This window comes from Camellia sinensis, chromosome 1 (assembly GCF_055761805.1).
Source record: "Camellia sinensis isolate YWXY chromosome 1, ASM5576180v1, whole genome shotgun sequence".
Lineage (NCBI taxonomy): Eukaryota > Viridiplantae > Streptophyta > Magnoliopsida > Ericales > Theaceae > Camellia > Camellia sinensis.
The window spans coordinates 204,609,845-204,670,792 of record NC_138961.1 but is presented as its reverse complement, the minus strand read 5'-3'; the positions used below and the strand labels follow the sequence as shown (position 1 = coordinate 204,670,792).

Here is a 60,948-nt window from a genome sequence, read left to right as displayed (position 1 = left end):
GGATTGTTATAAAATTAAATAAATAAAAATTTAACAAGTCGTATTATGTTCAAAATTTATAAAAATTTAAACCGTTAAACTGATTCACATCCATCTGTCAATTCGGTAGACAAATGAGGATTATTTTTTCTAATCCACCAATTCGACAGACAGATGGCAAATTGAAAATTTCCAAACCACAACCGAACCGCAAACATCCTAATGTGTTACTCCTTTACCTTCACTGGTACAAAAATAATATTTTGAAAAAAAGAAATCCAGCTATGAGGCCCATGGTTTACGACTTTATACTGCTTGTTGGCATCCTCAAGATATATTTTCCCCCCAAAAAAATAAAATAAAATAAATTCAAAGAAATCATTTTCCACACGTACTCATTTGCCAAGGAAAATCATCAGACACTACTGATCTCATGTCATTATGGAATTATTGTCTACAGGATGCTTTGATCTTCATGTCATTTACGGCATTGTCCAAAGAAACAAAAAGTGAGGCATTAAACGCAGAATAATCCGTTCTACCAAAAGAAAAAAAAAACACAGAATAATCCGATGGGACAAAATAACTACATGGTGTTGTGATGCACTGTTTTCGTTTCAGTGGTTTCTTTAACGTCTTGAAGAACCTCGCGTGCAGCATTACGCCCCGGAGCACCCATCACACCACCCCCAGGGTGAGCCCCACTCCCGCACAAATAAAGTCCTCGCACTGGGGTCCTGTAATTTGACCTGTATTTGTAACATTAAAATAAACTATATATACTTTTTTTTATTATGAAAATAAATAAATAAATAGTTGCTCTACAAATATATCATAACTATCAGAGAAGACAAAGAAGAAAAACCCTGTACACTTCATTTTCTGTGTACATCCATTCGCACATTTTTTTGTTCCCAAGTTTCTGAGAATAACAAAGCTAACTCAGATTATCATTGACAATTTTTATGGAGAGAGCATGTAAATTTTATGAGAATTACCATCCTTTTACAGGTCGCATTAAAAAAAGAGAATCTAATCCCATGGCACCATGAAATATATTCCCTCCTGCCAAAAATCATTCAAGAATATGCAGTTTAGTGAAATGAATGACGAGAAAATCAGTTAATTACCAGAGTTGAGCAGCATCACAAGGCTAACAAGTCTGGGATTCTCACTGTGACTTCCTACTTGTATTCACTAAACTCTAACCCATAACACATGACCGGTTAACTCCTTTTATTGTAAAGAAAACTCGAGCAACTCCCAAACTAGGATTAGGATTTTTAGAACCAAAAATATAAGTTAAAAACGTTCCATATGCCATAGCTCCTGGAAGATCCAGTACTCACAAAAGAAATTAGATATATACCTGTCAGACCGGGGGGAAAAAAAATAAGAAAAAAAAAACTATACCCAGGCTCCCTATTTCCCATTTTAATTTGTTTCTTGAGGACAGCAAACACATGCAGCTATGCACTAAACATACCTGTCAGACCAATTTCCCTTTCAAGGTCTGGTGGAGTCAACATGTCATAGCCAATAATTGATGAGCTGAAGCCTGGGGCATACTCATCAATCAAGGTAAAACATCTTTGTGCAAAGGACTCCTGCAGAAATGTTCATCTGTTAACTGTCTAATGATTTGTAATGAAACAGAAAAAGTGTGTTGCCCATAGAGATAAAGAAGGAAACAAACTGAGAAATCAATATCAATGCTTCACATACTACCAGAGTTAGAAGTAGAAAAGGAGACGCTATTTAAATCCTACTCACTCTATATGCAGGGTCTTCCCAGCTGCCATCAGAGGGTTTATAGGGTGTGTATTGAATGAATAAGTTGATCACGTGCTTACCTGTAAAGAAACAGCTAAATAACATTAATGTGATGCAGTGATCAACACTAATAGGTCAAGCTCAGCACAGTAACAGGCATAAAGGCTTTGTTTGGTATCGTTTTCAAAATTTTTGTTTTTAGTTCAACACCCCTCAGTGTCGTATCATTTTCATTTTTGCAAAAATAGTTTTAGAAGATTCAGAAAACAATTTTAAAGTGTTCTAATAAAAAGAGTTTTCAGAAAACTTTCCCAGAAACAGTTTTCCAAACAAGTTTTCATAGTAGTTTTCAATAACAAAATAATAATAATAATAATAATAACAAAAACAAAAATAATACAAAATGCACCCTTAATGAAGAAAAAAAAGAACAGTGCCTATAACTATAGGAACAAAAGAGAGAAAACATAAACAAACACTCAGCAAGCATAAAAGAGCTTAGACTGAAAGTTTATGATTCAACAAGTCCCATTTTGAAAATTATTAATCTCGGATCATTTCCAAATAAAAAAACATCTAAATTCCTGATTATGATCTGCTAAGGTACAAGAGTTGTGGCCTACCAAAGTCTAGGGAAGCTGAAGCAACTTCAACTGGCTAAGACCGATCCTATTTTCTGCAATAACTAAAAAAGAAGTGGCTAAATCAACCCCAAACAGCATTAACATCAACACTAGAACGGAAACCCAACCATGATTTCCCAACCAATTTTTTGTACCTTTATTCAGAGCATCAGAGGATGCAATATTGGGCTTCCATAACTCATATTTGGTTCAACTTTCTCAACATAAAACTTGAGTTTTCCATCAATTTCATGGTTTATGGTTCCACTTTCTGGTAGAAATAATATGCAGCCAATATTAAAGCGTAGAAGATGCAACCTAACAAAATATACTGGCGTGCCATAAGAAATAAATAATCAGAAATACATCTGCAGAAAGAAATTTTAAATACCAGGTGGTGAGATAGTCTTGTCCAGAGCAGAAGGAATTGTCATCTCGATAATAGGTCTTCGTGAAGGTAAGCCATTTACAGCATCTTGACAGGCTGAGTCAATTTCCTCCATACTAAAGCAAGTGAAAAACAATTTATGAGAAGGTATAAATCTTTTTCATTTTGTAATTCAGGAATGAAGTTGGGCATTGACATGAAATCCAATAGAGGAAGTGCAGAATCTTTTCACATCCATGATAATTGAGACCATTCAACATTTGGATGTTGAACTACCGTCAACTCTTATTACTGAATAGTTCAAAAATCTGTTGATGAAAGTTTGAAACTGTGACTGATTACACAAGCTGGTGAGGTAGGACGGAATATTCAAAGTGCAAACGAAGAGCTTTGTAAATCAAACCACCATGACGGTCACCAAAACCATACCACCATCCTCATGATCACCTAAGCCTCATGTGAACAGTTTTGTGGTGGCCATCAAATTTGATCTGCCTTTCCAACCCCGAGTCTAATATTCACCATGATACAGTTAACAGAAACTTGATCTGTCAATCTACTCAGTCAGACCTCCCTTCATAAGGAATCCAGATTATATGATTGACTAATGAAACTAATTTTACATGCAGAGGTCATAGCAGGAGGTTAAAATTGTGACAAACATTGCATCTACAAGTAATGCCACCATCATTTTAACTCTTTTTGGCCAGTTACAAATTTACAAAATCTCATCAGTGAAGTTTTTTTTCCCCCATGCATTAAGTTAATACAACTGTTCCTGATATACAGGTTTGGGTTTCGAACCAATTCCAGAGATCAACAAGTTCATGTTTTAAAATGTTTTCATTCTGCTAGTTTCTCGACAATATGACCAGAACAACACATGGATCTGGAACCAAAAGAATATCACATAACTAAATAAAAGCATACCTCTCAGAACCAATGTGAATGGTACCCACATGCTGAGGGCCAGCATCAGGGTGACACAAGTTGCAGCACCAAAACTGGGGCAAGCTTTTAACAGCTAAGTTTATTTTAGTAGTCCCCTGTTCATTACAACTCAGATTAATCTTTTTTTTTTTTTTTTGGAAAAAGTGACGAAGAATATTATTAAGCATAATGAAGAAAAGAGGACAAGGAGTCCCTCAAACCAGAAATTCTAAAACAACATCAAAAAGCAAAAATAAACGACAAAGCCAAAAATTAGGAATGACAAACAACAGCCCAATCCCTAGAAATTAAGAAAAATGGAACTCCTCTAAAAGGTTTAGACACAAAAGCCCAAAGCAAAGCTAAGTATCCCGCCTTGTCCCAAATCGCTTCAACACTTGACTCCTTTCCTTCAAAGATCCTTTTATTCCTCTCCAGCCATAAGGACCAAAAAATAGCACAAACAATACAGGACCACGAAACTTTGGCTCTCCGGCTACCTCCAAACCCTGCAAACCTAACAAGAAGCATAAGTGTACATTCTTTCGGAGCTACCCACTGATCACCACACAGACTGAAAAGCCGATGCCATAGTGAGAAAGCCATCAAGCAATGTAGAAATAAATGATCCGTCGACTCCAAACTACTCTTGCACATCATGCACCATTGAGGACAAAGAAAATGATTAGGCGTTCTCCTTTGGAATAGATCATTGGTCATGATTCCTCCTTGAGCTGGGACCACATGAAAACCTTCACCTTATGGGGAACAACCACTTTCCAGATTTTGTTGTGAAGTGGAAACAACTGAACAGAAGATTTACCAAAACAAAGATTTACATGAGAATACCCCGGAGGGACTGAGACTCCAAGTCCTATCACAAGATGAAGATAAAGAAAACCCTGCAATCAATGACAACAAAGAGGCCAACTCATGAGACTCTCCATCACTTAAGTTCCTAAGGAAGTTGAAATTCCAAGAGATCGGTGCCTCATTAGAACACACCACCGACACTATTGACACATTCCGAAAACGGACCAATCTGTAAAGAAATGGAAAAGCTCTATCAAAAAAGGTAACCCCCACCCATACATCTTCCCAAAACTGAATATGAAGCCCATTACCCACTTTCATAGACAAGAAAGGAGACACTATAGGATATAAATGAGAGATGGACTTCCAAGGAGACCGACAATTGCCTCTCCTAACCACATTTGAATCTCTACCATTGTCCTAAACACCATACTTGTTTTTAATGATGGAGCACCATAATGACTCGCTTTCACTAGGGAACCTCCACAACCATTTGCTCAAGAGTCCAATATTCCTCGCAACCTATGAAGCACGGGTACTCCAAAAATAGTGCCGTACATGCACCGGGTACTTATCGGGTACGGGTACCGGTACTGGTACGGCTGCACGCGTACCGGGTACGGCAAAAACCACTCCGGTACGTCTGCCTCAGTTGGGTACGGCATGGGTACGGCTCGGGTACGTATTCGGTACGTTTTGGGTACGTCGGGGCAGAAATCAAATTTTCTGGAGATTGAGGGGTCCCGGAGCAATATTAAAAAAAAATTTAAAAAAAAATGAAAAAATGAATATACGAATTTCATCCCTTTTGCCCTAATTTCATCACTTTTGCCCTAATCTTATCAGTTGAGCAACACAGAGGCGACTTCGACCCAGCTTCGTCTTCGACTTCGACTTCGACCCACGGCATCGGGTACGACTTCTTCTCCTTCTTCTTCGCTGTTTCATCACCCTCGTCTTCTCTCATCTTCTTCGTTTCTTCTTCATCTCATTTTTTTTTTTGGCAGAGATCAGCAAGCATCTATCATCTATTTTCGTCCCCTGTAGATCAGCCATATCAAGCAACTGGTCAGAATCTCTCCATCTTTATTTTTTTTCGTTTTTTTTCTTGTTTCTTGTTTCTTCTTCAGAGAGTTATAATCTGATGTTGTCATGTTGATGTGATTTAGGTTCATAAATATTAGAAATATTTAGGTTCATAAAAATTAGATCAGAATGTTAATCAAGCAGTTTAGGTTCATAAATATTAGATCAGAATTAGATCAGAATGTTAATAAAAATTAGATCAAAAAATTAGAAATATTTAGGTTCATAAAAATTAGAAAAATTAGATCAGCAGTTTAGGTTCATAAATTAGATCAAAAAATTAAAAAATTAAAAATTAGATCAGAATGTTAATAATCATAGATATTATTTTTATGATATTGGTGTTGGTTGTTTTTCCTTTGCTTAGATTATGGACTGAATTGGTGTTGGTTATATTGAATTGAAATATATTAATATTTGTCTTTTAGTTTTATAGTTCTCTTTTTAGTTTTGATATTTAATTTCAATTTGTAGATTGGATCTTTTAACCATAATTATAAAAAATAAAAAAAAAAAAAAAAAATATCGGCATACCGCAGCCGTACCCGTACCCTACTTTTTTGGGATTTTGCCGTATCGGCATACCCGTACTCGTACCCGTACCTGTGCTTCTTAGCTCGCAACAATATTCCCGATAGCAAGACCCCCTTTCTCCCTAGGGAGAGAAACCACCTCCCACTTAACTAAGTGATCCTTCTTATCTTCATTACACCCTTCCCAAAGAAAGTCTCGCACCAACTTCCCGACTTTCTTTGCAATCCTTACCAGAATCGTAAACAAAGACGAGTAGATAGGGATGCAACTCAGCAGTGATTGCACCAAAATGTATATCCCCCCTTAGACAATAACGCTCTCTTCCAGCCATCTATTCTTTTCCCAATCTCGACAAGTACAGATTCCAAAAAGAATCCGCTCGAGGATCCCCTCCTAAAGGCAAACCCAGATATTTAAGAGGGAACTCCTCAATGGGGCAACCTAAAAAATGAAATATTGCTCAGTTGATTTTGTTGATCAATTATATATCAATCATTCACCTTGACCAGCAGAAGTTTGGAGTTTTTAACTTCCTCCAAATTCTTTAATTAAAATTCTTACACAATATATAGATAATACATACACAAAGATGAAAAGTTATTTATTATTATTATTTCAAATATTGAAGATCTCTAATATTCGCAAACTAGTCAGATTGCTTTGAGAAATTTCAATTGAGAATCTTAAAGTTTTGGTAACTATATATACGTTTCACTTTTATTTCTCAGAAAGTTCAAAATGCTCTGTAATTTCAGTGGAAGTACGAACCCATTGGATGGAATGCTGTTGCTCCTGGATGTCATTGCAGTACTCAAGAAGCTTAAAAAATCTTATTCTCAACACTATTTTTTTTCAAAATTTTGTTTGTTGATAAGAAAATAACGGCATGAACAGCACAGATTATCTAATAATAGAAGAAAGTAACAAGTAATATACAAAGAAACTTACGGAGCTATAATCCAAATGCTTAATGGCACAGATAAAATCATCTGGAAGAACATTTTCAGGTAACAATTCCTGTGTTAGAAAAGCATAAGAAATCCAATTAAAACAGAAAGTTGACAATGTCATAGCAAAACCTGAATTCTACAAGTCAAATAATAGTGGTAGGGAATATTACCATAAAAGTTTTGTAAGGGGTTGCATTTGACAAAACAACTGAGGAATGCACCTTTGTCCCATCAGCCAATATAACCTAAATGATTCCACCCAGGTTCCTAATATCTAAATTACTTTTTCGAAGCTCGAAAATCCATTTCATTGAAGAAATCCAGATAATGAAACTAACCCCATTTACAGCTCCAGAGTCCTCAATCATCAATCTTGAAACCTAAATAACAAAAAACATCCTCATAGGTAGCAAGATAATAGATTAGACATGACCAAACTAGCAAAAAGGTAAATAATTTACTATTTCTTGAAAAAAGAAGAGGAAAAGGTATGATAAGAACTAAGGATGTATGTTTCCTAGCTTATTAATTTCATTGCGAACTACGAAAATGGTTAATCAGATGAACCATATTTCTCTCAAATTTGGCATTTAAACTATTTTTCTGTTTCAATTATAAAATGAAGAGCATTTGAAACAAATACTTCACTCGAGAAATTTCAAAAAACAATACAAATACAAAAAACAAGTACCAATCTAAATACTAAAGTTTTGTGGAGTTGCATGTGGATCAGAAGCTTAGTGACCATGGATACTACAGAAAACTGTTGCCAAAAGGCATACTAGTAACTATATAACCAAACATGAACAATAGTGAGGGAGGGGTCAAAAACAACTTTATATTAAACTATTTAAATTCTGCTACAAATATGAAAAGAAAGGAACCAAAAGGTTGGAAACAAAAACAGAAGCCACAAAATGGTCCTCGAATGATCCCTATGTTGGCCATCATCATGGTAGCTCTTGCTTATAACTTCAGTATACCAGCTAGCTTATACCAATATTGGTGGCTATTCTAGCTGAAGCCTGAATGACATCATACCATGCCCCTTTCACAAAAAATAGGTTTTTTTTAAGTGCAATGTGATGTAGGACGAATAGGGACAGCGCCATAAGGGCCGTTCTGGGGCTGTGAAGGTGCTGAAATTTAAGGGGGGGGGGCGGAAAGAAAAGAGAAGAAGATAGATCTAGGAATCACTCTTAGAATTCCTTAGGCATCACACCAAGGGTTTGATTGCGTCACACAACCCATAAAGAAACTTCAAAACTCTCAACTTTTTATAAAATATCAACTCTATTGAATTATAAGCATTACATGGATTTATATAGAATTAGTTGACTTCCTAAACCAACTATAACAAAAAAAAAAAAAAAAAAAACCTACTACTAAAATATCTTTAATTTCTAAAACTAATTTAAAACCAAATATTAAAAAAAAAAACAAAGACTAATTAAATAACCCATGTCGGTAAATATAAATACCCCTCGCCTAAAAATCCTAGAAAACATAAAAATAATCATAAAATAGAACTATAATAATATTAGAAAACTTAGAAAATATGAGGAAGAAGAACTCCGAAAATATGAGGAAGAAGGAATATATTTCTGTTATATTCAAAACTTCTTATTTTACAAGACCAAATGACACTCCTTATATAGGAGATATTACAAACATCATTATAACCCATTATATGCCACTTACATATTATATATTACCACTATCTACCACTATCATATTCTATACATGCCACTATCTACCACCAACACCACTATCATATTCTATACATGCCACTATCTACCACCAACACCACTATCATATGCCACTATCTTATTATATGCATTAACACAAATTTCCAGCACTCCCCCTCAAGCTGGTTTGAAGATATCTTCCATAGCCAGCTTGCTAGTCAGCTTATCAAATTGCTTCTTGTGTAGTCCCTTCGTTAGCACATCAGCTAATTGTTCACCTGTTGGAAGGTAGGTCATACAGATTATGCCAGCATTGATTTTCTCCTTGATGAAATGTTTATCCACTTCTATATGTTTTGTGCGATCATGTAGAACTGGATTATGAGCTATAGATATAGCTGCTTTGTTGTCACAATAGACCTTCATAGGTGTCGGGTGAGAAAGCTTTAATTCTTCAAGAATTCTTTTAATCCACATTACTTCACAGATTCCATGGGCAACAGCTCTGAACTCTGCTTCTGCACTACTTCTAGCTACCACATTCTGTTTTTTACTCCGCCATGTAACTAGGTTCCCACCTACAAAGGAGCAGTATCCGGATGTTGATCTCCTGTCTGTAACACTTCCTGCCCAGTCTGCATCTGTGTATACTTCAACTTGAAGATGTCCATGTTTCTTGAACAGTAAGCCTCTCCCTGGAGTTCCTTTCAAATATCTTAAGATCTTATAAACGGCCTCAAAGTGCTCTGCCCCTGGTGAGTGCATGAACTGACTTACCATGCTGACTGCAAAGGCAATATCAGGCCGCGTATGAGACAAGTAAATCAATTTCCCGACAAGTCGCTGATATTGTTCCCTCTCTTTGACTTCTTCAGCCTTAGCAGCTTGTAACTTCAAGTTAGGCTCGATCGGAGTCTCCACCATCTTACAACCAAGCATACCTGTTTCTCCAAGGAGATCAAGAACATATTTTCTCTGATTAACGAATATACCTTCCTTGGATCTTGCAAATTCCATTCCGAGGAAATACTTGAGGGCTCCCAGATCCTTAATGTGAAATTCTTTTGCGAGTTTCTCTTTGAGGGCTGCTAACTCTGCTTCATCATTACCAGTTAAAATGATGTCATTAACATAAACAATCAAAATTGCAATTTTACTGTTTTTTGAATGTTTATAAAATATTGTGTGATCTGCTTGACTCTGCGAGAAGCCACAACTGATAACTGCCTTCCCAAAGCGTTCAAACCACGCTCTTGGTGATTGTTTGAGTCCGTATAATGACTTGTTCAATCTGCATACTCTGTCGCTTCCAAGTCTCTGCTCAAATCCCGGCGGTAGGCTCATGAACACCTCCTCTTCAAGATCACCATTGAGAAATGCATTTTTAATGTCAAGTTGATGTAGAGGCCAATCTGAATTTACTGCAAGAGATAACAGTACTCTGATGGAATTTATTTTAGCAACAGGAGCAAACGTCTCCTGATAGTCGATCCCATAAGTTTGAGTGAAGCTTTTAGCCACCAGTCTCGCCTTGTATCTCTCAACGCTTCCATCTGCGTTACATTTTATCGTAAACACCCATTTACACCCAACTGTTTTCTTGTCTTTGGGTAGATCAACTATCTCCCAAGTACCACTTCTCCTTAAAGCATTCATCTCCTCCATGACTGCTAATTTCCAATTCGGATCATCCAATGCTTCCTGTATATTCCTTGGAACAAACAAGTGTGAAATCCTAGATGTGAAAGCTCTATGATTTTTAGACAGTCTTTGATAGGAGAGGTAATTTGCAATAGGATGTTTAATGCAATTTCGGACACCTTTCCTAATTGCTATAGGAACATCAAGGTCGGAAATAGAAGGAATAGGATTACCTAAAATTTCGATGCCAGAACTCGGGTGGACATTCGGGTCATTAGGATGGACATTCGGGTCATTATTCCTCAGATGAAATCGCTTCCTAGTATAAACCTGAAGCTCAGGATTTAGATCATTTTGTAGTACTTCTCCCCCTAAACAAGAATCTTCTTGACTAGGCACCATAGAACTTGGTTCTCCTAAGTGATCATTAACAGACAGATGTGGTTTTTGTGTAGGATAAATGACATTGGGGAGCGGGATAGAAATATCCCAAAAACGGTCTTCTACTCCACTTGTCTCCCCCTGAAGAGAAGTGTTGGGGAAATAGGATTTTGTTTCCACAAATGACACATCCATACTCACATGAAATTTCTTGGTTTGAGGGTCGAAACACTTATACCCCTTTTTGTTTGAGGAATAACCCAAAAAAACACATTTTATAGCACGGGGGTCAAGTTTTGAACGAAATTGACTAGGAACATGAACATAGGCAGTACATCCAAAAACTTTGGCGGGTAAATCAGAAAACAACCTCGTGTCAGGAAAAAAAGTTTTGAGACAATCGAAAGGCGTTTTGTATGTTAACACCTTTGTAGGCATCCTGTTTATCAAATAAGAGGCTGTTAAAATTGCTTCACCCCATAAATATTTAGGAACATGCATGTAAAACATTATAGCACGTGCTACTTCAAGTAGATGTTTATGTTTTCGTTCTGCAATGCCATTTTGTTGAGGGGTATCCCGACATGTAGATTGATGAAAAATTCCCTTTTTTTCCAAAAACTCACCCAACTGCTCATTGAAATATTCTGTTCCATTATCAGAATGTAAAATACCAATTTTGGTTTGAAATTGGTTTTCAATCATATTGTAAAAATTTGTGAATAAATTTTTCACGTCAGATTCTTGTCCACAGTTTTCTTGTGGTGGTTGCAGTCGTCAACCGATTTCCATTCGTATGTGTTGAAGATGTCAAGATCCTGCCACAACCTTTTCAACGAATTGAAATATTTGGTGACGGAATCATCTCCTTGACGAATCTCTCCCAACTTCAAAGTTAATTCGAAAACTTGAGATTGATTTCCTAGGTCAGAATACATCTGACTAACATTATCCCACAATTCTTGTGCAGTAGGATAGCACATGTAATTAGAGCTTATATCCTCCTCCATGGAATTGACCAACCATGTCATAACCATGGAGTTTTCAGCGTCCCAACTGTCGAACAGCGGATCATTAACAGCAGGAGCCTTCTTGTCACCAGTGATGTAACCGATCTTTCCTTGCCCACGGATATACATCCGGACAGATTGTGACCAGCGGAGAAAATTATCACCATTTAGGCGGATGGTGGTGATTTGGACAGAGTGAGAGTTTGATGTTTTCAACAGAATGGCAGCGGCAGGGGTTGAAGTGGTTTCGGACGTGACTTCCGACATGGCTATGACGGTTTTAGGGCTGCTGTGTTTTTTGTAGCTCTGATACCAACTTAGAAAATATGAGGAAGAAGAACTCCGAAAATATGAGGAAGAAGGAATATATTTCTGTTATATTCAAAACTTCTTATTTTACAAGACCAAATGACACTCCTTATATAGGAGATATTACAAACATCATTATAACCCATTATATGCCACTTACATATTATATATTACCACTATCTACCACTATCATATTATATACATGCCACTATCTACCACCAACACCACTATCATATTCTATACATGCCACTATCTACCACCAACACCACTATCATATTATATACATGCCACTATCTACCACCAACACCACTATCATATGCCACTATCTTATTATATGCATTAACACAAATTTCCAGCAAGAAACATGATTATGTATGGTTCCTATCGATTTCTCTTTGAAACCATTCCAATTTCCAAATATCACCGCTTTTTTGAATTTACTCTTCCTCAAGCTTCTTATATTCTCTGCATTATTCTCCCTTGGTTGGAAAAAACTCGACCTTGAGTTTTGAAGTGTTGAAGTATAAACATCCACAAGCTTTGAAATTGCATCCGCGGCTTCATGTTAAAATCTTTAAGTTGTTGCCGCCTTTTCTTTGTTGGAGATAGGAACAAAAATTTTGAGAAATTGATCTTGTCCTTCATGATACTAAATATGTCAGGAACGACAACATCAATAGAAGGAATTGAAACATTCTTTAATTGATCCAAATCTTGGGCTGCAAAATTCATTCCATGCATTATGTTCTTGTTTGGCTCTGTTGGAGAGATTTTAGGCAGCAAATTGGTGACTTGTAAGGCCTTATTAGGGTCAGTAGCAACAACTTGTTGCTATAATTCTTCAATCCCTACATCTTGTGTGGCCTCCGAATCTTCTATTTGGACAATATCCAGAACAGCAGGCTCCAGAGACATCTCTATTGGCTCTAAATTAGACTCAGCTAATAACTTATTAACATCTAAAGACAAATCTGGTTCTAGACCAGCAACTTGTTCTTGAGACTCTTGAACAACAATTTTTATAGGGAATTGTTGGATTTCTTTTGAATCATCAATAAATGCTTTTTCATTCTTTGAAATTTGGTCATCTTTCCCATGGAAAAAGTTTGCTTGTCATCCACAATCTATCTTGGAACACACAGAATTTGGGTTGATGAATTTATTCAAAGTTGGTGCCCTTGGGTGTTTTGGATTCATCAATCAAATTATTTTTTCCCTTTATAATCTGACTGTTTACAACCTTCTGTTAGACTGCTCGTCTTTCTAAAGAATTAAGCTGAACTTTTAAACTATCTAACTACTCCACAATTTTAAAAAGAATTTGATCTCTTTGGTTTTCAGAAAATATTCCCCTTCTGAGAGATCTTCTAAGATGCGTAGACATGTTCCGGAAATTCCACAAAACAATAGGATCTTTCGCTCTGATACCAAACTGATGCAGGACGAATAGGGACAGCGCTGTAAGGGCTGTTCTGGGGCTGTGAAGGTGCTGAAATTTAAGGAAAGGGGGGGGGGGGGGAAGAAAAGAGAAGATAAATTTAGGAATCAATCCTAGAATTCCTTAGGTATCACACCAAGGGTTTGATTGCATCACACAACCCATAAAGAAGCTTCAAAGCTCTCAACTTTTTATAAAATATCAACTTCATTGAATTATAGGCATTACATGGCTTTATATAGAATTAGGAGACTTTTTAAACCAACTATAACCAAAAAAAGAAACTACTAAAATATCTTTAATTTCTAAAACTAATTTAAGACTAAAAAAGAAAGAAAAACAAAGACTAATTAAATAACTTGACCCACAAGACGACCCATGGGCAACCCATACAACCCATGCCACTAAATATAAAATTACCAAAATACCCCTCGCCTAAAAATCCTAGAAAACATAAAAATAATCATAAAATAGAACTATAATAATATTAAAAACATGATTATGTATGATTCCTATTGATTTCTCTTTGAAACCATTCCAATTTCCAAATATCGCCACTTCTTTGAATTTACGCTTCCTCGAGCTTCTTATATTCTGCATCACAATGTCTTCTACCAAATGGTTGTATCAGATCATGTTTATCCAATATCCAGCCAGAGGGAAAAATGAAAGATCTTTGTCAAATCTCCTTTCCCAATTACAAGATCCTACAATGAATCTTTATTTTTTATTTTGTAGTCTTTATAGTGATATAATTAGACAGCCGAAATTCCATTATTTCTAGCTACCTCCTTATACCATGAACTCATTGTACTGAGCCACAACACTCTGGCATACCCAACTTGGTCGTTGAATAAATTTAGAGAAATTCTCTCAGCCAAGATGGGAGACAAGCCTACTAAAAGGTCAAATTCCCCCTTGCAAATTGCTCGATCTCGTGGCAGTGATTAGTTAGATAGTTAACTCCTCAATCTCCAGTTCCTCCACTCTATAAGAAAGTAATTTGACCAAATCACTGCACATAAACCTAACTACCCATGGTTTCAACCTTGAAAAACATTCAACACAGCATAATTTTTTATGCATTTCAACCCATTTAAGGATCTCAACCAATATAAAAACTCCTTGACATAAAGATTCCCGTATTTCAAAAGGTTTTCATTAATTTCTAAACAAAAAGCAACCATATGAGACATCGGAAAGTGAAGCAAATACTTCAAGAAGAACATTTTTCCACCAGGAAGGGAATCAAATTATGAAGCCTAAGAAAGAGTAATTCCAATTGAGCATACCTCTGCATCGGTCACAATATGAGCCCCAGCTTCCCTAGCAGCTTTACTGATAGCCAATGACACTGAGCCCATCCCGCCTTCAACATGCCTACAAATTATTTCAGTCTCTCAAGATTACATGTCATCCATGACAGAGCATAAAATGTGATTATCTATCTATGAATGCTTTCTCAATCATAGGTTAACAGTAAAAATATCAACCATTCAAGAAAGTACAATCTGTAAGTTTTTTTTTTTTGTGGTCAAAGTGAAGTTGTTAAATTAATTCGACTCAGTAGAACTATGGTTTCAAAGAAATCATAATAATCCCCCCTCCCAAAAAAAAAAAAAAAAAAAAATTCTCAATATTAAAAGTACAAAATAAATCACATTATCAAGAATGAATATATTAGTACAAAGAAAATAAAATATGTAGCTCAAGGCACCACAAATAAAAAAATTCAACATAACACTTCAAAAAGAATATATGCATATTTATGTATTTATACATGCATGCAGAGAGAGAGAGAGAGCAATGCGTGAGTCAATAGTGAATGTTACGGACATTGACAATTCTATTTAACATATATAATGCATATACGATCATGTGCCAATGGAAACCAATCAAAATACCAGGGGACAGAGTTCCAAATAAAGTCCATGAAAGACATTTTGTAGCCTCTTGATTCTGTATAATTACAATAATATAAACATCCTCTAATAAAGTCAGTAACTAAGATACGTACGACCAAATACCACAATCACCATCTGTTTCTCCCATCACATGATGCAGTAGAACATATCCACTCCCAGGGGTAGTGACACTTCCCTACAATACAAAATGAGGAGAATTACTAATGTTCATAATTTTGCGGAACATGTCTATCATTAGCTGAAGTCTCGTAAGCCCACTCAATAATATATAAAATTAAATCTTAAGCTAGAAACAATTCTTTGTATGTATGTTGACTGCAGCGCTTATTAAAAAGGCAACACGGGAATGCTATTAAAGTGTCTTGACAACTTGAAGTAAAGACTTAAATTTAATGGAATAGCTTCTCAAAAATCTTTAAAAGCAAATATGTTATACAGCGGGTTTAAGGCACTAGGTCACTCGTAAAGATATTATTGATTCATGAGTAATAATTTTCAATACACTCCATCCAAACAGTATTTGGGTACAGCAAATCCATCTATACCATTAAATCCTTGAATTGCTTCCTGTTTTTAATCACTCAATTTGCAAAACAGAGTATCAGAAGTTCTATATAACATAAGCAAACACAGACAAAATCATAGTACTGAATCTTTTGCTTTTTCTTTTTCTTATTTGTTTCAAATCGATGCAACCTTTCAACTGTGTATGCAGTGTTTGTAGGTGAGTGTTTAAGTGCATGTATGCACGCATGAGAGAGAGGGAGAGAGGAGGCAGACATCTTCTCACAAAAGAGCAATGAAACACAAACAGAAGTCATAAAATTAAATAATTCTATCATTTCCAATGTGATAGGTTTAGGCCTCAAACTAGATATTGAGCAAGAATCGATGAAGGACATGGGCCACACTCCAAAAGTGGAAGTTCTTCAGGGACAAGAGTTGAGGCATGGTTCATCAACTAAGACATAGTAGATGCGAAGGTTTGGAGGCCGATAACTAGCCCAAATGGTCAGACTCTTTTGTCATTTCCAAAGATTGACACACTTTGTGACCTTTGTACAAAATACAACATCATCAAATGAATGAATTTATGAATTTTGATTACATTTTATCCAAATTCCAACAGCTGCACAAAAAAAAACAAAGAAGTCTTAACCTACAATCTGTAGATTTCACTGTCACGGAAGAAAATCCAAGCGCTTAGGATAACAGACATTTTGCTATTGGACATAATTGCATTTTGATTGAGTTATTGATATAAGTAAAAACAAATAAAGCAGGGAAGGCTTGTGAGTGTGTTTGAACAAATAAAAAATTCAGACAACACAACCAAAAATTCTGCTTCAATAAATTGCCACTTTTCCTAGTCAATGAGTCACCACTTCATATTCGTGCCACAACAACTCTGATAAGATATGATGCTGGTGACCAACTCAACCACTCACATTCACAAATGATAAAGCAGCACCACGCATGTAACTACCAGCATGATTGCATGTACACACACCTGAAACCAGTGTGTTTGCCAGATTATAGGTGAGATTCTTACCGTAGTTCCTATCACTGCATCTGTTGCAAGGGTTGCCTTTAGAACATTGCTCTGCAGATATCCAAGATAGAGACAAAAAATCAGTGCTGATAAAAAAAATCAGTGCTGATAAAACCAAACTCCAGTATTTGAGTTGAGTCCACAGAAGACTGTAAACACAAAGCAGAAAAAATTGAGAGAAAAAAAGGAGGTGGTCCAAAACTCCTTTAAACATTTAAACCAACTTTGCAAAGACACATTCAAACAACATTGCAGATGGAATTTCAAATTACTTGGCTATAAGAAAAATTAGTAACTGAAGTAGAGTCATACAGATAGCTTTTTGGAATTTTAACTGCCTAAATATGTAGGACAACTTTCTTTATTAATTAACACCATTCTGAACACTTTCAGCACCTCATGGTGCCAACACTTGTTAAGACACCAACAGAACACTAAAAAACAATGACAATTAGAAAATATGCCTACCACACCTTTTTGTCATGAGACCTATTACCCATACATCTACAAGTACATGGGTGATGAAGACACACCATATCAGTATACAACATAGTTGTCAAATCGGGATTCGTATCATGAATCGAAATGACCTCGTATCGAATCCCGAATTGAATCGAATCGTGAATCGTAAAAATTCGGTCACTTTTTCTAAATTACTTAAAAACATATATCTACACATTTAGATGTTAAATATATCTTATGAATATAAAATATTTAGACTTAAATATATAAAAATGTTATTTTGAATGATAATCACGTAGTTTAATAAGCAACAAGGTAGCAAAAGTTTCTATGTAAGATCACCATATTACCTTTTTTTTTCTTTTTTCTTTTTTAGATATTTCTTATCAACCATTCTTAATAAAGATAATAATCAAATACACAAATTATCAATTTTTAAAATAACAATAATTGACAACGATATTGATATTTGAACGATAAGCATACATACTTTTCTAAGTAACAGTGAGTAAATAATAAGAAAGAATTATTTAGAATCTTTTATTTTAAAGTCTAAAACATTTTAAAAGGTATAACTGATCTCACAAATGTAATATTCAATTTAATAAAATAACAATAGATAATTCATAGTGTAACTTTAATCTTAAACATCTTTAGAAGATATATTATGATTTTTTAAAGGGAAAAAAATGAGAAGAAAGGTTAAAAATATAGTGGGTCTGATTGAATCTGATTGGATCCTATTAAAAACTCCATGATCACTAAAATAATAACAAATCATGTATATATGTTGGTTATTTTGGTATTAAACGCTACTAGAAGTTGCATTATGTCATTTTCGCTAAAAAGATAGAGAAAAAAATAGTCAAAAATATGTCGGATACAATAATTTTAAAAATTGCATGAATCGTAAAAGTAAATCGAATCGTGAATTGATTGTGAATCGTGTGATTCACTGGAGATTCACTTCCAAAATAGATTCACCCATAGATTCGTATCGATTTTGCAAAAATTGCAAATCGAATCGTGAATTCAATCGCGAATCATAAGATTCTGATAACAGAGGTATACAAGCATATACATGTAGGTATAAACTATACAATGGTGCTATACATTTATTATTGCATATATAGGTGTGCACTACACAATATTTTTATGCCATCACAGCAGTAAGAAGAAAGTCCACAATTTTCCATAGGAGAAGTAATGTATAGGTATACATATGTATCTAAATTTACTTCTAAGTATGTATCATGGATGACACATTGATAATCAAGAATGCAAGTTATACTGTTTGTTTAGCGGGCAAATATACTTTAATTTAACTAACATTGACAGCCCTCTAATGATCTTAGTTTTTCCACATGAACACAAATACACTAACACATAAAAAATACACTCCATAGGAAGCATTCAGAAGCATGCATTTCCTGGGTAACAGTTCCCAAATTTTGGTAGAAGTGTGACCCACATGTCCTATCCATGTTTGAGCACAATACATAGGTCCAAAAAAAAGGGCCTAAATCAGGAGGGATGAAAGAACTCCATAGAAAGTGCTTTGGTACATAAATTCCAAAAAAAAAAATTAGAGAGAAAAAAAAAAAAAAGAAGCAACCATTATATGTTACAAATTCACAATGCATGAATGCACTCAAAAATGATTTTTCATTATTATGGCAAATGAGTTGGAACAACCAGATGCTAAAAGGCGGCTGTAGTTCCAAATTTCAGCAGGCCATTTCATATCTCCATTTCATCTAGGTCTTCTCAGTAATTAGATGGTTAAAAAGGCTTAATAATGAGTAAGCAAACAAAGACTGCACCAATTGAGAGAGCAAGACTAATATTGATGTGGTTGTGGTAGTGACACTTTGCTTGGTTAAAGTTTTTCAAAAACATTTTTCGGAAAATTCTACATTTTTGTTTTCTGTGTTTTTGGTTTTTACTGAATTTTTTTAATATTTTAAGCAAATTTTTTTTATTTTTTAGATATACCTAACATAAATATACCTAAAAAGTAAAAAAATTGTGAAAACAACCTTTTAAAAATTCACTAAATACCAAAAATACAAAAAAATAAATACGAGAATTCAATACATTTTTTGTATTTTTATGTATTTATTAACTTTTTAAAATATATTTTTCACAAATTTTTTACTTTTTAGATACATCTAAGTAAAGTGCATCTAAAAAAGTAAAAAAAAAAATGTTTAAAATTTTAAAAATATTCACTAAAAACAAAAAAAACACGAAAACCAAAAAACTCAATTTTCAAAAACTTAATCCAAAAACTCAAACCAAACACACTAATGAGATTGCCTAATGAATTCAAAAAACACAAGGTCCAACAACAAGTTGATAATATAGGCTTAGACACTGAATCTGGATGGTTTATATTAAAATTGTAGTATTATTGATTGATCTATATTGATATCTATTACAATGATTCATGATTCCTATATATAGAAGAGGGTGAGTGTGTAGTAGGTAAGGAGTAGGTGAAGTGGAGGTGGTAGTGGTGTAGTGGGTTAGGTTTAGTGGAGTAGGTGAGGTGGTAGTGGTGTAGTGGGTTAGGTTTAGTGGAGTAGGTTTAAGTGGGTGAAGTAGGTGGAGAGTAGGTGGATTTTAACAGCCCCCCGCAAACTCAAGGGGGATAGGAACTAACCAACTTGAGTTTGGAGAGAGTAACAAGACAAGAAAATACATAAAAATAAAAGAGGATAAGAGACACTGTATGGTCGTGTCAGACCATTGGTGAAGACACTGGATGGTGGTGTCATAACGTTGTAGAGGACACTGTATGGGGGTGTCATAACCATGTAGAGGACACTGTATGGTGGTGTCATAATGGTGTAGAGGACACTGGATGGCGGTGTTAGACCGATGTAGAAGACAGTTTATGGGGTCATGTCGGACCGTTGTAGCAGACAGTTGTTGTGACAGTTTACAGAGTCTTGCTGGACCCTTGTAGAAACTAACCGGAATCAATGTCGGGACAGTTTACAGAGTCTTGTCGGACCCTTTGAAGGAGCTAACCGGAATCAATGTCGGGACAGTTTACAGAGTCTTGTCGGACCCATGAAGGAGCTAACCGGAATCAATGTCGGGACAGTTTATAGAGTCTTGTTGGACCCTTAAAAAGTCGCACCCTCAAAAGGTGTGCCCAATTTTTCAAAAGGCGTGCCATCAAAAGGCGTGCCCAATCCATAAAAAGGCGTGCCATCAAAAGGCGAGCCCAAGTCATAAAAAGATGTGCCGGACATGATGGCGAGGCGCGTCACCACATTAGCTTGCGCGCCCGTTTTGTCGTCTGGCGTCATGTGGCGCGCGATACGCGTGGCTGCCTCGGCTATTTAACCAAGACGGAGGCTGAGGCTGAGGCTGAGGCTGAGGCAGAAGCTGAGACAGAAAAACTGAGAGAAACCTCTGAAAAATTCTTCCTTTGCTGAGAGAGAAATTCTTGTAATACGCTGTAACACTCTGTTGCCCAGAAAATGGCTTCGTCTTCCCGTGGGCTGCTCACTCTCTTTCCCGACCTCAATGAGTCAACAAGAGAGAGAACTGGTGCGGTGGCCAGTGAACCTCAACCAAACACCTCTGTGTTTGCTCCGTTGAACTTTCCGATGCGGTCGGTGGAGCAAAAAATGGCGGTGCAAATTGATATTGAGGCCAATCAGTATACTCTGAAGTCATGTGTGGAAACCATGACTGCGGTCACAAACTTGTCGCACCGGCTGCAGAGCAGGACAAATGAGGTGCAACAGTTAAACTCCCAGCTGGTTCTGCTCCAACGCATGTATAAGGATGCGCGAGCAGAGATAAGTGTGCTAAAGGCAGAAAACAAGGAGCTGAAGCGGAAGGCCACCGTGATGTTCCGATTTGGAGGGCCGCCATATGCTGCAGTGGAGGAGCAGGGAGTAGTGATCATGCCCAGTGGAGTGGGAAACACGGAGGCAACACCGGCAAGGGCCGCCCAGGACGGAGGCAAGAAGAAAAGACCGGCGGCAGAGTAGAGAAGAAAAAATTCCACTTGTGGATGTGGTTTTTTTTTTCTGTGTGTAAAAGTATGATCGGGGTTGATCCCTGAAATGAATAAAGCAAGTGTGTTTGGCAAACGCGAATGGTAGGTGTGGTAATGCAGAAAAATCAACTGGAATGATTTTTTTTTGTTTTTTTGTTTTTTTTTTGTTTTGAAAATAATAATAATAATAATAATAATAATAATAATAATAATAATAATAATAATAATAATAATATGGGTAGAATAAAAAAGAGAGATATAGATATAGATATAAAATAAAGAAAGTGGGGTAGTGAAGACATAATTATCATGATCAAAATAGGATGAGGGGGTAAAATAAAATAAAATAAAATGATGATAGGTGTGCAAACTGTCGGTGGCTTTGCAAAAGAGGGATTAAAACAAATATAAAAAAAAATAATAGTGGAATGGGGAACAGGAGTGCATGGATTATGTGATATAATAATAATAGTAATAAAAAAATAAAAAGTTAGACCATCAATGAGAGAAACAGGGTGTGTGTGTAGGAATCACATATATGCCTCTGTGGGAGTTCTGTGGAAGCCGAGGATTGTGAAGCGAGGTGTGTGGCCTCCTCTGCAGATCTCGGCGAAGGTGGGTGGAGTCTTGGAGTGAAGGAGCTGGAAGATGAGGCAACGGCGTCCGACGCAGAGTTGGAGAGTGGCTGCGGGACTGGGTCGGTAGCCTGGGAGCCATTGAACGCCGAGGCCGACGACGAGATGGTGGAGGATGCGGCGGCAATGGCAGAGAGTGGTTCGGAGCCATTTGCGGACGACGGGGGGAGTGGAGGTGACGGTGCAGGCGGCGGAGAAGTCGGAGTCCCCAAAGGCGTGCTCGAGCGGGAACTGGACTTTGGAGTCCGGAGCCGATGATTTGGTTCGGGCCGGGCTAGTTGGCTGTGAACGAGTAACAGGAGGAGATCGGCCCCTTCGAGCCCGAACTCTTCGTCGTCTAGCAAAAGTTCGTCGGATTGAAAAGCCAACGAAGACGATGATAAACACATTGATATCACTACTATCGTTGTTATTAAGAACCAGTAGTGTCCATTCTTTATTCTCGTCATCGTCCCAGAAAGTGGCAGGAGAGAGAGAATTGTATGTGTCTATGTGTGCTGTCTGTGGTGCACTTAGCAGGTTGAAGAAAGGAAATTTCAAGGTATGTGTAGAAAATTTTAGCAGACTAGGGTGAGGTCCGGCGGGCAGCTAAGATGAGGTTGTCGCCCGCCGGGAAAGCGAAAATATTAGGTTCTAAACCTGCTCTGATACCATATTAAAATTGTAGTATTATTGATTGATCTATATTGATATCTATTACAATGATTCATGATTCCTATATATAGAAGAGGGTGAGTGTGTAGTAGGTAAGGAATAGGTGAAGTGGAGGTGGTAGTGGTGTAGTGGGTTAGGTTTAGTGGAGTAGGTTTAAGTGGGTGAAGTAGGTGGAGAGTAGGTGGATTTTAACAGTTTAAAACACTTTGTTAAATTGAAATATATGAGAAGATGAAAAGTCTAAGATCCACAAATATACAAATCAAAAGAAAAGGAAAAGTAAGAACAAGCCATTATGTCAAATTTTACCCTTCCAAGGAACAATAAATGCTCAACTTAATTTCAAATCCAAAATTCAACTATTTTTAAAGAAGTTTTGGAACAAGATGGGATAAAATTTTAAGGAAAAAGCAAACTTGCACTGATGGATAGTCAAATAAACTTCACCTTTTTGTCACATATTACAATGGAAAAATTTTGAAAATAAAAATACAAGCATGCATACAAAAAACAGTAGTCCAGAAAGTCAAAGCACGTGTAAAAAGGTATTCAAATAATGCAACAACCTCAAACCAGTTATTCAAGACCTTCGACACCGGAGATAGTAAGAGGTCAATGAAATCCCTGAAAAAAATAATCAGCACAAGTTAGAAAAACAGCGAGAGATCACAAACACATCAACACTAAATAAACCTGCCCATCATAGACGTCTATACTAGATATGGCTTATGGACTTGACTAATGTAGTTATCTATTTACTGTTATACTGTTTTCGGTTTGTGATCACAGGCCAACATGGCGACACTAAATGAAGCAAACCTTGGATTAGAAAAGGAATTCTTACACTAGTTCTTTTTGCCCCAAGGAGACAGCTTGCCGCAGAAACCGAGCCCAAAAAGCCGATTTATGTAGCTTATTCTTCATCTGGGTACTAAAAGATGAAACACCTTGCAACGTTTCAGGAGTAGGCGAATCCAGGAGTGGATCCATGAACTCACAAAACTTCTCCAGCTGATTCTCATATCTGCATACTTGAACACAATACATAAAGACAAATAAATAAAATAAAGTACACTCAGTTTAGTTCCTATTGGATAGGGGACAATATATAAAGACAAATAAATTTTAAAAATAAAAATCCTTCAAAAGAAAATCCATGTTAACAGCATATGCAAAACCACTTTAGATGCATATCAGTTGAAATAATTTCAAATTGTTGTTTTCTCACCCCAAAGATTCTTAGGTTGTGTTTGGTTGGAAGATTTGATAAGAGAAATGGAAAGGAAAAAAGAAATGCAATCCCACTTTTTGTCTTTTGGGTTCACTTACACTGTGTTTGATTGAGGGATTTGGGAAAGAATTTGGAAAAGGAAGGGAAAAGGTAAGTGAAATATGTATAAAATAACTTACATCTCACCTAATTTCACACGCCTTTTCCTTTTCCTTTTCCATTTCCAAATCCCTTCCCAAATCCTCCAACCAAACACAACATTAGGCTATTTTCCTTCTCCATTTCCCAACTCAACCAAACATAGTTTGGAATTCGAATCCTACCAATTTTTTCTCATTTTCTTTCTATTTCCCTTTCCCTTTCCCTTTTCAGTTCCCTCATCAAATCCTCCAACCAAACACAACCTTAATGAACTGATCATGCAGAACACTGATCAATTACTTGAGCCAGCATATAGACAAGTTGACAATATCAAGACAATTCCTATACAAGTTCTAGTATATCCTACATCTGAAACCAATCATATTTGGTATCCACAAATGAGTTGAATACCCTATTTGCATAAACTTAATGAGTAGCCAAATCCTACCGTACAATGGCTGTGGGAGTCACTATTTTTGAGGTAATTATTCGGTAATCCCGAAGTATCATGGGCATTGTTCATTGTTTGCATGGTGCTGCTAACCAATAATGTAGCAGGAAACATTACGGGTTGTTAGGTAGTAGGTAGGGAGATAAGAATGACTCAGCTAGTGTGTTTTATGATTTCTCATTTGTTGGATCACCATATAGACAATGTCTCATTGTACTTCGGGGCTACATCATAAATTTCCCAATTTGTGTTCTTACATTTGGTGGGACTTTCTCTATACTGACAATTAGCTGGTCTAAATCCTTCTTGTTGGTGAACCAATATATATATATATAACCAAACATGCTGTAAAAATTCAATCATTTAATTTTATTATTCTTTGAGCAAACAATAAGAATGCACAATGTTCTGTGTATTTGTGTACATACGAGCAAGATAAACATAAATTCTACAGGGTAAATAGCAATAGAACCTTGGATAAGCCTCGGCGTCCCGTTTAGAGAACTTTGAAATCTCTGAATAATTAAGGTCCTTATCAGGGCCCAAGAGAAGGTACCGCCCGTCAAGACAAGGCGTAAACGACGAAGGACTCCTCTTAAGTAACTTCAATCCATGTCTCCCCAACTCCAATTCCCTTTCAATTCAACACCATTAAATATCAAGTAAACTTAACGCAACCAAGAACAAAAGCGAATTGTGATTGCAAAGAAAAACCTGATGATGGAGGGGCGGAGGAGGCTTTGGAGGTAGCTACAGCGGGAGAACTTGAAACCAGGGATGAGTTCTTCGGTGACGGCAGCGCCGCCGATGAGGTGGCGGCGCTCGAGGACTGCGACGGAGAGGCCGGAGCGGGCGAGATAGGCGGCGGCGGTGAGGCCGTTGTGGCCGCCGCCGATCACTAGGGCATCCCAAGTCTTCTCCTTCAGAACGATCGTGGAGATGGCGCTGCTGTTGAAGTTCCTTCGCCGCCACATCTCTGCCCTCACTTCGTGCTTGCTGATGAGTGAGTGAGAGTGAGTGCGAAGAAGACCCGCCAAGGATCTCTTTTTTTATTCCATTTTTTTCAAATGGACAAAATAACTTCTCCTTTTTATTATTTTTATTGCTGTATTATATATTTTTGAGTAGTGCTATTTCAATTTAAAAAGTAAATTTATTTTTTAATTTTAATAATATGATAATTTATTAAAGTATGCAATGCAATTTTTTTTTAATTATCAATTAATTATATATTTTTAATTCAATAATGTAATAGTCTTTTGGGTATAAATTCATTTTTGAATTTTGGTTGAAGGATTTGATAATGGATTTTGAAAAGGAAATGAAAAAAGTAGGTGAAATCTGAATAAAATATACCTATATTTTATCTATTTCACACACTTTTTCTCTCTTGCTTTTTAAATCTCTTCTCAAATCTCTCAAACCAAACACAACGTAAAAGTCCAAACACTAATGCTATATTTGGTTGAGGGGTTTAAGAATAGATTTAGAAAGGAAAGTAGAAGAGGTAATTAAAATGTACTTTACAAAGTCTGATGTGTAAAAAATTTCATTGATTTAATTTATTTTTTTTTTAAAGATATCCTATTGTGTTATTTTCCCTATTATTTAAGCAATAAAAAGATATCCTATTGTGTTATTTTCCCTATTATTTAAGCAATAAATAAATAAATATGTAAAATAGTAAATAGCATGCAATCATGAGAGATAAAGATTAGTTGAAAAAATCTCGATTGAAAAAAAAAAAAAAAAACTACCAACCTGAACATAATTATTAATAAATCAAAAATCAAGAACAATTTATAAATGTTTTTTATAAATAATAATTTTCAATAAAGTAAGGTAAGTCAAACAGCAATTAGAAAAGAATCTATTCTAACAAAATAAAAATTTACACCAAATAAAGTAAAAATCATTAAATGAAACATTAAAGAGAATATATATATATATATATATATATGAGAGGGTAGTTTATATGTAAATTGAGCCGAGCTGGGTAGGGATGGCAATTTGAAACCGGCCCGATGGAGACCCCGACCCCCGACCCCGAATTGAGCGGGTTTTCCCCGAAAAATACCCCCGACGGGACGGGGATGGTATTTAAAAATCAATCCCCGAACATATTCGGGCCGGGGACGGGGATCAGTGTCCCAGTCCCGGCCCCGGCCCGGCCCCGGCCCCGATCCCCGGCCCGGTTTATCCCCGATATTAAGGCCTCGTTTGGCATAACCTATATAATCCATCTTTTTATCTTTTTTCCATCACATCACCTCTCTACTTTTCTACACATCTTTTCGTAAAAAGACAAAAAGTACACTTTTTTAGGATACCCCAAACCAACCCTAAATTACGATTTTACCCTTATATATATATATATATATATATAACCACTAACTTTACCTTTTTATTTTTTTATTTTTTTGATAAACCACTGACTTTACCTTAGATATAAACCACTGCCTTTACCTTTTTCACCTCAGATCTTGTCTCTCTCTCTCTGCACTACCTCGTCTCCGTCTCTCACCTTCCTCTGGTTCACTGAGTTCTCTGTATCTCTCTCAAATCCATCGCCACCACACAGCATCTCTCATGCACTTCCTCCTTTCTCGACGTCGCCGACCACCACCGCTGCTCACAGATCAGATTTTTTTTTTTCAGATCTGTTTCACATTTTTTTTTTTAGATCTGTTTCAGATCTCATCTGTCTAGGATGATGATGTTGTTGTATTTTTTGAATTTTTTTTTTCAGATCTGTTTGATTTTTTTTTTTTGTTTTTAGATCTGTTTCAGGTCTGATCTGTCTCGGATGATGATGTTGTATTTTCTGATTTTTTTTTTCCAGATCTGTTTCACAAATTTTTTTGTTTTTGTTTTTAGATCTGTTTCAGATCTGTCTTGGATGATGGTGTTGTTGTATTATTTTCTGAATTTTTTTTTTTTTTTTTTTAGCCGGGGATTGCTCGGGGTCAGGGAAACCCGATCCCCGTTGGGGGCGGGGGTGGGGGTAGTGATAAATTCCCCGTCGGGGATCGGGGCCGGGGCCGGGGCCGGGGAAAATTTGACCATCGGGGATCGGGGACGGGGAGGGTGATCCCCGGCCCCGCCCCACCCCACCCCGTTGCCATTCGTAGAGCTGGGTGATGGGCCGTTCTGTGGGCCACAGTAAAAAGGGCTAAGTAAAAGAGTTTTGTAGTTAGCCCGGTTCAGAAAGAGCTTTGTAGTTAGCTCGGTCACTACAGTCTGAGTAGTAGCAGTTAGCTCGGTCATACCACTAAGGACCGGGGTATTTTAGGCTTTTACTCAGAACCTTGCTATTGAATAGCTCGGTCCAAGCACGTTGTGGATAGCGTGGTCTCAAGAAGTAAAACCGAGGTACAAGTTGTAAAAGGAAAAGCCGAGCTAGTCAGAACTCGGTTAATTCTGCCAGTCTAGTATGGTTGTTTTAGCTCGGTCGTTTTGTCATACGACCGAGGTATAACTATCTCACTTGGTTTAAGCAGTTAGGGGGGTGTTGAAGGATAAGCATTATCTTTCAGGAGTGTGATCCCTAGGAGGACTCTATGTGGAGAAATAAGAGTCCTACTAAGATTGTGTCACATAGAACCTATAAAAGCTCACAACATCACCTATGGAGAGATAACACAACTTTGATTCTTGAATTCACATAGCTTTTGTGTCTATTGTCTATTGTGCTGACTTAGGCATCGGAGGGGTTTCCGACACACCCGCCGGTTAGCTTACGTTTGTATTTTCAGGTGGCAAAGTGACGACGTAAGGAGGGGCGCAAGCTTGTTCAACAAGATTATACGAGAAGAATTATTTCGTGCTTGTACAATTGGCACCGTCTGTGGGAATCACAAAAAGAACAAAACCTTTTGATCAAAGTTTTCCTCGCTAAATTAGACGCAATGGCGCACAATGAAGATTTTTCGCAGTCCGCCATTGACGGACAAACCCCAGAGGGAGGTGGAAGGCGCGAAGGTTTGCTTTCTATCCCTCCCATGGCAGATTTAGAGCCCCAGCGGCAGAACCCCCGGAGGGATGCAAGGGGGAGGCCGGGTAACAGCCCCCGTCGCTCATCAAGTCTTGATAAGCAGAGGCAGAGGATCGACCCTCAAGTTTTGGAGGATCGGGTAAAGGAGTAGGACGAGTTAATCAGGAAGATGGCGGCGGACATGGAATTGATGAAGCTCCAGATAAAAGGGAAGGGGGTGGCTACAGGAGAGGGGCGCAAAAGTAATACGCCTCATCGCCACTCGGAAGATCGTGGTAGGCATACCACACCGTCATAAGCAGTGAGTAGGAGCCTCAGGACAGGAGACACTCAATCAAGGACTGCCAGGACTCCTTACTCCAGGTTTGAAAGAATGAGGACTGAGAGGTCATATATTGAGGGAAGCATTTATCGGCCCTCACACACGCACCAGACGTCATCTAGGCAGACGGAGCTGCCTAGGTCGTCCGATTTGCGAATTGTGCTCGAAAAAAGGGCACGATGGAAGGAGGATGCCAAGGCACGCGACCCGCGCAGAGTTTCAGCTCTTCAGCGGTTGGCTCCTCCGACGCATGGGAGCTTCAAGGCTCCACACCTTGTCTACGAACCAACAGATAAAGCATTAGCAAGGCTACATAGCTCGCCGTTCGTTCCGGCGATTGAGAACGCACCATTACCTTCAGGCTTCATCCAGCCTAAATTTATGACTTACAAGGGAAAGACAGATCCCCACATGCACCTAAGCCACTTTTGCCAGGTCATGGCAGTATATCGGTGGAACGAGGCTTTGATGTGCATCCTATTCTCATCTAGCCTTGGCGACCTAGGTTTAACCTGGTTTGAAAAGTTACCAGAAGGCAGCATAGCCTCCTGGGCGTAATTAGTGGAGGCGTTCGTGACTAGGTTCCGAACGAACACCAAAACGCCAGTGGAGATCGATCAGCTACTCTCCATTGACATGGGCAACAAGGAGACGCTGAGATCTTACAACAGTCGCTACTGGGAGACCTTCAACCAGATAGAAAACTGCCCCACCAATCTTGCCATCGCGCAGTACAAAAAAGGGCTATCAGTTGGAAATAAGTTGAGGGACTCAATCACAATGATGCCCTCCCTCACGATGGAGGCCTTGATGGAAAGAGTACACTAGCATATTCGGGTGAAGGAAGACGACACACGTGCTAAAGCAAAATCTGGCACAACAGCAATGCCAGATAAAAAGACTACAACAAAAGTCAACACGATATAACGCCCAAGCAGGAATGGGCGAGGCAGGCGGGCCAACAGAGAGGACTCAGACAAAAGGTAGCTAAGAGTCCGCACTACCATCACCACGGTGTTCAAAAAACCGATCTACCAAATTCTCAGTGAAATACGCGATGAACCTTTCGTCAAATGGCCAGCTAAGTTGGGAGAAGCACAAAAAGACTATGACGAGAGGTCTCGGTGCACCTTTCATGATGAAAAGGGGCACGGCACTAAAAATTGCACGCCATTGAGGCAGCATTTGGAGGAGCTAGTGGCGGCTGGGCATCTGGACCAATACATAGAAGGAGGGACATAACCAGCCCCCTAGAACCACAACATCCCAGATGGGATGCCAGTCGACGCTCCACCTCAAGGCGTGATTAACATAATACATGGAGTATTTGAACCTGAGCGAATATGTGAGCTCAGAGGAACGATTAAAAAGGCTGAGCACTTAAGGGAGGTATTAAGTGCACAACTTGTCATCAAGAAGGGGAGAACAGAGGCCACGAATGTCATATCCTTTTCAGACAAAGACTTGGCAAGGATATATAGCCCTCAAAATGATGCTCTAGTCGTCACTCTACGCGTCAAGGATTTCGACGTCAAACGGATTTTGATTGACCAAGGGAGCTCATGTGAAATTATGTATTACGAAGCTTTCAAACAATTGAAACTGGAGGATAAAGACTTGGCACCTGCTGTATCTCCCCTAATCGGATTCAACTCAATGCCAGAATGGCCAGTTGGCAAGATAATCCTCCCAGTCAAAGTAGAAAGCATGACAAAACAAGTGGAATTCTGGGTATTGGAAGTCCCTTCCACTTACAACATAATCTTGGGAAGGACATGGCTGCATGCCATGCGATCGGTAGCGTCAACCTACCATCAAGTATTGCGATTCCCCAACGAAGCTGGAGTAATTGAAGAGATCTTTGGAGACCAAATTATGTCCAAACAATGCTTCGTCACAATAAACGGTAGCCGCACTGCCAAAGGGTATGTACAGATGGTGGAAGAACCTGAAAGCAATGAACTGTTTGGGGATGTTGGCAAGGCCGCTGAACAAGAGGTAGTGGAAGACTTGGTATAGGTAAGGATAGATGAAAAAAACCTAGAAAAGTTCTTTCTGCTCGGCTCGTCTTTGTCTAGCACTGAGAGAATAGAGGTGGTGGAATTTCTAACCTCTAATATCGAAGTGTTCGCCTGGACACCGTATGACATGCTTGGCATTGACCCAAACTTCATCTGTCACCAATTAAACGTCCACCTAAATGCCAGACCAATTATACAACGCACTCGCAAATCAGCACTCCACCACGCCGAGATAGTGGCGGAAGAAGTGGGAAACCTTCTAGAGGCGGGAGCTATCAGAGAAGTGCACTACCCCAAGTGGATATCCAACACAGTAGTGGTGCCAAAGAAGAATGGGAAATGGCATGTCTGTGTAGACTACAAAACAGTCAACAAGGTATGCCCAAAAGATAGCTTTCCCTTACCCAGGATAGACCAACTGGTAGACCTAACGGCAGGGCACAATCGACTTAGCTTTCTTGATGCATACAGAGGTTACCATCAGATCGCTATGTATGAACCAGACCAGGAGGTCACATCCTTTACAACGCCATGAGGACTATATTGCTACAAGGTCATGCCCTTTGGCCAAAAAAACACAAAGGCAACATTCCAGCGGATGGTCACCAAAATGTTTGAACCATTGTTAGGCAGAACAATGGAGGCATACATAGACGATATGGTGGTCAAAAACAAGGATGAGAATGACCATCTTAGGGATCTAGATGAGATGTTTCAGATCCTGAAGAAGAACAAGCTACGCCTTAATACATCCAAGCGTGCGTTCAGCGTAGGATCTGACAAATTCCTAGGCTTCCTGGTGACCAACCGAGGTATCGAAGCAAACCCCTCTCAGATCAAAGCAATCCAGGATCTAGAGAGACCCAACTCAGTAAAAGAAGTGCAGCATCTCACCGGCATGGCAGTTGCGTTCAACCGGTTCATAAGTCGGTCGTCAGATAGATGCCGACCATTCTTCCAAGCACTAAAAGGCAAGTTTGAATGGGATGAAGAATGCGACCGCGCCCTAGAGAGCTTGAAAGAATACATGTCTTCTCCACCATTACTGGTAACCCCAATACCTGGAGAAGAGCTCTTTTTGTACCTGGTCATTTTACAGCACGCGATCAGCGTGGTGTTGGTCAGAGCGGAAGAAATCTAACACCTGCCCATCATTTATGTCAGCAAGACATTGCTGGGCGCAGAAACTAGGTACTTACCATTGGAAAAACTGGCCTTAGCCTTGATGATGGCATCAAGGAAGTTGTCGCATTACTTTCATGCCCACACCATAATCGTCCTCACAGCTTTTCCATTAAAAGCTTTGTTTGAGAGGGCGAACTTTTCTGGGCGAATCTTGAAGTGGGCAGTGGAATTGGGGCAGTATGATATCAAGTTTTAACCCAGGACCGTAATAAAAGCCCAAGCTTTGGCAGACTTTATGGTTGAGTTCACGCCAAGAAGCCATCACATCTGCCCAGTTGATTTGACTGGAACAATCGAAATGGGGACGGAAAGTGTCGCAGTAAATGCGTAACCCCTAATACCAGATACTCAGCCACATTGTGAATCACACGGGCCTGAAGACAAGCACGAAAAGGCAAACCATGCTACACCAGGCCCCAAAGACGCATCAACAAATAAAAACTTGGTACAATCAAATAGTGAGGGGCAAACAGTAAGTATGGACTTGGAAGAAAATACCAGTACCACTCACGACCCCAAGGCATCATCCGATCCCTCTACTTGCTGGAGGCTGTTCGTTGGAGAGATGTGGAAGCTCTTCATGGATGGAGCGTCCAACAGACACGGTGCAAGACTCGGCATAGTCTTCATCTCACCAGATGGCCTAGTAGTGGAACAGGCAGTTAACCTTGGCTTCCCAGCATCAAACAACGAAGCAGAATATGAAGCGCTTCTAGCAGGACTAAAATTAGCACTCTATATGAAGGCCACCGAGCTAATGGTTTACAGTGACTCACAGTTGGTGGTAAATCAAATTTTAGGCGACTACGAAGCAAAGGATGAAAGGATGGCTAAGTACCAAGAGTTAGTTAGAAAAGAGATCATGAAGTTCGAAGTAGTGCGGATAGAGCAGATTGACAGAGAAGAAAACAGCAGAGCAGACGAACTAGCAGGCTTTGTTTTGAAGGCAGATACATCCATCCCACATCCATTGCTAATTGACTACCTACCAAAACCAAGCATTGAAGAACCCGAAGTAGAAGAGGTATGTTGCGCTGAATTAAGCCCTTCATGGATGGATCCCATTATAATGTTCTTAAAAGACGGCGTCTTACCCGAAGAAAAGAAAAAAGCCAATAAGATCAGAGTAAAGTCGCAGCAATTTTGGCTCTCCCCATCAATGGCCTTGTACAAAAAATCCTTCACAGGACCTTACTTGAAATGCGTCAATCCCAGCAAGGTTGAGGCATTCTTGTTCGAGATACACGAAGGCGTATGCGGAAACCACTAAGGGGGGAGATCATTGGCTTACAGAGCAATTTCACAGGGATATTGGTGGCCTTACATACAAGCAGATTCAAAGAAGTATGTCAAGAAGTGCAAGAAATGTCAGAAGTTCGCACACCAAATACATCAGCCAGCCAGAGAGCTTCTACCTTTAACTAGCCCATGGCCCTTCGCAATGTGGGGCTTGGACATAGTAGGACCACTTCCCACGACACCCGGCAACAGAAAGTTCTTTCTTGCAGCAAAAGACTACTTCACAAAGTGGGTGGAGGCAGAAGCACTAGCATCAATAAAGGAGAAAGATGTGAAGAAATTCGTCTGGTAGAATATCATCATTCGGTTCGGCATACCAAAAGCTCTAATATCTGACAACGATATTCAGTTCGATGGCAAAATTTTCAGAAGCTTTTGTGAAGAATACAAGATAGAATTCTACAATTCTACACCGGCATACCCCCAAGAAAATGGCCAAGCGGAAGCATCAAACAAAGTCGTCTTGGATGGATTGAAGAAAAGATTAGAAAAAACAAAAGGAAAGTGGGCTGAGGAGCTTCCTCATGTTTTATGGGCATACTGCACCACACCTCGGTGATCAACTAGCGAAACGCCATCCTCCTTAGCTTACGGCATGGAAGCTGTAATCCCACTGGAAATTGGCCTCCCTACCATCAGAAGCGAAAATTTTGACGCAGAGTTAAATGGAGAAGCCATAGCATTGGAGCTCGACCTTGCAGAAGAAAGAAGAGAAAAAACACTAGTTCACATTGCCTCATACCATCAAGAGCTATCTAGAAAATATAACAAGACAGTACATCCAAGGCAATTCAAGATCGGAGATTGGGTGCTGCGCAAAGTAATGGGAGACACCCTAGTACCCGGAGATGGCAAGTTAGGGCCCAATTGGGAAGGACTTTACAAAGTGGTTGGATTAGCTAGCAAAGGGGCATACCACTTAGAGGATGGAGACGACAAGACCATTCCCAGGCCGTGGAACACTGCCAATCTCAAACTATTTTATTTTCAGCTTTTCTTTTAAGTACATGTAATTTTCCCTTTTTTCAATAAAACAAGTAGTTTCTTTTCAACATAATTAGTGTCCACTGTAAAAGTTGTTTTAGTGAGCTAGGGGCATTGTAAGCAGAGTTGGCCGGAATAACCAACTTTGCACTCTCTTCAGCTAAGATTAGGATCCGGGCTGAAGAGGTTGGCTAGAAAAACCAACACCTTTCCTAAGCCGAGGATAAGGATCCAGGCTGCAGGACGTTTGGCTAGAAAAACCAAACACTTCCCTCTATGTTGGCTGGAATAACCAACCTGGAGCTCTCTTCAAGCTAAGATAAGGATCTGGGCTGAAGAAGTTGGCTGGAAAAACCAACACCTCCCCTAAGCCGAGGATAAGGATCCAGGCTGCAAGACATTTGGCTGGAAAAACCAAACACTTCCTTCTACGTTGGCCGGAATAACCAACCTAGAGCTCTCTTTAAGCTATGATAAGGATCTGGGCTGAAGAAGTTGGCTGGAAAAACCAATACCTCTCCTAAGCCGCGGATAAGGATCCAGGCTGCAGGACGTTTGGTTGGAAAAACCAAACACTTCACTCTAAGTTGGCAGGAACAACAAACTTTGAGCTCTCTTCAGCTAAGATTAAGATCTGGGCTGAAGAGTGTTGGCTAGAAAAACCAACACTTATTGCTCTTCAGCCAAAATAAGGATCTAGGCTGAAGAGTGGTTGGCTGGAAAAACCAACACTTATTGCTCTTCAGCCGAGATAAAGGATCTAGGCTGAAGAGTGGTTGGCTGAAAAAACCAACACTTATTGCTCTTCAGCCGAGATAATGACCCAGTCTGAAGAGTGGTTGGTTGGAATAACCAACTCTTAGTACTCTTCAGCCGAGATAAGGATCCAGGCTGAAAAGTGGTTGGCTGAAATAACTAACTTTTGGTAATCTTCAGCCGAGATAAGGATCCAGGCTGAAGAGGTTGGCAGGTATTATCGGAGATTTCAAGGTTAAGACCGAGATAGGTATCCCGGCTACAGAATGTCATACTTCATTCAGATTACAGTTAGAAAATAAATACAATCATGGCAGTAAACCGAAACAACAGTTGAAACAAAAGACGCCGTTCACTCAAAGTTCAAAGATAGAGTTACAAAGGAGCAAGAATGTAGCCTGGTTACAGTTTCTTTCCAAAAGTAAAAGGAAGAAAAAAGATCAAGCAAAGAGGTCGTCAAGATCCGCATCCAGTTCAACTCGAAGCCCGGTTTCAGTAAGTAGCTCGGTTACACTTTCAACCAAGTTTTCTACTGGCGGCTCCACCCGAGCTGATTGAACGGCAGGATTATTGGCGATAACCGAGGCATTGTTGGGCTTTGGTGCTTCTTCTTCATCATCATCTTGAAGAAATTTTTGCTGAATGGCGCGGGCGTACTCCGCCATGTAGTTCGGTATAAAATTTGGCGGAGGGTTGAGGAAGATCTCGGTCTCTTGGCTAAGACCGAGCTACGTTGCCGCCGCCTTCCATCCACATTTGAAAAATATGTCTTTGGCAGCCTCACATTGCTGGAAATAGGTGTGCTCCCCCTCCTTGTAACCTCGATTTTCTGCATCTTCCACGTTCTTCTCCAATCGAGCGATTTCATCATTCTTCTTTTTCTCGAGCTTAGCCAGTTCACGCAGATATTTGTCTTTCAGCACGGTTGCAACCTTCAGCTTGTTTGCTTCGGCTGAATTGACTAGGCCGGTTAGCCGGGCTACTTCAGTTTGTAGTTAGGCCATCTTTTGCCTTGATTCTTTTAGCTCGGTTGTTTTGGCATTGGCCTCTGTCATGGCCTCCCTAGTGGTCTTTCAAAGTTCCAGCATGCGCTTGTGTGCAATGTGGTTCTTCTGTAAGGCCTGCAAGAAGGGATAAACAATTTTTGAGATAAACCAAGCGAAAAGATGTTGAAATTTGAAGAAGGAAAAGAAGAACTTACCAACACCATTGATTTTGAAGCCGAGCGAATGGCCTTCAGCTCGGTAAGATGATCGTGGTGATCCATATCGGCTGGAAGGCAGATGCTCTTGGCCAGATTAAATGCCAGCATATGGTCTTTCTCCGCGACCACTGAGTCGGAGTCAGTAATAGCGCGGTTCTTGTAGGTAACCTTAGGCACCCACTTGGAAGAGCTAGCTCGTTCAGAGGGCTCCGGTTGTGGGCTGGGTGGTGTGGATTATGAAAGTACGGTGTCTTCTTCATCAAAGAGGCGCGACTCGGTCATGGAAATCCAAGCGCGCTTGTTTGGCCGAGATGAAGAAGGCTGTTCGGTTGGTAGGGCTACCACGGCCTCTTGTGATTGGCTGGTGGGCGGTGCTTCGACTTGATTTGTCTCAGTGATTAGGGCCCTAACGGCTCTCTTCTTCGCCATCTCTTGCTCCGCTGTTAATTGAATGAGGTTGATTTGTGAAAGGGAAGGATCAGGCTCAGGCGAGGGCTCCAATAAGAAATCGATCACCCTGGTTTTCCTGCGGCTGCTGTATCTGTATGTCGGTTCAAAATTTAATAGCTCGGCCCAACTTCTATTGGGATATCGTAGTGCGGCACGAAGTGCGTTTAAGTTGGGGTAGCTGTACTGGGACTTGAGAAAATTCAAATCTGCATGAAGTAAAAAGGACAACAGTTAGTACAGTTTAAGATATGAAAACCGAGGTAAAAGAAAGCAGAAAACTGAGCCGAGGTAATTATACCGATGACTCCTTTATTCCAGTTTATTCGGTCGCCCGGAATCTAGGCTTCTTGGTCTTCGAAGTTCCCAGAAACCTAGAAGAAATCATCGTCATTTACATCCTTGTCTGGGGTATTCTTTATTATCTTTTCACGCCGGCGCCTTATTCTTAAATAGTAAACCCAACCATCTTCATTTGATCCCATGGAATATTGGTAGAAGAGCTCGGCTAAACCGAGATTAAGGCTAACCCGGCGGGTTAGCTCGGCGATGCCATTTATTATGCGGTATGAATTTGTGGAAAGCTGGGTAGGGTAGAGGTTGGTTTGTCTAAGGAACTCGCAAAGAAGAGGCAGTACAGGGAATCGAAGTCCGGTTTTTATAATGGAAAGAAGGGTAAAGGGAACAAAGCTAGGGTTTCCCCAAGGTGTGGTATCTAGTTCGGCTAAGGTTAGATGGATATCATCAGGGATATGGTAGTCCCTTCGGAACTCGGCCTTGGCACCTGGTGAGTTTACTAAAAACCTATATTTACCCATGTGGATTTAGGTTAAGTATAAATTAGCAGAGTACTAGCTCGGTGCTGAGATGACATTGGTTATCTAGGTTGGATGTTCAAAGGAGTGCTTGGGCAACCTAGTCAGAGTCTGCAAAGTGAAAAAGAAAGGTGCTAAGCACAGATCGTTGGACCGTGCTAAAAGAAACAAAGGAAAGATAAATGAAGTCCTAGCTCAACTACGTGGGATACTGTCCATTCTTAGCCCGGTTTGAGCAAGGGTCTTGAGCCCGGTTGAGCATTTGGGGCAGCATTTTTAGTTTGGTTTTGACTAAGGGAGCTGGTTTAGCCCCAAGTTGTGGCTCGGTCGGTGGTTAGGGCTTCTAGCACGGTATTGCGCAAACTTAAGGCAGTTCGCTAGCTCGGCTAAGTAAAGCAAAAGGTACTTGGACCTATTGAAATTACAGATTCGGCATGAAGTTTTAGTTCGGTCAGTTGAAGAGTTATCTAGTTTGGCTGGGTGCATACCTAGAAGGTTCCCTAGTTCAGTTAAATCTAAACCTTGAGATTGCCCAAATAGGTTTCTAGTTCGGTCACACCCCGATTCCAGATTCAAGCATTGTGATTTTTGAATCTAGAGGGTGTGCTCTTAAAAACATGAACCTATGGTTTGGGGGTCTTGCTTTTTCTGTTCTTACCCATAACGTGTTTATATAGAGTATGCTTTGTGATATATATGTGTACGTATAAATCTATATTATGTGTATTTGCAAAATGAATGGAAAGCAAGAGAAGATTGAGTCACTTACAAGTATGGAGGCAAGTTGATGAAGATCGAAGTCGCAAGAAAGAACACGAGCTTTGCTAAAAACAGTGGTTGCAGAAATAGAGGCTCAAACAAGAGAGAGAGAGAAGGTGAATAGTGCAAATGAATGATTCAAAAAGTAGGGTTTTTACTTTGTGTAAGACTTTTTAGGCGGGACTGTTCAAATATTGCGAAGTACAAAGACAGCTGGACAACTGCATTGGGCCAATCAGAGTTTGCCACGTGTCCTTGGAATGAGAAGTGATTTAGTTACAGAGACTAAAGAGATGTTTTGATTGGATAGATTGGTATCCCGGTCTAAATTTAGCTCGGTTAAAAGGCTAAAGTTTTTAGCTCGGCTGGTAAAAGATAATCCCTATCATGCTGCGCAAATGGAATTAAGGGGCAATTGAGAGGGTAATTTATATGTAAATTGAGCCGAGCTGGGTGATGAGCCGTTCTGTGGGCCACAGTAAAAAGGGCTGAGTAAAAGAGCTTTGTAGTTAGCCCGGTCCAGAAAGAGCTTTGTAGTTAGCTCAGTCACTACGGTCTGAGTAGTAACAGTTAGCTCGGTCATACCACTAAGGACCGGGGTATTTTGGGTATTTACTCAGAACCTTGCTATTGAATAGCTCGGTCCAAGTATGCTGTGGATAGCGTGGTCTCAAGAAGTGAAATCGAGGTACAAGTTGTAAAAGGAAGAGCCGAGCTAGTCAGAACTCAGTCAATTTTGCCAGTCTAGCATGGCTGTTTTAGCTCGGTCGTTTTGTCATACGACCGAAGTATAACTATCTCACTTGCTTTAAGCAGTGAGGGGGTGTTGAAGGATAAGCATTATCTTTCAGGAGTGTGATTCCTAGGAGGACTCTACGTGGAGAAATAAGAGTCCCACTAGGATTGTGCCACACGGAACCTATAAAAGCTCACAACATCACCTATGGAGAGGTAACACAACTTTGATTCCTGAATTCACAGAGCTTTTGTGTCTATTGTCTGTTGTGCTGACTTAGGCATCGGAGGGGTTTCCGGCACACACCCGCCGGTTAGCTTACGTTTGTATTTTCAGGTGGCAAAGTGACGACGTAAGGAGGAGCGCAAGCTTGATCAACAGGATTATACGAGAAGAATTATTTCGTGCTCGTACAATCTATATAACAAAACAAGGGTGTTGATAGGACATTTGTCTTAGGTGGCATACAAATTAATGGTTGAGATTACACTTCTTGGCATACATTTCAAGGGTTGAGATCACACTTTTTTTTTTTTTTTTTTCTTTCTCTCTCAGGCTTTGCTTTTCCAGGTTTCAAATTTCAAACATTGCAAGGGTTTGATGCCTCTCTCTCTTCCCCATTCTAGGTTTCAACGTTCTCTTCCATATTCCTTCCCTCTCTTTCTCACACACAGTCAAACACACTCTTTGGTTCTCTCTCTCTTCTACCCGATCTCCCCCCATCCGAGCCCATCCAATGCGGATACCCAACCCCAACCGTAACCCCCTATTCATTCTCCATTTTGCCCATTGCAACCCCGACCACTCCATTCAATCATTCAAAGTTGAGCGAGTCGTCTTTGATCAAATGGTGGGCTATGCAAGTCGTCTTCGACCAAGTCAACCTATTACAATAGGTGAGACTGATTTCAATTTCAGATTTTCTTCAATTTCTTCCAACAAAACACTCTTGCTCTCCTCAGTTAGATATAAGGGCCAACTATTCCTTTTTCATTTTTGAAACTTTCGAACTCAACCTACTGTATGAATCTCTTCATCTTCTATGTTTTGCAGATCACGCTGGAGAACCCACTATGTTATGAAGGTAACGGTCTAATTGAAATTTTGAGTTCCATTTAATTGAAATTTTGTGTTGTGGTTATGAGTTGTGTTTCTACATAATGTGTTTAACCCATGTGTTTCTAATTTTTTTTTTTTTAAACATTTATTATCATCATGTGTATATTGTTTTAGATCTATTGTTAAACTAACTCGTAGGTTCAGATTTCGGAGATTGTTGTAGAGCTATTGGTGTTTCTAATTTTTTTATTTTATATCTTTTTTAACATTTATTATCATCATTGTGTATGTATATTGTTTTAGATCTATTGTTAAACTAACTTGCAAGTTGGGATTTTGGAGATTGTTGTAGAGCTATTGATATATCCTTGAGTTTATAGTAATTATTATTTTTTCAAGTCATGATGTAGTGTTGATAACTGGCATGGTTATTGTGTTTTCTATTTTATTTATTTTAATTATGGAATCAGGAGTGTCACAGACCTTCAATTATGTTTTGATTGTGTTCTTCCCTTTCTCAGATGCACATGTTTCTCTTCCTAATCCTAGGTTTTAATTTTTGCATCGGAGAATTTGTTTCCTTTTTTCAATTGTCATTTTCTGACTTTGAAGATATTCCAGCCGCAAAGTATGGACATCTATACGTCTTTGTTTCCTTTTTATTGTCTTTTTCACTTTGATGACCTACGAAGGCCATATGAGCCTCGATAGGGCTTTGTAAGGTTTATCAGTTAATTCAAACTTAAAATATTTGGTTTTTGTGTCACTTTTGCTCCTATTTTGTGTGATTGTGTTATATTCTTTGATCATAATATAAATGGAAAGGAAAATAGATTATTCCTTATTTTCTCTCTCCATGCCTCTATATGTGTCAAGGTATGTCTCTACATCTACTTTCTCGATTAGCTTTTATTTTTTGTTGTATTGTGCATCACTGTGAATAGCAGTAGCTTGGTCAGTTTCTTTCAATCTGTGTAAATAATTTTCAATTATTATTCTAAATTATTGAACTGAAATAAGTGAATTGCAATGGTAAATCATTCATTTGTATTTAGGAAGATTGGGCAAAGTTTTATGTTTTTTTTTAGGAAAAAAAATTTTGTTAGTTTTTTCAAGTGTTTTTGGTATTGATTTAGTTATTTATTTATCTATCTATTTTATAGCTTTAATTGTAATTGATTCTTTCAATTCGTATCTGAAGCATTGCTTTCAATTTGCTTAATAGGTTCACATTAGAGAGCTTGATAAAAAAGTGAAACTTATTAAGAATCTTTTGTATCCAAACATTGTGGTTGGAATTTGATTACATTTATGTGTTCTCATTACCTAAAAATTTGGTAGGCTCACATTAATTTAATTTAATTTTTTTCAATTTAATTCTACATTGATTCATTTAACAATTTGTTTTTTTATTGACAAATAATATCATTTTATCAACAATCCCATGATTCTTTGATTTTGAAGACCATTAAAGCCTTGATAGAGCTGACTCTGTGTGTGTGTGTGTGTGTGTGTTTTTTTTTTGTTGACTTAAATGTATTATGTAATTTCTTTCTTTTTGTATGCCATTTGAGAGAGAATTTGTACAACTATGACCGTATCCATTTGTAAATGGGTTAAAGAAAGGTAGAGATTGGTTTTTTGGGTCCAACATTATCATCCAAATTCAAAATAATATGTATAATTTTTTAGTAGAGGGATAATTCTTCTACTTTCTCCACTTTTTTTTTTTTTTTTGGTCTCATATGCAAAATCAGCAACCACCTCAAACTAAAATCCTATTGTTGAAGCATATCATACAACCCAATCCTATTGGTGAGTTGGCTTTAAAATGAAGTGCTAACCATCCTCTTCCGAATTTTGCCGATCTACTCTAGCCTTGCTCGATCTCCCCCCCTTTAAAGCTCCAACTCCTTCTGCCCAATCCCTAACTCACTCTCGCTTCTCTCAAGCACAATTTTTGTTCTTTGTAGTATCATTGTTTGTATAATTTTGAATATTTTTTACATGGTTCATTAAATATATTTGTATTTTTTTTAACCATTTCCATTACTGATATAATTTTTTATCTATTTTTTTATTTAATTTGTATTACAAGAGAATTTGTAATGTCCCTTGGTTCTTCGATTGTAGAATGGTGAAGCTATGTCAAAGGTATGAAAATTTGGTATGGATTTTTTCTAAATCAATTTCTGAAATTTGATTTCTTCTTGCTTTAAGAATAACAAGTTTTGGTGTTTCTAATATAATCACTATTTGTAAGAATAATTGTTATGTGATTCATGATTTTTTGAATTTTTTCTAAATCTATTTCTGAAATTTGATTTTTTCTTGCTAAAGGTCAACAATTTTTTAGGTTTCTAATATAATCACTATTTGTAAGAACATTTTTTATGTGGTTCATTATTTTTTTTCCTATATATTTTTATTTTTTATTTTATCATTTGAATACTCATGAAATCTGTTTGTATATTTGAGGTTCATGTAATTTTAAAAGCATTATAATAAGAAGAGGACTCATAATTTGAGGTTCAAGTAATTTTTTTTTTAAAGCGTTCATGTAATATTTTTTTAGTAACTCATGTACTATTGTTTATTTCCTAACTACATTTTTTGTTATTTCGGCCAATAATTCCCAAGCCTATTTCCTGCACATTTTCACATTCAGAAGCTGTTGTACATGGTTTTCTAAAATAGAATCCCCTCTAGATGATCTTTTGCGTTATTCTGTAGGAAATAATTTAAGTAATCCTGATTATGCTTTTACGAGATCATCCAAATAATTAAAGGTATTCATTGATATCTACTTTTCATATTATGCCTACTCAATCATTATTTTTGTTTGTTGTTGATTTTGATGTTTTTGATTTTTTATTAGTTGATGCGCTTTTAAATTTCTTTAGCACATTAGCTGGTTTACTTTGGTTTGATTGAATTTCTATCTTTATGAATTTGGTAAGTTGTTGGTGAGGTAGAGAGGGTGTGCGATAGGGGAGGGAAAGACAAATAAGGTGGTGGCAATGCGATGGGGGAATAAATTTGAAAAAAAAAATAAATATTTAGTTTCAGAGAAAATTCTATATAATAAGGAAGGGTAGTATTTGATCCAATGGCTAGGATTGTTTCTCCCTTTCATCCACGGTCCATTTCTAACACTGATTTTGAAAATGTATTTGTCCTATGTGGCAATTTGGATGGTCTAGATTAATTTAATCCAGTGGTGTATTTTTTAACACTTCACCCATCTCAGATTCTAGATATCTCTCAACCCCTCCTTAGCTTTGCCCATTCCTCCTGAGCTTTTCCTTTTTTGGTTTTTTCCTTTTTCCATTATGCCAACTAATAGATCTCTAAAAACATTTCTATCTTCAACTCAAGCTGTGATGAGATCCTTAGGTGCCTTTGTTTTCTAATTTGATTTTGATTTGGTGTTTGTTTACAATTCTATTTTGGATTTTTTTTTAAACATATGTATTCCTAGCATTGTTGTTTAGATCATATGAGAGCTCATTTATTTAGATTTTTATTTGTCTGTTTGCTTTTCCTTTATTTCTTTCTTGTTTATTTATTTATTTATTTATTTCTTTTATTATTTTTTTTCTTTGTTTTAGACTTTGTTGTTAACCATTCAGAGTGAACTGTGTTGCATTAATATCCGTAATTTGATTTTCTTTTGAAAATTGAATCTTTGAGGACTGTTTGAGGATTAAAAATGGAGTGTGAGGCTAATAGTGAATTTATGGAATATTAGATGTTAATAATTTACGCTTCATTTTAGTTGGGGAGGGCCTTTAGGCACAAGTCATTTGCTAGATTATTCTAATATATTCTTTTTTGGTAATGTCTATAGACACCCCATTTTTGACCGACCTTAAGACTCAGACGTCATCGATTGAGCGCTCGGTGATGACGCATGTTGTGCTCATTTTGAGATTACAGAGTCTCGGGTGAGAGCCCTGCCTCTGGACCTCGGGACTCTTTTGTGCTTTGCCTCGGTTTGCGAACCAGGTTTTGTTTTCTCTTCCCGAAGGGAGGGAGAGGTCTCATAGACCATCTCTCAGTGGCCGTAGGCTACTTTTCGTGGTCGTAGACCACTGTTCCCGTTTGGAGACCAGTTTTCGATTTTCGGAGCCGTCGACCGTGCACCTCGGTTCGGGACCGCTTAACTTTCTCCGTTTGGCATGGTTTTTGGAGAAGCTTGAACCTTTTTTAGCTTCTCCAAGAAGCTTGAACCTTTTTTTAGCTTCTCCAAGAAACTTGAACTCTCTTGTTTCTCTATAAGAAAGGCCCTCCATCTTCTTTAGAGAGGTTGAAAAAAAATTGGTCCAAGGCATACAAGACTTCTCCCTCTATATCTTTACATCCAAGCTCAAAAAGTGCATGGTTCTTGCACCTTTGCATACCATCTCCCAAACTAACCCCTCCACCATCACTCTAAGCATCTCGGAGGCCATTTTCAGAGGTTGAGAGGCTGTCTTTATGGTCCAGAGGTTGCTGGTCCTTTTGTGCTACAAGGGTAACTCACTTTCTCCCTTTTAAGGCTTCATTTTGCTTCATCTTTTAGCTATACTTGCAAGCATGTTTGAGCTTTGGTGTAAACTGAAAAAAAGTCTTATTTTAAGGCCCTTAACATGTTTGTTTAAGATTATTTTTCTGTTGGGGGTCATCTACCCCCTTGCATGCTTCATTTTACCTTGTTTTGAGCCATGCATTAGGGCCTTTACATTGACCTTTGTTTGGCTTTCTAGCCACTGAAATCCAGTGGATTTTCAGCAGCTAGCATACTGTTTTGAGTGCCAAAATGAGAAAGGGGTGACCCTCTCTCCCCTTATTTTGTTTCCTAGCATATTTGGCCTAACAAATGAGCCCTTATTTGCATGCTTCCAAGCCATATTTCAGGCCATTTTTGGCAACTTTTAGGACTTGCATAGGCTCTGTCCAGAGCTTGTTCTTCCATATTGGGTATCCATCTTGCATGTGTAGAACAACCCTCTTCATAGCCTATCAAAGGAGCATGTCATTCTTGCATTGACCATGTTTCAGTGGATTTTTGGGCTTTATTTGACATGTCATACCTTTAAATTTTTCTGGTTTGGTGGCCTCTTGAATTCCTTGTATACTTGTAGTGTAAACCCTCTTCACTAGCTTGTATTGCATGCTGTTTTGGCCCTTGATTCTAGCACTTTTTGGCCATGTCTTAAACTGATTTTGTGCATGTTTTGGACTGCCTTAGCTCTGTTTTTATGCCTCATTGTCAAATGATGCTTGCTATGCATGGTTGTAATTCAATACCCTTGCCTAGCTTTGAGTTTTGGAGCCTATTGTATGCTTATATTGAGGTGTTTTCATGTTTTGGGGTCATTGAGCATGCTATTTCAAAGCTTATACTTGTGCTATATTCTCATGTTTTCCACTCTTTAAATGCATTTGAGAGTTGTGCTTGTATGCCTCGTTTATGGACCATTGCATGAGCTTCATTTTCATGCATTTTGAGCCATCATTTTAGGCCATTTTCCCACTGTCTTGGACCTGCATAGGGATTGTTTAGGGCTGGTTGGGTCATTTGTGCTTTGCTTTGGGTACCTATAGTGTAATCCACTTCACTAGTTTCGGTATTTGGGCCATCTAGCATGCATTGTGTGAGATGTTTGCATGTTTCGAGACCATCTTGCATATCATTTCAGAGCTGAAAAATATGTGATTGTATGCCATATTTCATGCTTACCATGCTTTGGTGGAGTTTCACTTTGTGCCTTAGGTTTGGTCCCTTGCATTTGTGCATGACTGCATGTGTGTTGTTGCTTCATTTTCATCATGTATTGGCCACTGATTTGAGTGTAGCTGAGGCCCATTCATTTTAGTTTAAGTCCATCTTGCATTGTATATGCCATGTAGTCCATGTTGTTGCATGATTGACCATTGCATTGTGTATGCCTTGATCGTCTCATTGATAGTCTTCATATGTGCATTGTGTATGCCATATAGTTCGTGTGCATTGAGTATGCCATTCTTAGTTCATAGCATTGCGTATGCTAGTTGCATCTTTGCATGTCATTTCTTGCATGTTTGCATGTCTTAGTTGCATTTCATTTAGGATTGCATGCTAGTTGTTGCACAGTGTTTGGAGTAGGGTTTAGTCCAAACACGGGAAGCGAAGGACGTTTCGTACTCCAAGTGACGAAACGTGCCTCGATTCTCGGTCGCCGACACTCCGGATTACCCATGATGGAGTTTAGGCCTTGTTGTGTTTATATGTGCATTCATTTTACATCGAGTCGTGCAATCCGACTCCTCGGCCATCATGCATCGAGATGTGTGATTGGTGGCATGAGGATCGAGGACTACACTCCCTAGAGCTTGTGCAATGATGGGGAGAGTGGTCATGCACACATATGTTGAAAATACTTTGCCATGCCCCTTTCTCGCTCTCTGTTGCAGCAAACCGAGAACCAGCAGCAAAAACTGGTCAGCAGCCTTCTGGAGCTTTGTACAGTGTTCTGGGACCATGTCACGACCCAAACCCGCCCCTATGGGTTTAGTACCGTAACCGGCCAGTAATCCGAGATTACCAAAGGCCTGCTTAACAGTAATACAGTAATACAGAGTACAGGGGCTGGCAGAAGCCAAAACAGTAATTAAAAGATGTCCAATGAGCTGTGACAGTCTGTATGCAAAAAGACTTTTCAAGACACATATACAATCAGTACCAAAACAGTATGTACAATATATACAATCATTCAGGACAGGGACTTAATCCCTATTAGAACAGTACAGTACAACATCATTTAGTCTATACAGAACATAAACAAAGAGGGGGAAAACTAAAACACCCCAAGCAGCCTCAGCTTGAACAGTTCTGGAACCTCAAAGTGAGGCACAAAGGTTGGCTTAACAAAACAGGAGTTAAGCTTGACGGCCCTAGCAACGGTTTGGTGCCTGAACACCTACATATATATATGAGCAGTGAGCTAAAGCCCAGTGAATAACATATGCATAAAGAGGTTAAGAATGAATGTACTTTCAGTATTGAAAACAGTCATTTAAACAGTATATCAGTCATTCAGTTTGTGGCTCATAATTCATGCCATACAGTAATTCAGAAACTATAATAGTCATATGTGGTACATCCGATAGCAAAGCAGTACAGTAGGTCTTAACAGACCAAGCAGTCAATGATGGCCATCAGTAATGGTTCCAAACATGGGAACCGACAGAGATCTCTGTAACAGTAGCAGTAACAGTTCAGTAATAGTAAATTGCTATGGATGCCACGAATACAGTTCACAATTAGGACAAACATTCATTCAGTAAATAGTGTCATTTCATAAAGCAGTACAGTCATTGTTCAGAAAATAATCTCAATTGAACATATCTTTACAACATTGTTACTCACAGAGTTCTGGGCTACAGATAAGCTAGTACGCGCCCTTGGATGCCAACCCTACACAGTTACAGAGTGAACACACACTAAGCTACACAATTGGGAAATAATAACTTAATCCCTAATTTGCCTTGGTATGGTTCTACATCAATATCTTCATTAAGATGCTTTAAACTAGGCCTAAGAATGCCTAGAATGGCATGAGGATGCAAAGATGCATTTTAAAAACATTTTCAGAATTTTCAGAAAACAGAGGTCCTGCTCGAGCGTGGGTTTACCCGCTCGAGCGGACATGCAAACAAAAGGATCCGCTCGAGTGTAAACTTTCCCGCTCGAGCGTAATGTAAAAGTACTGGATGTGTGAAAATCACACTCGATGGGCGTTCGACACCCGCTCGAGCGTGTGACACAAGTCCTCGCTCGAGCGTGCAAAACCCCGCTCGAGTGGACTGTAAACACAACAAAAGTGCTGGATACACGAATTTCCCGCTCGAGTGCCACTTACCCTACTCGAGCGGGAGTCCAAAATCTGGAATTTCCAGATTTGAACCTCAAGCTCAAAATCAAGTTTTAATGCATCAAATTCGATCCTCCTAGGCCAATTTTCTGGAAAACACTTTAAAACTCATATTATAACATGATTCAAAGCTCGATTTGTAAAATCAAGGCCCAAAGGTGAGTCAATTAAACCCAATTTCAAACCAAACTTCAAGAACATACTTCAAATGTAACATGCATGTGTTCAATCAAATTCAAAGCTTCAATTACTTGCTCAAATGAGCTCAATTGCCTCAAAACAAGATGAATTCATGGACTAAGCTCAAGATATGAACATGCATGTGGAATTTCATGAAGAATAACCTCAAAATGCAAGACCATGCACATGCATGCATGGATTAAGCTCCAATTCAACATTATTAGACTAAATCAAGACTCAATTCATCCAAAAATCAAGAACCATGCAAGAACAAACTTGAATACATTAATGAGAGGTTGAAAATCCTACCTTGGGTTCTCAATTACAAGTCTAGAAGCTCAATTACAAGAATGAGAGCCCAAATATGCACTTATTCTTCAAATCTTCCAATTCTCTAAGCAATTCTCTAGATAAAGCCAAGTTTCTCTACCCCTCTCTCTCTCATACGGTTTTGCTCTCCAAATGGCTGAAGAAGAGTGCTAGAAATAAACTCACTGTGTTTTATGAAGTGGGCCACTAAGTGGTATAATGGTGAATAAGGCCAACTATTGTAATTTATCAATATTTAATCTAATTTAATCATACCAAATCACATTTCAATTCAATATACCATAAAATCATATAAATCTTAATTAGCACAAAATATCAATCAATTTCAGATTCGGCCGCTGATAAGGCCTTCAATTTGCAGTTTAAAGCATAAAACATGAACAGATAATTTAACAGTCAACAGACATAATTGCATTCAAACTAGCACAATCAATCAATCAGTTTAGTAATTCAGTCAGTCAGTTAATTAACATGCTTAATCATAGATTAGCACTAATCAGTAGTGTTATCAGTAAACAGTGTTGAGGGTTGTTACAGATCAGTTGCAAACATAGGCAAATCGGGGCATCGCGATGGATTTCCCGACAAGGCGACTTGAGCATGCATACATCCCTATCATTCGGGACAGAGTTGAGGCAGTCCATTTTGTTTAATTGGCATGCTAGTTTCCTTACTTACTTAGTTAATTCGTTAATTAATTAATGTTGTGTAATAATTAGTTTAATTAACTTAGATTAGCTAGTTTATTCTGTACTATTCATTCGGACCCTCCGAGGAGGACAATGTTGTAATAAGTGTGCATGTGTGTGTGATGCATGTCTTCTAACCCCACGTCTTTCTCCCTTTTATTTACCAGCTTATGATGGTTAGTTTAGGGCACGTTTCAATTAGCATACTTATGCTCGCATGTTTGCATCCATTTATCTGTCTTGCATGCACCGGGCTCGATGCATCATACTAACTGCATTGTATTTCAATTCTGAGTTGAATACGTGTATCAGTTGTTGCATTTCATATGCCATTTTAGAATAGTTGAGCCTATCTTAGTTGCATTTTTGCATGTGTTGCATTAGGCATTCCAGCAGAGTTAGGATTCATGCATGATTTCTAATTAGCTTCTTTCTTTGGCTTGGAGTACTCGGTAAGTATTTATGCTTTAGTATCCTTGCATGCGTGTGAGTGACTGCCATGATAGCATGCTTACCATGAGGCTATTTGCTTATGTGATATAACTGCCTGAATGCCTGTGGATGAAGGTTGGGTTATTTGAATTGGACCAATTCACCAATTAAGAGTTTTAAGCCCACTTGAGAGTGGCAAAATCATGTTTTCTTAAGCCCACTTGAGGGTGGCAAATCCACGTCTTAGCCTATTTGCGAGTAGCACCATCAAACCATTTTTCAAATAAACAAACATGAAGTGTTTTGTTCCAACTCAAACGATCTAGTCTATACTTGTATGTTGTGTGTATCACATAGTAATTCTTGGCTAATAACCGGAATAAGAGCACATAATGTTTTCAAAACTCGATATCATGGTTAGTAGAGGCCAATCTTTGATCGGGCGAGCGGGGGTGCTCATGAAATGACCTTCCCCAATCGTACCCAAGTTCCCGAGCCGAGGCAACTTTAGTGATGACAGACACGTGGCCTTAGGCACGAGTTAGGGTTTCCTAAATTCCCCACAAAATAAAATATTTAGGTGGCGACTTTGTATCTGGCAAAGCAGTCCATGTTTGGCACTTCTTTCTAAAAATCTGTTTTCCAAAACGATTTGCCAGACTTAGACTCTTTGGTGATTTATCAATCTTACATTGCACTTTGCGAGATCAGATTAAGAACCGTGACATTTGAGTCCGAACTGTAGTGAGCCCAAATGAACAAAACGGGATTCCCTCCCGGGACATTTGGGGACGTCTACAATGTCTTTTTTCTCACAGAAAATGCTTCTTTTTTTTTTCTTTCTTATTTTTTCTTTTTTGCTGAGATGATGAATTTTTTATTTTGTCACAAAAGTATTTTTTTTTGTTTTTAATTTTAAGGAAAAATTACATATACCCCCCTCGAGGTTTAGCAAAATTACAGATACCCCCCTGAGGTTTGAGAAATTACAGATACTCCCCTGAAGGTACTATTTGCATAACAAATTAGGGGGTAAATTATTATGAAAATATAAATCTCACGGGATAATTTGTTATGAAAATATAAACCTCAGGGGGGTATCTGTAATATTCGAAACCTCAGGGGGTATCTGTAATTTAGCTAAACCTCGAGGGACGTATATGTAATTTGCCCTAATTTTAAAAGAGGCTCAACAACCTTCAAAGTGTTGACATCGTAGTTTTTTTTAGTCCCAGGATGGTTCTTGAATAAATTTCTTATCAACTGGTATGATTCTTGAATTATTTATTTATTTACTTAACAATTAAAATATTAGTATGATTCAAGACTATAAAACACTTGATGCTTCACAATATTAGTATTGTTGTTAAACTTTTAGTTTTGTCAAGTATATGTGGCTCATAAGCTAGTTTTTTGACTTATTACGAAAAAATGTACAGAAAGTAGAGAGGTTATGTGACTACAATATAAGCCAATAAGTCAATGTTTTGGTTGATCCAGATATTTTGACTTTTTTAGATTTTGTGAATGATTTGATTTCTTAGCTTTGTTATCCCTTTGGGGGCTGAATTTTTGTGTTCTTTGCATCATCTTGATGCTTTTTAATAAAGTCTGCTTATTTATGAAGAAAAAAAAAATTATGCTGAAAGCTCCTCATGTTCGAATAATTGAATGCAACATTGTGGTCTTTTCTTAATTCTGACACTGATACATACTTAGGAATGTAGTAATAGGTGTAATATCAGTTTTCCCATAGATTACTAGATTTGTCATGTTCATCAAAAACAAAGAATTTAAAGTGTTGACATTGCAGTTTTTTTTAGTCTCAGGATGGTTTTTGAATAAAATTCTTATCAACTGATATGGTTCTTGAAGCATTTTTATTTATTTAACAATTAAAATATTAGTATGTTTCAAGACTACAAAGCACTTGATGCTTCATAATATTAGTATTGTTGTCAAACTTTTATTTGATGTTACTAGTAGGTTGTGTTGTGTCAAGTTTCTATTGTTATGTTTCTAATTATGTCGAAAGCTCCTCATGTTTGAACAATTGAATGCAACATTGTGGTCTTAATTCCGACATTGATGCATACTTAGGAATGTAATAGGTGTAATATCAGTTTTTCCACGGACTACTAGATTTGTTATGTTCATCAAAAATAAAGAATTTAAATTTGTTCTTGCATGCAGGGTTTTTTTTTTTTTTTTGGTTTGCATATTCCAGATTTTTCTTCCAATGAAAAGTTGGATAAGTGAATATTGACCCAAGGGCACAACAAGATGGTGGCTTAGTTTAAATACATTTGTAATTTCTAAACATATTTTCTTTTAATGGGATTAAGTGAGAAACAGGGGATAATGTATTATTAATGATTGTGTAAGATCTTAGATTTTAAAAATTCAAGTAGTCGTATCACTGTCTAATGAAATCATGCATAATGTAGTCAATAATTTTGTTTAATTAACTATTACTTCAATGCCTATATATTTATTTAACATGCTTACTTAAATTAACTTTGCTTATGTGGCATTATGTGAACAAGCTATAAAGGTTCTTCAAATCAAGGAGGTCGAACGAATTGAATCAATCTTTTATAATACTAATTCACATATTGTAGTGATGGATGCATTTGGTAATTCTCCAAGGCATTTGGAAGCATTGTCCTTTTTTTAACACTACGTAGAAGGAAGTGCAGTACTTTATATTGCTTTTCCTATTTAGTTCTATAATACTCCATTGAAACTCAATGCAAAGGTGAGGAACCTTGACTAGGTGTTCTATCTTTTTAGTTTTAATACAATAGTTTGTTTTGCCTCTTAACTTTTGTCAGCAATAGTCAGTTTGGATTGTTTGGATTTTCTCAAGTGTTAGATTGTTTTAATGGTAATTTTTTTTTAAACAGGTTTTTTTTTAGCCTTCTATGAGGAATCATGTATTTTGATCATGAAAAAATTGTTGAAGTGTGAATGTGATAATTGCTGGTATTTAGTTTGATAATTACAGGTAAATTGGGGAAGACATTGGTGCTTTTATCAAGAAGAGTTATGTTAGAAAAAAAAATTTTGTTCAATTTCTCTTAATTCATAATTATTGGTTTCTTGTTTCTCATAAATATTTTGAATGAGTTTTCCTGTTATGATTTATTTTAGTTGATTTTTTAAAGTCAAATTCAAGTATTAGAGTGATTTTGTTACAAGTGACTGATCAGCATTAGAAACGTTGTGGTTGTGTTACTTTTTTCTATGTGTGTTAATTATTGGTCTTTCATTCTTGATTGGATGATTAGTTTTTTTGTACCAAAATGTTCATTCGCCATTCTTCTTATGCGTGAAGTATGTCATTTTGAATTGGTTTGTTATAATTGAGTTCTATAGCGCAGTGAAATTGTTGTCATTTTGAATTGATTTATTTTTAGGGCTGGTTTGAGGTGTCCTAAAAAAGTGCACTTTTTGTCTTTTTGGACTAAAAAAGTTGAGAAAAAAATATGGAGGTTTGGGTTAACTTTTTGACTTTTTATGGAAAAATGTGTATTAAAAAATTGTATAAAAAAAGTGTGTAAGAGATGATTAGAGAGGGGTGGGCCCCAGCCGTACAACCGGCTGGAGTGAATTGGAGTTGGAAATTATTGGCTAATTTTTGTACAAAGCACTGGACGGTTTTGTTTGGCCCGTAGGGGTCATCACGGATCCCATTTTAATAATCTGAACCGTCACTGTGTGTAACTCGTCGAACACTAGGTACCTGTAAAAAATCACGTTAATCGGATATTGGTAGCTATCTGATCAGAATTAGTTATTTTTCAATCATTAATTATAACACCATCCATTTGTTGTACATAACTGATTTGATCATATAGTTATCGATATTCGATCAATATGATTTTTTGCAGACATATAGTACTCGATGATTTCTACACATTGAACGGTTCAGATTATCAAAACGGGACCCGTGATGACCCCCATGAGACGAACAACGGTGTGTGTAAAAACCACAAAAAGATATGTAGAAAAGTAAAAAGAATGATCTAATAACTTATAGCGACTTTTAAATTTTTTAACTAAAATATGTAGTTGCCAAACGAGACCTCATTTGAAAACACAACGGTTGGTAAATTTTACAATTTATTGTTTTTAATTTAGAGAAAATGTTAACCATGTTGTTGTATGTTTGTGTTTTTTTTAGTAAGAACAAAAATAAAAATAAAAACATGTGTTGGTATACACGTGTTTTAAGAAATAGTGGCCAAAAGTGATTGTTGGCTACCAAATGTAGTATCTGAAGATAGTTGCCACCAATGAGAGGTGGTTGGCAGTGGCAAAAGGTGGTTGTTAGACATGAGAAATAATAGTCAAAAGTGATTATCGACGGTCGAAGATAATGGTGACTGAAGTTGGTTTCTGACTACAGAAAGTGGTTGCTATAGGAAATTATCGACGATAGTGGTGGGTGGTGGTGATGAGTTTTGGGTGATAGACTTAGAAGAAAGACGAAGAAATGAAAATAAATAAACATCAATTTTTTGTTGTTACAAAAATTTATTAAATCTTGTTAACTATTTATAACTTCTTGAAAACAAAAATAATATCAAGTGAGTTTTTGTTTATAGTTAAATTTTTTTTTTTATAAATATAAATGATATCAAACAAATCCATAGTGTTGGGTTTAGAGGTCAAGTCTATTAGTTAATTCATTTTATAGCCCGAAATTATGAACTCAATAAAAAAAAATTAAAGCCCACTAAATAATACTTAAGCATGGGTTTAGCTTGAGTTTTCAATCTTGGAACTTTCTCTACACAAATGTTCAAGGTTTAGCTAAGCTAAAAATAAAAAATACAGATTTAATATTTGAAATGAAATTATCAATATTTTCTTCGACAAATTATTATGATTTTTATTTTGATAACTTAATATTTCATCACATTCATTTTTAAAAAATAAATTTTTTTTTTTTAAAAAACAAATAGGATGAAATCACATGACTACCATTATTAGATCAATTTATATTTTTGCTGGGGTCCCAGTATACGCAGAAGCAATTACAAAAATCAAATAGACGAGACGGTCAAAAGTGGTCCCATGGTCTAGTGGTGAGGACATTGGACTCTGAATCCAGTAACCCGAGTTCAAATCTCGGTGGGACCTCTTTTTTGGTCTCTCGTATTTTTTGTGGCACTTACAGAGTTCAAGAGGCTACTCTGTTTGCTGATTGTAGTAAACAGATTGGGGTAGATTTTTGAAAAATTCCTACTTAGGTAAATCATCAAATAAATCCCGAGTAATGCTTATAGTACTCAGTATCTTACTCCTTCTCACATGTATGTGAAATTCAGATGTAAAATATTAAATACCTTTGGTATTATTGATAACTTTTTGAAGGTATTCATCAAATCAAGTAAACAATATTCTCACATTTCCAATCCTAGTACTTAATATATATCCTATAACAAATACTAAAATCAGTGGAGGGAAAAAAGAGAAAGAAAAGAGAGAGAGTCCGAATAAGGGAGATAGAGAGATTGCACAATGGAGAGAAAATGTAAGTAAAGAGGGCAACGGGACTAGTATGGTTTGGGAGATCATAGGGCCAAATCGGTGTGCTTAATTCCTCTCTACTTCTACTCGTGTAAGTCTGTTTTTGTCCCATTTCGCTTTACAACTCATATTTTAAGTATTGAATCTCAATAATGACATTTATCCACATAATAAAATAAATTAGTTTTTGACAAAATGTCCTATGTAACATGTTTGATTGTGTAATAACTTTTGTATTGTCCCACATTATTTGCTTAATTTTTCTTTATATGGAAACTTGTTTCTTATATTTGAATTGGGTTCCATTAGTCCCCTGGCCCATGGCTTAGACCCAACCAATACACGCCTTTGCAAGCAATAATTCTAGAAAATAATAAGGATTTGGTGGAAGTCCTTCAACCCTGTTTGTTAGAGCATCTCCAACAGTTCAGTATTTTTTTCATCAAATTTGAGTAAAAAATGGCTCATTTTCTGAATTTGATATCAGTTGCTCCAATGATGCATCAAAATCCCGTGGGTCAACCGGCTGGTCGACTGACCGGTCGGTTGACTGGTAAGCGTAAATATTTTTTTTTTACCTTTTTGAACTGTTTGAACCCACCTATGTGAACTGGGAGAGGGGCGACCGGTTGGTCGACCGGTAAGGCAATTAATTTTTTTTTTTGGTTTCCCTCCATTTCTGTTCCCAATTCTTTTCCTATTTCTTTTTCTCTCCATTACATATATGTCGTTTTGGTTTACCTCTAACAATGATTTGCTTCTAAAATCTCATATAAACACATTATTCATATGGCAGACAACTCCACACAACTGATACGATCATAGCTTAAACAAAACAGAGCATAATGAATACCTTCAAATCCATGATATTGACTTCATTTTCATCCTCTTCTTCTTTCTCCTCCTCTGATGATGAGTCTGATAATGAATATATGGTCACACTTTTAGGGGCTTATGAGCAGAATAATAGTAGTATGCTTCAGATTCTTAAGTCAAGTGACCATAGATATATACGCAGAGATAGAAGGCAGGGTTATGACAGATTATTTTGCTGTAAATCCAGTATATTCACCCATAATATTTTGGAGACGTTTTCGAATGCGTCGTCCTTTGTATCTACGAATTTTGAATGCAATCCAAGCACACAATTCATATTTTGTTCAAAAACAAGATGTAGCTCATGTAGTTGGATTATCTCCCCTACAAAAAATGACTTCAGCGATGAGAATATTGTCATATGGTGTCGCAGCAGATGCAGTTGATGATTACAAATGTATCGAGGAAAGCACTGCAATTCAAAGTTTGCAACAATTTTGTAATTCAGTGATTGAAATCTTTGGAGTAGAATATCTGAGATCTCCGACACCAACTGACATTGCTAGATTACTTGCTATTGGGGAGGTTCGGGGGTTTCTTGGTATGTTGGGAAGTTTAGATTGCATGCATTGGGAATGGAAAAATTGTCCAAAGGCATGGCAAGGTCAATATGTAGGCCATCAAAAAAAGCCAACCATTATTCTTGAAGCAGTAGCATCTTATGACTTATGGATTTGGCATGCATTTTTTGGAATGCCTGGCTTACATAAGGACTTGAATGTGTTGGACCGATCGCCTTTGTTTTCTGATCTTGCATAAGGTAAAGCTCCCTCTGTCCATTACACTATTAATGGACATAGTTACGATGTGGGTTATTACCTTGCTGATGGTATATATGCTCAATGGGCAACACTGGTTCAAACAATTTCTGCTCCCCAAAGAGCAAAGAGACAACATTTTGCAATGATGCAAGAGTCTGCCAGGAAAGATGTAGAGCGGGCATTTGGAGTCCTTCAATCTCGATTCTCAATTATAGGTGGTGCTGTACGTTTTTGGGATCCGAAAATGCTTGCCAACATAATGAAGAGTTGCATTATATTACATAATATGATTGTCGAAAATGAGAGGGAGGAGCACCTTGATTTTGATTATGAAATTTCATCAACGAACACACCAGTGCAACTTTCCTCTACTTCTACCAATGACTTCTAATCATTTTTGTCTCGTCATTTAGGTATTAGAAATAAGGATGCATATCATGCCCTCCGTAATGATTTAGTAGAACATATGTGGCATCGTCATGGTGAACACTAAATTCACCACATCAATACATGTATTTTTGTTTATAGTTTTGGAATGGCAGGTTGTCTTGTTTGTAATCTTTATTATGATGCACTATATTAACCAAGTAATTCAGAAGTTATGTGATGATGTGCTGTTGTAATGATCCAATCTTTAATATTCAGAATTATTTTGTGTTCAATTCATGAGAATTACAAATGATAATAATCATGTCTTCATCAGTTACAAATGATAATACCACATAAATTTAATAATTATGTCTAAAATTTTGTGTTCAATTCAGTATTGATGTGCCACAAATGATAATACCACATCCATTTATGCACATTTAATAATCATGTCTTAAATGATAATTTAATAATAATGTCTTAAATTACTGATGTTCATGTGCATAATCATAATGTCTTAAATTCAATATGTTCATGTGCATAATCATAATGTCTTAAATTCCAATTGTTGATCTGCATAATCATAATTTAATAATAATGTCTTAAATTACTGATCTTAATTTCATAAAAACGTCTTAAATTACTGCATAATTATTATTTGTGCATATACAAATTTATTAATGTGCCATTCATTTACTGATGTTGATCTTGTCATTCATTTATTGTCTCAATTGAAATTCATTCAACATACAGAGTTAAAAAATACTTAATAATGTAGAAATTCATGTAGTCAGTGGATAAATGCATTCCATCTACATTCATGGCCTACTACAGACACTGCATACGTTTGAACCACCTACCATTCATTAATTCAACAATACCTACCATTCATTGAATTCATTCCACCTACCATGCCTCATTTTACACACACCATGGTTATTGAGTATTAATTTCCTCACCACCTAGCTCAATAATTCACCCTCTATATCAGCTCAAGATTGTATACAAACCTGTCATCAAAAAATTCACTCTATTAACTGAATACCACTGTCCACAAATTGCCTCTATAAGACCACATTCACTGTATTCCCTCCACCACCACCTTCAAATTCGGCTTAACCAAATTCTAATCCCAAACTCTGCATATTCACTATATTGTAAGTGTGAATCCACAGAATCAGCAAGGCAAACCATCTGAATCAAGATAGCCAACATCAGCAGGAACAGGAACAAGAAGGCAGCATCCCAAAACAGAACAACAAGCCAGCAGAACAACAAGGAACAGAGTAGGTTGCAGGCACGGGTCAACCAGCCCTTTGTTAATTTTTTTTTTTTTTTTTTTTTTTTGCCTTTCAGTGTGCATGCTTTATTTGTTCAACTTTATGCTTTATTTGTTCAACTTTAACCTTCTCAAGAGCATGAAATTCATGTTTTAATCAAACTACATTCATGTTCAACATTTTAAAAATTAACTTCTGTGAAACAGAACACATTCACTGGCATATGATGATTTTTAGTTTCAGTATGCACTTCTGAACAACAAACAGTGCATAACATGAAGTAAAAATTAATGTGCCATTAAGCATACACCAATTAGTATGCACTTCAGTATAAAAATGACATGAAGTAAAAACACTTTAATATGCATTCTAATATTAAAACACTATAATATAAAAATTAATGTGTCATTCTAAGCATACACCAATTACTGCATAACATGAAGTAAAAACACTGCATGAAAATGCTTTCCATTTCAGTATGCATTTTCCATTAGTATGCAAAACCAATTAGTATGCATACTAAATGCTTTCATGTTTTTCCATTTTAATATGCATTGTAATATTAAAACTACATTCATTTGAATTCTATATTTATATTCAGCATAACACCAGAAAAACACCAAGCCAACACCAAGCCAACTGTAATTCAACTTTCATATGTAACACATATTTATTAAAATTCAACAGATATTGACATCATGCCTAGAACTAAAAGAGCGAGACCACAAGTTGGTAAAAGTTCCAACCCTCCACGACACCAAGAACAGCAGCCTCAAAATCAGTCATATCCTACTGATGATTTTCTCAGTGAAAGTCATGAACTAGCCTTTTCAAACTTCTCCAGCCGACCTATTGTAACAGGGAGGACGGTAAATCTGCCACCTCAATATGATGCACTATTAGTTAGTAAACTTGAAGCAATGGGATGGCTAAATTTAATTAATTTACCCCAAAAGGTATATCCACGGCTGGTATCTCTATTTTATGTTCACCTAAGAGGTACTCAGGAAGAAGATGGAAATTTTACTCTTTTGTCATATGTGAAAGGAAAGGGTATACAGTTTGATATTCCTACTTTGGCAAGCATTATTGGAGTTGAGGTAGGTGATGAAAATATCCATTTTCAGAGTGAGGCTTAGTTATCTAATATTGTTGGTAATGCTACTGATGTATATACTACTATTTGTCAGAACAGATTTACTAGGACTAGTTTACAAGCAAGACATTTTAAACCTTATCTCCGGATTCTCCACCGGTGGATTGTAGAAAAAGGCACTCCAAAAAAAGGACATCATGATGCGGTCCCATATTTTAATGCCTATTTGTTATACTGTTTTGAAGTTGGCCATAAGTTAGATGTGTGTTACATAATTATGAAAGAAATGATGTTCGCAAATCAAGCTTAATTCACGGGCCGGTCATTACTGTTTGGGGCACTCTTGACAAAAATTTTCAAACATTTTAGGGTTCGCCTTGTAGATGAAATGGAGATGAAAATCCGTTCACCCATTAATTAGCATACAGTGACCCGTGCTGGTGCAGCCTCCAATTTAATGGGAAGTGTTAATGCTCCAGAAGATTCAGAAGATGAAATCTCACCAGATGATGCTCCAGAAGATGCTCCTGCCAATGTGATGCCATCAAGTGAACAACCTCAATATTGGACTGAGTTTTTGGCCATGGAAGAACAATGTTATAATCAACACGTTCAATGGGAACATCAAATGGCTAATCAGGTCAATTCGTTGGGTACTCAGTTTGATACATTTGCCACTGCGCAGAACTCATTAATTCAAAAATTTGGTGAGTTCCGTGCGGACATTGAAAGACGTCATGAAGTGGCAAACAATCGCATAGATAGGATTGAGCATCGCGTAAATGACATATACCATCATTACTTCCCTCCTCCACCACCACCACCAGATAATGATTGTTGATGTGTTTGACATTATGTATATGCATGGTTTTGTATTTTGTTATTTGAACAACCTTTTGTTGGGTCAATCATGTCTTAAAGAAGATGAGGTTATTTAAAACCTATTCAGTTATTGCCATTTCATATTGTAGTTTTTCATTTTAATGCCTATTTGACAATTGACATGATTATGTACATTCTGAAAATGTTACAAAAAGGTCATTATTCAGTTATGATTTTCTGGTATAAATCATGCTATAGTAGTCAATGGCCTTCACTTGAAATGTCATTTTAAAGAAGACAAGGTTAATTAAAAAAAATCCACATTGAACTACAGACCAAAGATCTCCCCAAAAAAAAACATGGCAACAATTACACATTGAACTTCAAATATGGCAAAAATCCATGGAAAAAATTCATAAAATCTGATGTTTCATCAAATGTGATGTTTAATAAAAATCCATAAAATCTGAACTTTAAATAT

The 60,948-nt window shown here is 37.6% G+C and overlaps 2 protein-coding genes and 1 non-coding gene across 9 annotated transcripts; 2 read left to right on the top strand and 1 right to left on the bottom strand.

The window, feature by feature from the left end:
• Positions 1–377: 377 nt before the first annotated feature.
• On the bottom strand, positions 378–25,699 carry LOC114315149 (FAD/NAD(P)-binding oxidoreductase family protein). Of its 7 annotated transcripts, none has more exons than XR_014365955.1 (18): positions 25,330–25,694; positions 25,088–25,249; positions 23,637–23,816; positions 23,359–23,416; positions 17,021–17,071; positions 15,561–15,643; positions 14,836–14,923; positions 7,415–7,456; positions 7,247–7,321; positions 7,075–7,143; positions 3,694–3,809; positions 2,767–2,879; positions 2,531–2,646; positions 2,376–2,437; positions 1,753–1,832; positions 1,466–1,586; positions 978–1,044; positions 378–728 (listed from the first exon to the last, which is right to left on the bottom strand). XR_014365955.1 is itself a non-coding variant. In XM_028261715.2 (16 exons), exons 1-16 carry the CDS (start codon positions 25,587–25,589, stop codon positions 566–568), a joined length of 1,728 nt encoding a protein of 575 aa, XP_028117516.2. In that variant the 5' UTR covers positions 25,590–25,699; the 3' UTR covers positions 378–565. The 7 variants fall into 7 exon arrangements, 3 of the variants coding, with proteins under 3 accessions (XP_028117516.2, XP_028117517.2, XP_028117518.2); XR_014365957.1 differs by having other exon boundaries at positions 378–716; XR_014365956.1 differs by having other exon boundaries at positions 2,376–2,428.
• A 29,102-nt stretch (positions 25,700–54,801) lies between these two features.
• On the top strand, positions 54,802–54,873 carry TRNAQ-CUG (transfer RNA glutamine (anticodon CUG)). The gene has a single exon. It is a non-coding gene; the product is annotated as a tRNA-Gln (tRNA).
• Positions 54,874–56,484: 1,611 nt separating this feature from the next.
• On the top strand, positions 56,485–57,291 carry LOC145822326 (uncharacterized). The gene is made up of 2 exons (XM_082919061.1): positions 56,485–56,680; positions 56,900–57,291. Exons 1-2 carry the CDS (start codon positions 56,485–56,487, stop codon positions 57,289–57,291), a joined length of 588 nt encoding a protein of 195 aa, XP_082775187.1.
• Positions 57,292–60,948: the final 3,657 nt, after the last annotated feature.

What these genes read in the sequence shown, in the direction of transcription:
- LOC114315149 (XM_028261715.2), bottom strand. Translation starts at nt 25,589, where the DNA reads ATGTGGCGGCGAAGGAACTTCAACAGCAGCGCCATCTCCACGATCGTT. An exon ending in AGCATTTGGATTATAGCTCC is followed by an intron (nt 3,810 to 7,074) that starts GTAAGTTTCTTT and finishes TGTAATGAACAG; the next exon opens with GGGACTACTAAAATAAACTT. An exon ending in GGGAAGACCCTGCATATAGA is followed by an intron (nt 1,587 to 1,752) that starts GTGAGTAGGATT and finishes ACATTTCTGCAG; the next exon opens with GAGTCCTTTGCACAAAGATG.
- LOC145822326 (XM_082919061.1), top strand. Translation starts at nt 56,485, where the DNA reads ATGAGAATATTGTCATATGGTGTCGCAGCAGATGCAGTTGATGATTAC. An exon ending in GGAGGTTCGGGGGTTTCTTG is followed by an intron (nt 56,681 to 56,899) that starts GTATGTTGGGAA and finishes ATCTTGCATAAG; the next exon opens with GTAAAGCTCCCTCTGTCCAT.